This window comes from Herpailurus yagouaroundi, unplaced genomic scaffold, assembly GCF_014898765.1.
Source record: "Herpailurus yagouaroundi ecotype Mexico unplaced genomic scaffold, PumYag 164, whole genome shotgun sequence".
NCBI lineage: Eukaryota > Metazoa > Chordata > Mammalia > Carnivora > Felidae > Herpailurus > Herpailurus yagouaroundi.
The window spans coordinates 155,318-227,406 of NW_024412405.1; the positions used below are offsets into that span (position 1 = coordinate 155,318).

A 72,089-nucleotide genomic window follows, 5' to 3' on the forward strand; every position below is an offset into this window, starting at 1 on the left:
ATTTAGCCCATCCCCCTCCCACAATCCCTCCAGCAACCCTCAGTTTGTTCTCCATATTTATAGTCTCTTCTGTTTTGTCCCCCTCCCTGTTTTTATATTATTTTTGTTTCCCTTCCTTTGTGTTCATCTGTTGTCTCTTAAAGTCCTCATACGAGTGAAGTCATATGATTTTTGTCTTTCTCTGACTGCCTAATTTCACTTAGCATAATATCCTCCAGCTCCATCCACATAGTTGCAAATGGCAAGATTTCATTCTTTTTGATTGCCAAGTAATACTCCATTGTATATATATATACCACATCTTCTTTATCCATTCATCCATCGATGGGCATTTGGACTCTTTCCATACTTTGGCTATTGTTGACAGTGCTGCTATAAACATGGGGGTGCATGTGTCCCTTCAAAACAGCACACCTGTATCCTGTGGATAAATGCCTAGTTGTGCAATTGCTGGGTTGTAGGGTAGTTCTATTTTTAGTTTTTTGAGGAACCTCCACACTGTTTTCCAGAGTGGCTGCACCAGCTTGCATTGCCACCAACAATGCAAAAGAGATGCTCTTTCTCCACATCCTTGCCAACATCTGTTGTTGCCTGAGTTGTTAATGTTAGCCATTCTGACAGGTGTAAGATGGTATCTCATTGTGGTTTTGATTTGTATTTCCCTGTGATGAGTGATGTTGAGCATTTTTTCATGTGTCGGTTGGCCACCTGGATGTCTTCCTTGGAGAAGTGTGTATTCATGCCTTTGGCCCATTTCTTCACTGGATTATTGGTTTTTTGGGTGTTGAGTTTGATAAGTTCTTTATAGATTTTGGATACTAACCCTTTATCTGGTATGTCATTTGCAAATATCTTCTCCCATTCTGTTGGTTGCCTTATAGTTTTGCTGATTGTTTCCTTCACTGTGCAGAAGCTTTTTATTTTGATGAGGTCCCAGTAGTTCATTTTTGCTTTTGTTTCCCTTGCCTCCGGAGACATGTTGAGTAAGAAGTTGCTGTGGGCAAGATCAAAGAGGTTTTTGCCTGCTTTCTCCTTGAGGATTTTGATGGTTTCCTGTCTTACATTCAGGTCTTTCATCCATTTTGAGTTTATTTTTGTGTATGGTGTAAGAAAGTGGCCCAGGTTTGTTCTTCTGCATGTCGCTGTCCAGTTTTCCCAGCACCACTTGTTGAATGAAGAGACTGTCTTTATTCCATTGGATATTCTTTCCTGCTTTGTCAAAGATTAGTTGGCCATACATTTGTGGGTCCATTTCTGGGTTCTCTATTCTGTTCCACTTATCTGAGTGTCTGTTCTTGTGCCAGTACCATACGGTCTTGATGATTACAGCCTTGTAGTACAGCTTGAAGTCTGGGATTGTGATGCCTCCGGCTTTGGTTTTCTTTTTCAAGATTGCTTTGGCTATTCAGGGTCTTTTCTGGTTCCATAAAAAATTTAGGATTATTTGTTCTAGCTCTGTGAAGAATGCTGGCGTTACTTTGATAGGGATTGCATTGAATACGTAGATTGGTTTGGATAGTATTGACATTTTAACAATATTTGTTCTTTCTACCCAGGAGCATGGAATATTTTTCCATTTTTTTGTGTCTTCTTCAACTTCTTTCATAAGCTTTCTATAGTTTTCAGTGCATAGATTTTTCACATCTTTGCTTGGATTTATTCCTAGATATTTTATGGTTTTTTTGTGCAATTATAAATGGGATCGATTCCTTGATTTTCTTTCTGTCGCTTCATTGTTGGTGTATAGGAATGCAACCAATTTCTCTGCATTGATTTTAGATCCTGCCGCTTTGCTGAATTCATGAATCAATGCTAGCATTTTTTTGGTGGAATCTTTTGGGTTTTCCACATAGAGTATCATGTCATCTGCAAAGAGTGAAAGTTTGACCTCCTCCTGGCCAATTTGGATGCCTTTTATTTCTTTGTGTTGTCTGATTGCAGTGGCTAAGACTTCCAATGCTATGTTGAATAACATTGGTGAGAGCAGACATCCCTGTCTTGTTTCTGACCTTAGGGGGAAAGCTCTCAGTTTTTCCCCATTGAGGATGATATTAGCGTTGGGTCGTTCATATATGGCTTTTATGATCTCGAGGTATGATCCTTTTATCCCTACTTTCTTGAGGGTTTTTATCAACAAAGGTTGCTGTATTTTGTCAAATGCTTTCTCTGCATCTATTGAGAGGATCATATGGTTCTTGTCCTTTCTTTTATTGATGGGATGAATCACATTAATTGTTTTGCGGATATTGAACCAGCCCTGCATCCCAGGTATAAATCCCACTTGGTCATGGTGAATATTTTTTTAATGTATTGCTGGATCCGGTTGGCTAATATCTTGTTGAGGATTTTTGCATCCATTTTCATCAGGGAAATTGGGCTATAGTTCTCCTTTTCAGTCAGGTCTCTGTCTGGTTTTGGAATCAAGGTAATGCTGGCTTCATAGAAAGAGTTTGGAAGTTTTCCTTCCATTTCTATTTTTTGGAACAGCTTCAAGAGAATAGGTGTTAACTCTTCCTTAAATGTTTGGTAGAATTCCCCTGGAAAGCCATCTGGCCCCGGACTCTTGGGTTTTTGGGAGGAGATTTTTGGTTACTAATTCGATTTCTTTACTGGTTGTGGGTCTGTTCAAATTTTCTATTTCTTCCTTTTTCAGTTTTGGTAGTGTATATGTTTCTAGGAATTTGTCCATTTCTTCCAGATTACCCATTTTATTGGCATATAGTTGCTCCTAATAGTCTCTTATTATTGTTTTTATTTCTGCTTGTTGGTTGTGGTCTCTCCTCTTTCATTCTTGATTTTATTTATTTGGGTCCTTTCCTTTTTCTTCTGGATCAAAGTGGCTAGTGGTTTATCAATTTTGTTAAGTCTTTCAAAGAACAAGCTTCTGGTTTCATTGATCTGTTCTACTGTTTTTTGGTTTCGATAGCATTAATTTCTGCTCTAATCTTTATTATTTCCTGTCTTCTGCTGGTTTTGGGTTTTATTTGCTGTTCTTTTTCCAGCTCCTTAAGGCGTAAGGTTAGGTTGTGTATCTGAGATCTTTCTTCCTTCTTTAGGAAGGCTTGGATTGTGTATGCTTTCCTTTTATGACTGCCTTTGCTGCGTCCCAGAGGTTTTGGGTTGTGGTGTTATAATTTTCATTGACTTCCATATACTTTTTAATTTTCTCTTTAACTGCTTGGTTAGCCCATTCATTCTTTAGTAGGATGTTCTTCAGTCTCCAAGTATTTGTTACCTTTCCAAACTTTTTCTTGTGGTTGATTTCGACTTTCATAGCGTTATGGTCTGAAAATATGCACGGTATGATCTCAGTCTTTTTGTACTTATTTAAGGCTGGTTTGTGTCCCAGTATATGGTCTATCCTGGAGAACATTCCATGTGCACTGGAGAAGAATGTATATTCTGCTGCTTTAGGATGAAGTGTTCTGAATATATCTGTTAAGTCCATCTGGTCCAGTGTGTCATTCAAAGCCATTGTTTCCTTGTTGATTTTCTGATTAGATGATCTGTCCATTGCTGTAAGTGGGTGTTGAAGTCCCCTCCTATTATGGTATTACTATTGATGAGTTTATGTTTGTGATTAGTTGATTTATATATTTGGGGGGTTTCACATTTAGAGCATAAATGTTTACAATTGTTAGGTCTTCTTGGTGGATAGACCCCTTGATTATGATAGAATGCCCTTCTGCATCTCTTATTACAGTCTTTATTTTAAAGTCTAGATTGTCTGATATAAGTGTGGCTACTCCGGCTTTCTTTTGTTGACTATTAGCATGATAGATGGTTCTCCACCCCCTTACTTTCAATCTGAAGGTGTCTTTGCGTCTAAAGTGGGTCTCTTGTAAGCAGCATATAGATGGATCTTGTTTTCTTATCCATTCTGTTACCCTATGTCTTTTGATTGGAGCATTGAGTCCACTGACATTTAGAGTGAGTACTGAAAGATGTGAATTTATTGTCATTATGATGCTTGTAGAGCTGGAGTTTCTGGTGGTGTTCTCTGGTCCTTTCTAATCTTTTGTTGCTTTTGGTATTTATTTATTTATATATATATTTTTTCATCTTTTCTCCCCTCAGAGAGTCCCCCTTAAAATTTCTTGCAGGGCTGGTTTAGTGGTCACAAACTCCTTTAATTTTTGTTCGTCTGGGAAACTTTTTATCTCTCCTTCTATTTTGAATGACAGCCTTGCTGGATAAAGAATAACATTTATTCATTTTTGAGAGACAGAGAGAACAGAGCGTGAGGGGGGGAGGGGCAGAGAGAGCGGGAGACACAGAATCTGAAACAGGCTCCAGTCTCTGAGCTATCAGCACAGAGCCCAATGTGGGGCTCAAACTCACTGACTGTGAGATCATGACTGAGCTGAAGCCGGGCACTCAACCGACCGAGCCCTCAGGCACCCCTAATCCCACAATTTCTAACTGCACTGTGCTGAGCACACAAGTTATAAGGTAACCACCATCCCAATTTGCCTGTGATGTGAGAATTTCAGTGCCAAAACTAAGAATTTACTATATTATATAAAGCGTGTAACTAGTGGTCATTTTTACTTTGTCATAGGACATAAAACAATTTTCATGTCCATACCAAACTACGATAAAATATGAAAATGAAAAAAAACCCCTCAGAACCATCTGGCAAGGCCACACCATGGGGAGGCAACAGTGTGCTGTTTGGAGAACAGGGCCTTTGGAGTTAGACTCCCTTGGTTCATATCTTGGACAAGTTCCTCAAGCTCTCTGTGCATCAAGTTCCTCGTTTAAAATGGGATGATAACAGTTCACACTTCGTATGATTGATGCATGTAAAGACTCAATGAAATACTTTATGTAAGGTGCTTAGAATCACGCTGAACATATTGTAATTAAAATACATATGTATATCAGTGTATATTGCATCACACTATGTTACATTATATTTTAATGCCATTTATTAGTAGCAGCCTTGCTAGCAAGTCTGAGGGATAGAAACTTGCAGCATGGAAATCTCTCTTAGCCGTCTCTCAGGTCCATCCCCAAACCGGATGGTCTGATCCAGTGCCATTTGAAGTCTGTTCTCACTTACCTTTGTGCCTATTCAGCTCTATGTGACAGCTGAAAGGCAGTAATCAGGTCACCGAACACATTTTTTGGAACCTCAGATAGGCCTGGTAAGGCTGGCCAGGCAACTTGTCCTTCCTGACTTCATGTTTAGAGTCTTTATTGAATATTTTTATTAATATATATGTCCTGGTTAAAGTTATGTATTTGAGATGAATGATTAGCAAAATCACAAATATAGTCTAAAATTTTCTCTCTAAACTCATTTAAAAAAAGACACACACACACACACAAAACATTGAATTCAGTTTGGATTACAGGCCCTTAGTAACTAAATCATGTTGATGTTTCCCAGATGTGTTGAAGTGCACACATGCTACCCCATTCTGCACAGCCAGGCTCTCCCACACACACATTTTGCTGCAAAGGGACTTCATTGAGTAAATACATACCTTGAAAGTACAGCTTATCACTTTTTCCATCTTGTTCTTTCCTGCTCTTGACAACAGCTATGGAATCCACTCCACTGCATTTTTTTTTTTTTAGGTTTATTTATTTTGAGAGAGAGAATCTCAAGCCGGCTCTGCACTTGAGCCTGACAGTGTGGCCCAATCCCACAAAGCATGAGACCATGGCCTGAGCAGAAACCAAGAGTCACTCAACTGACTGAGCTACCCAGGTGCCCCTCCACTTCACTGCATTTAAACCAAGAGGATTGGTGAGGCATTTGACTGTCTGAAGAATCTCAACCATGGACATTTCGTTTCAAAGTCCTGAGGATCTTTAAGTAATAACCAATATCTGTATGAGACATCTCCATTTTAAAAGTATCTTCCATGCAGCATGTTAATCATTTCACACGTTCCTGTGTCGTGGGTGCATCAGTGGAGGATGGGGTCTGAGCCTCAGGGATTGGGTGCACCTCACGTGGAGGGAGCTGGCTCACTCTGAATCCTGTGCTTGCACAGCAGTCCCCTGGAGGGGCAGGCAGTGTCCTCACTATGGTAAAATTTCTATTTTTTTAAATGTTTATTTATTTATTTAAAAAAATATTTTTATTACATTTCTTCATTTTTGAGAGGCAGAGAGAGACAGAGCATGAGCGGGGGAGGGGCAGGGAGAGAGAGGGAGACACAGAATCCGAAGCAGGCTCCAGGCTCTGAGCTGTCAGCCCAGAGCCCAACGAGGGGGGTGCTCAATCAAACCCACGAACCGTGAGATCATGACCTGAGCCGAAGTCAGACGTTCAACCGACTGAACCACCCAGGTACCCCAATGTTTATTTATTTTTGAGAGAGAGAGAGAGAGAGAGACAGACAGACAGAACATGAGCAGGGCAGGAGCAGAGAGAGAGGGAGACACAGAATCTGAAGCAGGCTCCATGCTCTGAGCTGTCAGCACAGAGCTCGATGCAGTGTTTGAACTCAAACCACGAGATCATGACCCGAGCTGAAGTTGGATGCTTAACCGACTGAGCCACCCAGGCGACTTGGTAACATTTCTATTAATGAGTCCCAAAATGTTCTAGTTAATATAATTTCTCATTTCAAACATTCTTGCTAGCAATATTTATAAGCCATATTAGTTTACCAAGTTAGTAAGCGTGGTAGGGGAAACATAATGGTGGAAGAAGGTCTAACCTAAGAAGCATGATGATCAGATCAGTGATGATGATGTGGCAGTGGGCATAGGTGGAGAAAAAGCACAAGCATAAACTAGGTGTCTGCTACAGACTGGAGGGCTGTGTCCCTCCACCAAAATTCATATGTTAAAACCTAACATACTAACACCTGCTCCCTACCTGCCCTTGGGAGGGTGGCTTGTTATTTGCACAGCAACTCCAGGCCAGCCTCAGCCTGGCCAGTTGGCCCACTTGTCAGCTAGCCAGGATTACACACCTTCCTCCTCCTCCCCCTCCTCACCTCCCATTTCTCTCCTCCCCCTCCCCCTTCTTCTTCTTCTTCTTCTCCTTCTTCTTCTTCTTCTTCTTCTCCTCCTCCTCCTCCTCCTCCTCCTCCTCCTCCTCCTCTTCCTCCTCCTCCTCCTCCTTCTTCTTCCTCTTCTGCCACAGTTACAGTAAGAAGGTGCAAGGCTTTCCCTCACCTCAGATGCTCCACTGCTTAGTCACCAGGCATGCAGTTGTGAGCCCTCATGGGCCCTGGGGTACCAACGCCCAGCCAGCTGCTGCATGGCAGGTTGGCTACACTGGTATCCTACCACAGAAGGAGCTACACATTTTTATTTCCATAATAACAGCCTCATCAGAATTTGAATTTGCTTTCTCTGCCTTTCATGTTTCATCAGATGAACACCTGTGCACTTTGTAACCACCACATTCATCTTCACAGTTCTAAGCAAGCACATGAGGTTAAATGGTAGTCAGTGCCCATGGTGCTTATCGGACTCACCACGTGCAGGGAGAGGTGCATTATTTTAGGTGGCAGCAATTGAAAAAGATGTACGACCAGGATGGCATGTGTGTGTGTTAGGCACAATCTTTCTTCCACTTTCTCCCTTGCACCTATGCCCATGACCTAAATGCACCAATCACTGCTCAGTGTCTGAGGGGGTGGTAAAGGCCAAGGGACAGCTATAGACGGTTTGCAAAAGCTAGCAGAGTGACATGGGGCCGTGGGAAGGATGACTAACCCTCAAATTGCCCGCTCTTTTACAAGAATAATTCCCACTGCCTTCAAAATGGGACAATGAAGAATCATGTAAAGAAAGAGAACAGGACACTGAGATCACCAATCAAGTCACAAATTATATTAGATAACAAATTTTTTTTTTTTAATTTTTTTTTCAACATTTATTTATTTTTGGGACAGAGAGAGACAGAGCATGAATGGGGGAGGGGCAGAGAGAGAGGGAGACACAGAATCGGAAACAGGCTCCAGGCTCTGAGCCATCAGCCCAGAGCCTGACGCGGGGCTCGAACTCACGGACCGCGAGATCGTGACCTGGCTGAAGTCGGATGCTTAACCGACTGCGCCACCCAGGCACCCCTAGATAACAAATTTTCAATCAAGGGGTTCTAAACCTAACCCAAGATTTTTTCTGATGTGTAACTAGTCTGAAGTCAGACAAATACTGGGGAACAACTGTACATTGTTATTTTTATGCAATGCTGAATTTTATGAAATTGTATATACATTAATCTCTGTTTTACAATTCTTTCCTTAAACTGTCCATAAAATACAGACAGGGGGTGCCTGGGTGGCTCAGCCGGTTAAGCGTCCGACTTTGGCTCAGGACATGGCTCGTGAGTTCGAGCCCCACATAGGGCTCTGTGCTGACAGCTCAGAGCCTGGAGCCTGCTTCGGATTCCTTGGTTTCCCTCTCTCTCTGCCCCTCCCCCACTCACTTCCTCCCTCTCTCTCTCTCTCTCTCTCTCTCTCTCTCATAAAGTAAACATTAAAAAAAAAGAAATCCAGTCAGGACAGTAATTTGAGAATTGGTAGACTCTTGTTGGCTGACATTGGAGAAATATTGAGGCTTTGGAAGGGCATAAGTAATTATTCAAAAGTCAATGATTTCAAACATCTCTGTTGCCACTTTACATGACAATTGTGTAAATTTGGAATTAACCAAATATCAACTCTCCATTTACTGTGGGTTTTATAGAGCAGGCGGTTAGTTAGGTTAGTTAGATGTGAGCTGGAGGCAAGGACGGTGATAAGTAGGTGACACATTAGAAGCCTGAGGGCACAACATCCTGACTTCGTGGGTTTTAACCTCCTGGCCTGACAGCTTCCAGCACCCAGGGCTGACAGACCAAGAATCACAGGTGCCCGAACAAACCATCTCCTCCTCAAACTGTGACCCAGCATCACCTATAGCTTCATTATAATACTGCTACATTGTGGGTTCCACCCAACCCCCTGGGGGAAGATGGTCCTGACAATCCACAAGAATCTAGTAGGGCCAAAAACTGCCTCCCAGCCAATAGGAGGAGTCCCTTAGATGACTGGAAACCACCTCAGTAGGACACACCCAGCTGTGACCCACAATCTACACAAACAGGAGAAGAAAAGACAGCCTGACCCAGAGCAGTTGCCACCTCTGGGCTTGCCCCTCCCCACCTGCAGAGCTACATCCTTAATAAACTGCTTTGTGCTTGCTATCTTGCTCCTGGCTGTCTCTATTTGAATGCAGATCCTCATGTAAATCTTTCCTGGTGAATCCAAGAACAGAGTTCTCCATTCACACAACACAGACTCTCCTACTGATAACAGATTTTCCTTTGTCCTGCAGGCTTGCTAAGTGGCTGCACCAAACACCTACTTAGACACCGGTCAGTGACCCAGTCAGGCTCTCATGGTCTGTTAAGCATCTCCAGGAGAGCTGGGCAATGGTTGCCCAGTGGGATTTCAACACGGCAGAAGGTAAGGAGAGGCTCCGGGTCTACCGCCAGACTCTAATGGGGGGTCTCCGAATGGCTGCTAGAAAGCCAACCAATTTGGCCAAGGTAGGAAATGTACAACAGGGAAAAGATGAATCTCCGCTGCCTTTTTAGAACGGATCATGGAGGCATTCCGTACCTATACCCCCATGGATCCAGAGGCTCCGGAAAGCAAGGCAGCTGTTATCATGGCCTTTGTAAACCAATCGGCCATAGACATTAGGAGAAAATTACAGAAAATAGATAGACTAGGAGAAAAAAGTCTGCAGGACTTACTGGTGGTAGCCGAAAAGGTATATAATAACCGGGAGCCTCCTGAGGACAAGCAGGCTCGCGCCATGGTGGCTGCCAGCAGTAAGCAGACTCGAGACCTGGCCAGAATACTACTAGCTACCACTGCTGACTTCCCCGAGGAACGAGACCGCCGTCTCCGGCAGCTGGCAGACGACACAAGAAAAGGTAAACGCCCCAAGGGGGGGGGGGGAAGAAGAGGCTGCAGAAGGATCAGTGCGCATACTGCAAGGAGATAGGGCATTGGGCCTGAGATTGTCCAAAAAGAGCTGGCGGGAAGGGAAGCAAGACTGATCGAGTAAAAGTCCTAGAGCTGGATGAACTAAGTGATTAGGGGAGTCAGGGTTCGGACCCTCTCCCCGAACCCAGGGTAACTCTTAAAGTGGAGGGGACCCCTATTGACTTCCTTGTCGACACCGGAGCACAACATTCGGTCCTCCGCACCCCACAAGGAAAACTAGCTAGCAAGAAGTCCTGGGTACAAGGGGCAACTGGTATGAGCCAGTATTCATGGACTACCCGAAGAACAGTAGATTTGGGAACGGGCCGGGTATCCCATTCCTTTATGGTAATACCAGAATGCCCCTACCCGCTGTTAGGACGGGACTTACTGACCAAGATTGGAGCTCAGATAACTTTCAGACAAGGGGGGCCTCAGGTCACCGATGGCAAGGGCCACCCCATCCAGGTCCTGACCATGAAACTGGAGGATGAATACCTCCTCCACCAGGAGGTGCTCCCGAGAGAGAATAATATAGACAGATGGCTACGAGAATTCCCCTCGGTTTGGGCAGAGACAGGGGGGATGGGACTAGCCGCTCACAGGACCCCAGTCCTGGTAGAGCTCAAGCCAGGAGAGAGTCCGGTAAGGATCAAACAATACCCCATGTCTCAGGAGGCCCGGAAGGGGATCCAGCCACACATCCGAAGACTACGAAGCCTAGGGGTACTAGTTCCTTGCCAGTCTGCCTGGAACACCCCCTTACTGCCGGTCAAAAAGCCTCACACAAATGACTACCGACCGGTACAAGACCTCCGGGAAGTAAATAAGAGGGTCGTGGACATACACCCAACTGTTCCCAACCCATATACTCTCTTGAGCTCCTTGGCGCCCTCCAGGGTCTGGTATACTGTACTAGATTTAAAGGACGCCTTCTTCAGTCTGCCGTTGGCACCCCAGAGCCAACCCTTGTTCGCCTTCGAGTGGCATGATCCGGAGGAGGGCTACAATGGGCAACTCACCTGGACACGGCTACCTCAGGGATTCAAAAATTCACCCACCATCTTCGACGAGGCACTACACGAGGACCTGGTATTTACAGACACCTTCTCTGGCTGGGTGGAGGCATACCCAACCAAGCATGAAACGGCTCAGACGGTGGCTAAGAAGCTACTAGAAGACATCTTACCCAGGTATGGTTTTCCTGCCATGGTAGAATCAGACAATGGACCAGCTTTTATCTCGCAGGTAACACAGGCAGTAGCCAAGGCGGTGGGGGCAAACTGGAAATTACATTGTGCTTATAGGCCCCAGAGCTCAGGACAGGTAGAAAGAATGAATAGAACCCTAAAAGAGACCCTTACCAAATTAACCATGGAGACTGGCGGGGACTGGGTGACTCTCCTACCGTACGCCCTTTACCGGGTTAGAAACACTCCTTACACTCTGAGTTTTACTCCCTACGAGATCTTGTTTGGCAGGCCACCCCCTGTTATTCCCAGCCTTCGAGCTGAACTTATAGCTGAGTTTAAAGATCAAGAACTTTTTCTTTCCTTGAGTGGGCTCCAGAGGGTGCACGAGGACATTTGGCCGCGCCTCCTTGCCATCTACGAGGCTGGCCCGATCCCGACACCTCATCAGTACAGGCCGGGAGACTGGGTCTACGTCAAGAGGCACCACCGAGAGACTCTTGAGCCGCGCTGGAAGGGACCCTACATCGTGGTGTTGACAACCCCCACCGCTCTCAAGGTAGACGGCATCGTGACCTGGGTCCATCACACCCACGCTCAGCCAGCAGACCCCTCCTCGATCCGGAAGGACGTCGGCATGCGATGGGCCATCAGTCGGGACCAACACAACCCACTCAAGCTCAAGCTACAGCGCATTTGACCTACCTAATATTGGTAACTCTGTTAACTCTGCTTGTCATTGCTCATGCTGCCGGGAGTCCCCACACCCCCCAAAACATCACCTGGCAGATCATAGACACCAGCTCGGGGACAATACTTAATCAGACGTCCCAGAGCCACCCCAGGGACACTTGGTTCCCAGAACTTTGTGTAAACCTCCAAACTCTGTTCCCCTTGTCACCATAAATGCAGCTGGTCCCATGATTGGGTCCCTAAGCTACATGACAAGGAGGGAATGAAAGGGCGGGCTTACGCCAGCCGACTCCATCTTGTTCTGTGTCCTTCACCTTGACCACACCTCCTCCCCTTGAGTAACCCCCCCTCACCTGCCTAACAGGACTCAGACCCTTCCCCAGGACCCTTCCCCAGCCAATCGGCTGAGGCCATAGCCATTACCTCACCAACTGCCCCCAGGCCCCAATAAAACCTTTGTCCTTTTGAAACTCGCTCTCTTTCCCTGGTATCTCACCACTGCGTCGGTGCAGGTAGGGGATTGAGCTCGAGCTAGCTCGAATAAAGGCTCTTTGCTTTTGCATCGGACTCGGCTCCCTAGTGGTCTTTGGGGATCACGAATTCTGGGCATAACACTGCTGGAGAGCAGGGTTTAAGGCTTGGGAAAATGAGCATCAGCATCACCACACTTGCAGAAAGAGAGAAGCTCTGAACCGGCAGACCCGTGGACAATTTGGAACTCCTCTGTGGTTGGAGCCTACCGCCCCTCCCGCATTTCCACTCAGGAGCTGGAACCGCAGTTCCAGGGAGCGCCACTAGGGACCGCCACTTCTCCACATATCCACTGGTTTCCTCAAAGCGTTGTAAGGGGCCATAGCTGGCCTGGGACTTCATATCTGTGCAAGTTACTGGCTAGACAGGAGATTGGCCAGGTTAAGGACATTTGTCATGAGGTCCAGATAATACAGCCTGAGAATCAATGGGGCGGGGGGGGGGCAGGTTAATAACCACTATTGTGCTTTCTGTTTCAGCCACTGTCTTGAGGGTCAGTACTATTTGTGGTTATCCCTAATCTACTTATGAGTTACATAAAAACTTTACTCTGGTCCCAAAATAGACTTCAGAGTTTCTGGCAGGCCCATGTGTCACTGTCTTTGAGAAAAGAGAATGGCCACTGCATTGTGCAGCTGTCCCTGGAGGCTTGGGCGTTACAGAGGAGGGGCCCCGGGATCAATCCTCCACCCTACACAAGGCCTCTCTTTGCCTCACCCAGAGCCCACCCTGCACAGAGGGCACCTCCTCTCCTCCTGCTGTCCCTCCTGCTGTTCTCCTGCTGTCCTCCTGCTCCCCCTCATCTTCCCCAACCCATCATTATTCCCATTCTTTATATTTATGGTGATTTTAAAACATTTGAAAGTTCTACATATTTAAACTGATTTGACACAGTGTAATATGGGACAAACTCATCTCTTCACCTAAAAACACAACTGGTACCTTATTTTTTCAAGTTAATTTCAAAATCAGCTCCTGCATAGCCAGTTTTCACTCTGAGAGGCGTGTGTGAAGTAAGACCCATTCGCCCACTAAAGACTCTGAGCCTTCCTGGAATGAGAAGGTCCCTGCTGTTTTTGAAGAGAGCTGCTTCTTGCCCATGTGGAGTCACCTGGCAGTCTTCACAGACTGAGGTTCTCTGGGAGTGGCGGGCAGAGAAATAGACCAATGTTGTCATGTCCAAATAGCGACATTTGCAATTCTGTGGTAGATTGTTTAAATTTCACTGCATTGGGGTTTTTCAGGGCAGGGCTGCAGAGACACACTAAACACAACTCTGGGAATAATGTAGTCACTGGGAAGAGGACCGAGGCATGAAAACAATGACTGTACAGAAGATGCAAACAGGAAGGCTTGTAGATCAGGTATACTATCATTACCAAGAGACCATTTTCCTATCAAATTTAGCACTAGACGCGACACAGCATTGTGCCCAGTTTGAGGTTTCATGATAGGAAAGGGAGGGATTCTGAAGCCCACACCTACCTCGCACACAAGGCCTAATGTGCAGCCGTGAGCTGGCTTCTAGCACTACCTTGCTCCATGGATTCAGACGTTGAGTAATCTGCTCAAAGCCATGCAGCAAATGAAAAGAGTCGAAATTCACATCCAGGGCTGTCTGACTCCAGGTCGGTGATTTTAAACGCCACTGACTAAAGGCCTGCCTGCCAGGAGCAGTGAAGGACCTGGGGTGATTTTGTTTAGACACAGAAACCTGAAACCAGACTCACTATTGATCTACAAGTATGCTTTAAAGGGTTTATGCATAAAGGAATGAAATTAGCTCCTTTCTCTCTCTCTCTCTCTCTCTTTTTTTAGTGGAGAATTCAACCTCAATTTATAGTATGAGTTGAATATGGTGAAGAGTGATTATGTCCTGTGACATCACCGAGGGGTCTGGCTCTGTGAGGCAGAGTCCACGTCTGTCTTCCTCATCTTGAACCCCAGGTCTACTCAGTGCCCAGCACATCCACTCAGTCTAAAATTAATCAGATTATCTTTTTAAACACAGCACTTTCATTGGAACATAATTTCACACAATAAAAGCACCCTTTTAAAGTGTATATTGAGTGGTTGTGGTATTTTCAGAGTTGTGCGATCATCACCAAATTCAATTTTAGATTTAGTTTGTTGAATGAATGAATGAAAGTGTGTATGAGGCTTTCAATCATTTGTTTCAGGTGCTGATACAGGATAGACGTTCTCTGCTGCGGAACAGCGTGAGCATGGTCCTGCCTGGATGTGACGGATAAAGTGAGCCGTCTCCAAGGCACCTGCCACACTCCATCCATCTGACCAAGGCCCACTGATTCCTTTCACATCTCCACATTATGTGTTCTGGAATCAGCGCTAGTTTTTTCACGTCGAGGAGTTTTAAACTGATTTATTTAGATATTTGTTAAAGTAACAATCACAGGTTTTTAAGGGGAATTACACAATCCACTTGAGAATTATAAACAAATACACAACGGCACAAATATGGTGACAGATAAGTGTTAGAGGCCAGAGAAAAAATCTAATTCAAAGCCCTTTAGCTCCCAGTATTACTTCTCTGCATAACTGGTTTCTAGTTATCAGCCCGGAAGCACAAAGAATAGTTCTGTTACATCAGCCTGTCAGGCACACTGTGTAAACACACGCAGTTCTGGAGTGCTGTCTTATGCACACGTGCAGCTGTCCTCCATGTGATATCGGTGAGGAGGGCCTGGCCGACCTCCCGAGCCGGCACCCCGAGGACCAGCACTGTTGTGGCTTCAGGGAGCCCGTGGCTGCCTCGCAGTTTCTCTCACCACACCGCTCAGATTTGCCTTCTTTTCCCACTTTGCGTTTTGAGTCTTCCCCTCCTCCTTCGCTGTTGGGGCTTGGGCTTGGATGTGGCCTTGCTAAATCCCAGTTTCAGTTCCTGCTGGACCAGAATTACATATCAGAAACACTTTCCCTAGGGAAGGGCACTAAAATATCTATTCACTCGAATGCAAGGGAAATGGGGTATTTCAATTCACTGACAATTCTTTTCATTTAGAATCAATCATATAATCCTTTTTTAACATAACAGCTTCATTGAGCTATAGTGTTGTACCATACAATTATTCCTTTTAAGCTATATAATATGAGTGGTTTTGTTATGTTCAGAGTTGTGCAGTCATCACCAAATCCAGCTTAGAAGCTTTTACGACCCTTCCCCACCAAGAGAAAACCACCGTGCCCCTTAGCTCCTGCTCCCCACCTCCCCTCCCACAGACCCTGGCAGCCACTAACTCACTTTGCATCTCTCTGGGTTTTCATATTCTGGGCATTTCATCTAAATGAAATCATACAGTATATGCCCTTTGGATCTGCCCTCTTTCACAGAGTCTGATGTCTTATAGGGTTACCCACAAAGAAGCACATATCCAAACTCTATTCTTTTTATAGTTGCATAATATTCCATTGGCTGGTTCTACCACCTTGCTTACCTGTTCATCAGCTGATGGGTGTTTGGGCTGTTTCTACTTTTTGTCTATTATAAATAGTGTTGCTATGAACATTCTTGGACAAGGAAGGGTATCTGGTCAAGAAGGGCTCCTGTGGATTCTTGGACCATTTTCTAGCCTTCTGGTCCTTTATATAAAACAGCTCTTTCCTCCCTAGCCCTACGGTTTTCAAAGAGTTTGATTTTGGTTTTCTTTCTGAAGGGAGGAGCTCTCCTGTAAAAGTGTCCTGCTAACCCCACCCTCACCTCCATGCTGACTATGTTCCTGATGTTTCCAAGGCTGGGAGGCTGGGACTTGTTGGGGGAAAAGCAAGTGCACCCTTAGAGAAAGTCTTTCTACTTCAAAGCCAACAGACCCAACAGCAGGAAAGAAATTTTTGACTGAGGAATCCCATAGTGGGCGTCCTTCCCTCTGCCCCTGGGCCTGTCACCCTCTTCCTTCTGCACGTACAGACATGGAAGCTGAAGGCCCTGGGAACTTAAAACAGGGCAGGAAGGATGCTTGTGACACAGCCATCTTTTGATTTGGGACGCTCAGATGGTAATTGTTTCTGATCTGGGATCCAGAGGCAATGAGTTGTTTCCTTAGGCTATCCCTGTTTGTCTTTTCTTGCAGAAGGGATAACCTCAGCAGGAGGCCCACATCCCTAGGGTCTGGTCTTTGTCAGAACTGTGAGTGCTTTTGTGCCCAGGCATGTTTCCCCGACTGCATCAAGCAGGTGCCTCGAGCTGACGCTTCAATTAAGTGCAGTCTCTGCGCTGCAGCTGCAGGAAACACTATTTCTAGGAGGCTGTTTTCCCTTCCTTTGTTTTACTTTATCTTAACATCTCCTTTTGCTCTTGGGCTTTATCTGTTTCCTGTTTTGTAAAAGAGGAATTTCAAGAGTCAACGTAAATAAGTGAAGGATGGATTTGAAGCGTAGGTTCCAAGCATTTTCCTGACATTTGCTAAAGAAAACAATATAAAGGAGGAAAAAGTAAGGAAACAAAACATAGGAAAAAAACCAGAAATGAGAGCAAACACGATACTTACATCAATAAACAAATGGATAAAACTGAGGGGAAAAAGTCTCTGGGACTAGACTATAAAGCAAATTTACAGTGTTCTGCTTAAAGACACAAACCTGAAATAAAATGACACAGATATGAAGTATACTGCGATGTCAAAGAACAAATGAGCCTGAGAGAGACAGAAACCAACTGAAGGAGGCAGCAGAGACGAATAAAACACGAGGCCCAGTAGATTGGGCCCAGGACGCCAAGAACTGGGGCCAGAGACCAGCGTTCCTGCCCCAGGAAGAGGAGGTGGAGGAGGAGGAGGGGGAGGAGGAGGAGGTGGTCCCCCCTCCCTGCTGTGATGCAGGGAGTGGGGTGGGGGACACATGCTGTTCACCTGCTGGGAGTGGAAGCCTCTGGAAAGCAGCTGGTGTGAAATAGAAAGAGTATGAAAATTTTTGATATTGCAAACTGCTATTTTTAACTCACAATAAATTTGGAAAAAATGAACTCTGATCTCTAACACAATATAAAAAATTCCATATTTATTAAATTCTACATTAATTAAAGATTTAAAGCAAATCAAGAAAACCATAAAAGCATTAGGAGAAAATATAGGAGAATATAGGGGAGAAAGTGCTCTCCCCTTTCTGTGGAAGGCACTAGAACTAGATGCCATAAAAGAAAACAGTGGCTGATTTGTCTCCCTAAAAATAAACTTAGGTGAAATGATAATAATGTAGCAAAAAATATTTGTGACATTGATAATAGAAAAAAGTAAATATTGATAATATATAAACAGCCATTACATATTAACAACTAGAAGAGAGACAGACCAGTAAAAAAGACCACACCAGACAATTAATACATAGAAATTGAATGGAGCGAGACTCTAAAACACGTTTGATGCCAACTGCTGGCAGGACTGTGAGGAAACAGGGACTTGAAGCCACTGCAAAGTGCAAGTTGTTAGACTGTATCGGAGGGCAGTGCGGTAGTATCAGAAAATTAAATGTGCATACCTTTTGATTAAACAATTTACTTTTAGGTATATAAGTTACAGAAATGACATGGAAAGAGACACATGCACCAGGACTACTGTCATAGTTTCCTCTGGAATAGTGAGAACCTGCAAACACCGTACATTTCTGTAGTTATGGAACTGATTAAATAACTTAAGGTGTATCTCTACAAAAATTACCTTGTAACTGCTAAGGAGGAATGGAGATCTTTATGTACTGACACGAGACTATTTCCATGATACATAATAGATGAAAATGAGCAATTTATAGAAAACTGAGTAGACTGTGATGCCGTTTTTGTTTAAATAAACAGATATATATAAATGATGAATAAAAGTCAACGTTCATCAGCAAGTTAACAGTGATTAGTTCTCAGGAGTTCAATCCAAAGGCAGCCCCACATTTTACTTACACACTCTACCGTTTGACATTTTATTTTTCACAATAAATAAATATGAGTTTTGTAATTAAAAATAAAGACTTGAAATGAAATATTCAAGGTTTCGATGTAATTTGAAAAATAAATTAGATTTTCCAAATGCCTCAGCAATTAGTAATTATTTATTGGTTATGCATCTTTGGGAAAGGTGCTTTACTCTCTCCGTACCTCCAGATTCTGTAAGAAATGTCCAAGGCAAACAGGCAGGAAAGCTGGGGCTTCTCAAATCCTTCCCAGTGCCAACCCAGATGCCTGTGGGGCCAGTGGCTACCTAAAGGAGCAGGGCATCTTGGACAAGGGAACTGGGCTTGGGGGGCTACGGGGCCTGCTCAGGGATGGGGCGTTGGAGCTGGGGGGTGTTTATTTAAACTTTGGTGTCTATGCAATTTCTTACAATGGACTGGACTTCGAGGGAAAGCAATCTGCTGAAATGTCCCACAACATAGTGGCTGTATATTCAGGTAAGAGGAGTAAGTGACGATATTACAAGTCTTTAAGTGATTCATTCAGGACATTAATAAGCAAAGTAATTTAATTTCTTAAATTTTTTTAATGTTTGTTTATTATCGAAAGTCAGAGAGAGTCAGAGTGTGAGCAGGAGAGGGGCAGAGGGAGAAGGAGCACAGAATCAGAAGCAGGCTCCAGGCTCTGAGCTGTCAGCACAGAGCCCGACACGGGGCTCGAACTCACAGACAATGAGATCACAACCTGAGCCGAAGTCGGACGCTTAACCGACTGAGCCACCCAGGCGCCCCAATAAGCAAATTAATTTAATTACAGATGACATTAATGACAAAATTAAATACTTATTTTTCTTCATTCAGGGTTAGAGTTTTGCCAGCAAGAAGGATAAGATAAAGAGGGAGAGTTTAGAATTTAAATTATTTGGCAAACTTTTTCAAATTATTAATTTTCTTTGCCTTTCTTGACATAGTGTGCCATAACCAATTTGGCACTGTCACATGATTTCCTGCATACCATCTTGCTAAGTTGTTATTTTTCACCATATCTCTCTCCCTCAACCTGTAATCAATCAGTTGAGTTCATTTTCGTCTCCTTATGACTTCTTTGTGTGAGGAAACAGTGCATTCATCAGCTGAGTCACTGTGCTGGGTCTTTTTTTTTTTTTTTAATTTTTTTTAACGTTTATTTATTTTTGAGACAGAGAGAGACAGAGCATGAATGGGGGAGGGTCAGAGAGAAGGAGACACAGAATCTGAAACAGGCTCCAGGCTCTGAGCTGTCAGCACAGAGCCCGACGCGGGGCTCGAACTCACGGACCGCGAGATCATGACCTGAGCCGAAGTTGGCCGCTTAACCGACTGAGCCACCCAGGCGCCCCTGCTGGGTCTTAATAGTATTAGGAGAGGACCGTTTGGCAAATGCTTTCAGACAATAGAATAAAATGCCATAAAACAAGAAAGAATCAGTGAGTCCAAATGCATAACTCCAATGAAGCAAATGGAAATTTCAAATAGCTGTGGATGTGCAGGAAACAAGAAACCACAAGCACCTTGTCACGGTGCGGGTCTTCAATTTCCCAGGACACGTTGCTCCGGAACTTTGTGCCTGTCAGCCCTTCCTGGTCTTCTGCCACCTCTGGGCTCTGTGTAACAACAGCTCTCGGTTTGTGATCCTTTCCAGAGTGGTTTTCCTTTCTCTTTGCACTCCATGAAGTCCCTGTTCTCTTCTCCCCCTGCTTAGACTCCAAAAAACAGCATAGATAGTTCTTGAAGTACTGACGGAGTTAAAACCAGTGGAAGCCCTCCTACTGCATTGGAGAGAATGGGCTGGAGTGCTCAGAAGGCAGGAAGGGCTCCCAGAGACGGTATATTTCCTCTTTCTCACTTGTCTGACAAACATTTGGTAGTGCATCTTGCTGCAGGTCCCTGGTTGGGGAGGAGCTGGGCTTCAGAGGTGAGCGGTGACCTCACGGCCCAGGTGAGGGAGAGAGCACGCAGGCATGGTGAAGAGGAGGAAAAGCAGCTCAGTGGTGTCGATGTGCTGGGGACACAGAGGTGGGGATGCTCAGGGCTTCCTGAGGACAGAGGGAAGAAGTGGCAATCAGAAGTGATGCTGGGACAGAACTCTGAAATGACAGAGGTGTGAGCAGGAAGGCAAGGAGAGGAAGGACATGCCCGGTGGTGGCAGGTGCATCTAGGAGCCTGACAGAGGCTGGACCCTGGAGGGCCAGGTGCCGCTGGAGGAGTCCTGACTTACCTGTGCAGGCAGCGCAGGGCCACAGAAGGCTGTAAAGCACATTCTTGCATTTCGAAAGGATCATTGTAGAGAAAGGGTGGAGAGCAGGTGAGAGAGAATGTGCGTGGAGGGGCCACTGCAGGGGCCCAGGTGACGGATGAGAAGGCCAGAGGCAGGGCTGCATGCAAAACGCTGCCATGCTGTGCCCTGTAAGATGCATTCCCATTTCAGAGCCCTTTAGGGGTATGTGTGCATGGAAGTTGGGGGGGGGGGTTGTATCTTAGAGTCTGTGGAGTATGTTTATCTCACTTAGTCCTTAGAGCTAGCTACTCTATCATTAGCCTTACTGAGGTTAAAACTTACCCAAAGTCACAGAGAACGAGTAGTGGCACTAGATTTGAGCGTGTGATCTAACTGGGTGGGACACTGAGGTAGACTCATCTGTTAGGCTGATGGCTGGTGGGGGGGGGCAACGGGGTTAAAGACACGATGTGTGAAGGAACGTGCAGCAGAGGAGTGGTGTGGAGCAAAGGCGGAGGGGTAGGAAGGGCCCGGCACTGCTCCAAGAAGTCATTGCCAAATCCAATTATAGGAAGCTTTTTTTCTGTTTTCTTCTAAGAGTTTTATTGTTTTAGGTTGTGCATTTAGTTCTTTGATACATTTGTGAATTTTTGTTTATAGTTTAAGAGTCCAACTTCATTTTTTTTTTTGCATGTGGGTATCTAGGTTTCCCAGTGCTATTTGTCGAAAAGACTGTCCTTTCCCCATTGAATGGTCTTGGCATCCTTGTCAAAAATTATTTGACCATATATGTAAGGGTTTATTTCTGGGAATTCTATTCTATTCCACTGGTCCATATGTCTGTCTTTATGCCAATACCACACCATTTTGATTACTGTAACTCTGTAACTCCCTGATTGTGAAGTCAAGTAGTGTGAGCCCTCCAGACTTCTTCTTTTTCGAGATTTTGTTTTGGCTGTTTCAGGTCCCTTGAGATCCCATATAATTTTAGGATGGGTTTTTTTCTATTTCTGCAAAACTGTCATTGGGGTTTTGATAGGCATGACACTGAATTTATAGATCACTTTGAGTAGTATTGACATTTTAACAATATTAACTCTTCCAATCTGTGAACATGCCATGTGTTTCCATTTATTTATGTCTTCTTTTATTTCTTTTGTCAATGTGTTATACTTTTTATTGTACAAGTCTTTCGCCTTCTTAGTTAATTCCTAAGTATTTATTCCTTTTGAGACTATTGCAAATGGAATTTTTTGTAATTTCATTTTCAGATTCTTCATTGTTCATGTCTAGAATGCAATTGATTTTTTGTGTTGACTTAGTGTCCTGCTACTTTGCTGAATTCATTTATTAGTTCTAACAGTTTGTGTGTGTGTGTGTGTGTGTGTGTGTGTAATTATTAAGATCTTCTACATGTAAGAGCATATCATCTGTGACCAGACATCATTTTACTTCTTTCTTTCCAATTTGGATGCCTTTTATTTCCCTTGACTATTTGTTCTAGCCAGAACTTTCAGTACTATGTTGAATAAAAGTGCTGAAAACAAAATTGTCCTGAACTTAGAGGAAAAGCTCTCAGTCTTTTACCATTATGATATTCACTGTGGGTTTTCCTATGTGGCTTTTATTATATGGAGGTATGTTCCATTCTATTCCTAGTTTATTGAGTGTTGTTATCATGAAAGGACGTTGAATTTTGTCAAATGCTCTTTCTCGTCAATTGAAATAATGTCTATTTTTCCCCTTCATTCTGTTAATGTGGTTTACTTTTTTTAAAAAAGATTTTTTAACATTTATTTATTTTTGAGAGACAGAGAGAGACAGGGCATGAGTTGGGGAGGGCAGAGAGAGAGAGGGAGACACAGAATCTAAAGCAGGCTCCAGGCCCTAAGCTGTCAGCACAGAGCCCAATGTGGGGCTCAAATTCACAAACCATGAGATCATTACCTCAGCCAAAGTTGGACACTTAACCAACTGAGCCACCCAGGTGCCCCGTGTTAATGTGGTTTACTATATTGATTGGCTTTGATATGTTGAACCATCCTTGTATTCCAGAAATAAATCTCACTTAGTCATGGTATATGATATTTTTAATATGCTGCTAATCGGTTTGCTAGTATTTAAAGAGACAATATTCATAAGGGATATTGGTATGTAGTCTTCTTTTCTTGTGGAGTCTTTGTCCAACTTAAGTATTAGGGTAACATTGCCCTCATAGAATGAGTTAGGAAGTGTTTCCTCTTCATTTTTGGGGAAAAGTTTGACAAGCATTGGTATTACTTTTTCTTTAACTATTTCGTGTAATTCACCAGTTAAGCTGTAGGGTCCAGGGCTTTTTTTGTTAGGGGATTTTTGATTACTGATTCCATCTCCTTACTAATTATAAGTCTGTTCAAATTCTCTGTTTTCATGTTTTAGTCTTGGTAGGTTTTGTGGTTCTATGAATTTGTCCATTTCAGCTAGGCATCCAATTTGTTGGCATATGATCCTTCATAGCATTCTCCTATAATCCTTTTTATGTCTATAGCATTGGTAGTAATGGCCCTACTTTCATTTCTTATTTTCATAAGTTGAGTCTCTTCTCTATTTTCCTTAGTGTGTCTACCTAAAATTTTGTTAATTTTTTAAATCTTTTTGAAGAACCAACTTTTAGTTTCATTTATTTTCTCTATTGTTTTTCTACTCTTTATTTCATTTATCTCTGCTCTATACTTTATTATTTCCTTCCTTCTGTTAGCTTTAGATTTAGTTTGTTCTTCTTTTCCTAGTTCCTCAAGTAGTAAAATTGGGTTGTTCTTTGAGATCCTTTTTTTAAATGTGTGTGCAGCTATAATTACCCTCACTGGCACCAATTTCCTGCACGTCACATAAGTTTTGGTATGTTGTGCTTTCATTTTCATTTGTCTCTAAGTATTTTCTGTTTTTTGTTTTCTTCTTTGACCTATTACTTATTTATGAGTATATTGTTTAGGGGCACCTGGATGGCTCACTCAGTTAAGCGTCCAACTCTTGATTTTGGCTCAGGTCATGATCTCATGGTTCATGAGCTCAAGCCCTGCATCAGGCTCTTTGCTGACAGTGAAGATGCGGCATGGGATTCTCTCTCTCTCTCCCTCTCTCTCTGCCCCTCCCCACGTGCTGACACTTGTTCTCTCACACTCTCTCTCTCAAAATAAATAAATAAATAAATAAACATTTTTTAAAAAGTGTTTATTGTCTAATTCCCAGAATTTTGTGAATTTTCCAGTTTTCCTTCTGTTACTGATACCTAATTTCATCCTGTTATGGTCAGAGAAGATACTTTGTATGATACCTATCTTTTTAGATCTATCAGTATTTGCTTCGTGGCCTAAAATATGATCTGTTCTAGAAAATGCCACATGTACACTTGAGAAGAATGTGTATGCTGTTGTTGGGTAGAGTGTTCTGTGTATGTCTGTAGGGTCTAGTTGGCTTGTTGTGTTAGGTCTTCTATTTATTTACTTATCTTCTGTCTGGTTGTTCTGTCCATTGTTGTAAACAGGATACTGAAGTCTCCAATTATTATTGTAGAACTGTCTATTTCTACCTTCAATCGTGTCAACTTTTGCTTCATATATTTTGGTGGTCTGTCCTTAGGTGCACAAATGTTTATAATTTGATATCTTCTTGTATTAAAACTTTTGTTAATATATAACGTCCTTTTTTGTCTCCTGTAAACTTTTTTGTATCTAAAGTATATTTTGTTTCATAGTAGAATAGCCACTTCTGCTCTATTTTAGTTGTTATTTGCGTGAGATATTTTTTTACCATACTTTAACTTTCAATCTATTTGGCTCTGAAGTGAGTTTCTTGTAGGCAGTATATAGTTTGATCATGTGTTTTTATCCATTCTGCCAATCTCTGTCTTCTGATTGGAGAGTTTATCCATTTATATTTAAAGTAATTCCCGGGGCACCTGGGTGGCTCAGTCGGTTAAGCATCCAGCTTTGGCTCAGGTCATGATCTCACAGTTCATGAGTTGGAGCCCTGCATCGGGCTCTATGCTGACAGCTCAGGGCCTGGAGCCTGCTTCAGATTCTGTGTCTCCCTCTCTCTCTGCTCCTCCCCTGCTCGCACTCTGTCTCTCTCTCTCAAAAATAAATAAAGATTAAAAAAAATTTTTTTAATAATTCCTGGGGCACTTGGGTGGCTCGTTTAGGTAAGTGTCTGACTTTGGTTCAGGTCCGTGATCTCACAGTTCATGAGTTGGAGCCCTGCAACAGGCTCTGCTGTCAGAACAGAGTCTGCTTAAGATCCACTTTCCCCTCTTTCTCTGCCCTTCCCCTCTCAAAATAGATAAACATTAAAATAAATTTAAAAAGTAATTACTAATAAGGAGGGACTTTTGCTATTTTGCTATTTGTTTTCCATATGCCTAATAGCTTTTTGTCTTTTATTTCCTGCATTACTGTCTTCTTTAGTTGATTTTTTGTAGTAAAACATTTCAATTCCTTTGTTTCTTTTTGTGTATACTCTATAGCTATTTTATTTGTGGTTACCTTGAGGATTGCATTTGACATCCTAGAGTTATAACACTTTACATTTAATCAATATCAGATTAACTTCAATAATATATAAAAACCGTTCTTTCACTGCTGTCTTCCCATCCTTTTTAGTTATTGATTTCATAAACTTACTTTCTTTAAAAAAAAATTTTTTTTTTACATTTATTTATTTTTGAGAAACAGAGTGAGACAAAGCATGAGTAGGGGAGGGGCAGAGAGAGAAGGAGACACAGAATCCAAAGCAGGCTCCAGGCTCTGAGTAAGCGGTCAGCAGAGCCTGATGTGGGGCTCAAACCCACGAACTGTGAGATCATGACCTGAGCCGAAGTCGGATACTCAACCTACTGAGCCACCCAGGCACCCCAATCATAAAATTACATTCTAATACATCATGTGCCCCATAAAATAACAATAGTTTTAAATAAATTAGTCTCTTAAATTATGTATAAAATAAGATTTGGAACTCCAAATTTCCAGTAATAGTAGCTTTGATATTTGCTCATGTGTTTACTGTTATTGAGATCTTTATTTCTCCATATGGCTTTGATTTACTGCATAGTAACTAGTAATTTCACCCTGAAGGACTCAGGGTGGAGAAGGTCAAGTGGTAATGAACTCCCGCAGCCTTTATTTATTTGGGAATGTCTTGATTTCTCCTTCACTTTTGAAGGACAGATTTTCCGGATATGGGATTCTTGGTTGACATTTTTTTGTTCTTTTGACACTCTGCTAATCTGCTAATTATCTCATTTATGATCCCTGTATGTAAGATTTGCTTCTTACTTGAAGCTTTTAATATTCTTTGTCTTTGTCTTTCCGAAGTATGATTATAATGTGCCTCAGCATGGATCTCTTTGAGTTCATCTTACTTGAAGTTCATTGAACTTCTTGGATGAAATCTGGGAAGTTCTTAGCCATTATTTCTTCAAATATCCTTTCTGCCCCTTTCTCTCGTCCTTCTGGAACTCTCACAATATATATGTTGATCCACTTAATGATATCCCAAAGGTCCTTCAGGTTCTGTGCTTTTCCTCAATCTTTTTTCTTTCTGTTCCTCAGCCTAGATACTTTCCTTTGTCTTACCTTCAAGTTCACTGATTCTTCCTTCTGCCTGCTTAAGTCTTCCTTTGAATCCCTCTAGTAAATTTTTCTTTTCAGTGATGGTATTTTTAACTTCAGAATTTCTTTTTGGTTTCTTTTTAGGTTTTCTATCTCCTTGTTAATATTTCCATTTTGTTCATACATAATTCTCTTGACTTTCTCCACATCTTTCTTCAGTTCTTTGAGCATTTAAAACCATTGTTTTAAAATCTTTGTTTTATATATCTGACATCAGGTCATTTTCAGTGACAGTTTCCATTTATGCATTTTTTTTTTCTCCCTTTGAATAGGCCTTTCATGTTTATTTGCATGCCTTATAATTTTTTATTGAAAACTAGACATTTGGATCCAGTACTGTGGTAACTCTGGAAGTAAGATTCTCCCCCTTCCTCAGAGCTAGTTGGTTTTTATTATAATTAATTAATTAATTAATTAATTAATTTTGTTTGTTGCCATAGGCTAACTCTGTGCTGAGGATCAGCCTGAGGTGTAACCTTCTAATTTCTTTTCTGAGCCTTTTTCTGAGCATTCAAAGGACACTTTCTAATTTTCCATGTACATGCAGTTGTTTTTGTATGCCCGAGTCTTTAGTGTCTGACTCCCAAAGCGGGGAAAGGGAAAAATGAGAAGAGGTGGGTAGATAAAGGACACTGGTTCTTTAAATTCCCTGGCAGTCACTTCAGCAGTAGCAGGATGGTCTTGCAACAAGAGTGGTTGTCACCTCTTCATCTGCACATTTGTGATCAGAAGCAGCAATCAGTGATCAGAAGCAGCAATCGACCTGATATTTGGAGGTAAGGGTCTTTTGTTGCCTACTTTGGCTATCACAGGCTGCTCTAGGACCACGTGTACAGCTGCCTATCATGAGTCTGTGGGCAGGCAATGTGTAGATGCTACTTTGCTAAGAGCTGATATTGACTGAAATTAACCACAATTTTATGCCCAAATCTTCCCCCTGGAAGTGATAAGTTTTCAATAGATTCCAAAGTAGTTTCAATAGAGCTCCAAAGTAGTTACTTCAGACAGATTTTAATTGCACGATTGTCTAGGTAGAGAGACAGATTCCTGGTGCTTCCTATTCTACCATCTTCCTAGCAATGAGCTTTATTTAGCCTCTTAAGGACTGTCCTCTTAAGATGAAAAACTTCCTGATCTCATACAAATGTCTTGGATATGTGCAACCACCAGCATAGTCAATGGGAATAGTTTCATCATCCTCAAAAAGAAACCTTGTACTCTTTAACTATCAACTCACTATCCCTCCCTGCCCCCAACCCTAAGTGACCACTAATCTACTTTTTATTTCTATGGATTTCCCTATTCTGGACATTTCATATAAATTGAACCATATAGCGTATTGGCTTCTTTCTCTCAGCATAAAGTTTTCTTTTCTTTTCTTTTTTTAAATATAATTTATTGTCAAATTGGTTTCCATACAACACCCAGTACTCATCCCAACAAGTGCTCTCCTCCCTGCCCATCACCCACTTTCGCCTCTCCCCCACCCCCCACCTATCCTTAGTTTGTTCTCAGTCTTTGAGAGTCTCTTATGGTTTCCCTCCCTCCCTCTCTGTAACTACCCCCCCCCCCCCCCAAAATGGTCTTCTGTTAAGTTTCTCAAGATCCACATATGAGTGAAAACATACGGTATCTGTCTTTCTCTGCCTGGCTTATTTCACTTAGCATAATACCCTCCAGTTCCATCCACATTGCTGCAAATGGCCAGATTTCATTCTTTCTCATTGCCAAGTAGTATTCTATTGTATATATAAACCACATCTTTATCCATTTGTCAGTTGACAAATTTAGGCTCTTTCCATAGTTTGGCTCTTTCTATAGTTTGTTTATTGTTGAAAGTGCTTCTATAAACATTGGGGTACAAGTGCCCCTATGCATCAGCACTCCTGTATCCCTTGGGTAGATTCCTAGCAGTGCTATTTCTGGGCCATAGGGTAGTTCTATTTTTAATTTTTTGAGGAACCTCCACACTATTTTCCAGAGCAGAATAGTTCATTTTTGCTTTTAATTCCTTTGCCTTTGGAGACATGTTGAGTAAGAAATTGCTGCGGTTGAGGTCAAAGAGGTTTTTTCCTGCCTTCTCCTCTAGGGTTTTGATGATTTCCTGTCTCACATTCAGGTCCTTCATCCATTTTGAGTTCATTTTTGTGTATGGTGTAAGAAAGTGGTCCAGGTTCATTCTTCTGCACGTCGCTGTCTAGTTTTCCCAGCACCACTTGCTGAAGAGACTGTCTTTATTCCACTGGATATTCTTTCCTGCTTTGTCAAAGATGAGTTGGCCATACGTTTGTGGGTCCATTTCTGGGTTGTCTATTCTATCCCACTGTGTCTGTTTTTGTGCCAATACCATACTGTCCTGACGATTACAGCTTTGTAGTAGAGGCTAAAGTCTGAGATTGTGATGCCTCCTGCTTTGGTTTTCTTCTTCAATATTACTTTGGCTATTCGGGGTCTTTTGTGGTTTCATACAAATTTTAGGATTGTTTGTTCTAGCTTTGAGAGGAATTCTGGTGCAATTCTGATTGGTATTGCATTGAATGTGTAGATAGCTTTGGGTAGTATTGACATTTTAACAATATTTATTCTTCCAATCCATGAGCATGGAATGTTTTTCCATTTCTTTGTATTCAGCATAAAGTTTTCAAGGTTCATCTATGTTATACTGTTTTATTTAAAAAAATTTTTTAATGTTTATTTATTTTTGACAGAATGAGAGACAGAGCATGAGCGGGGGAGGGGCAGAGAGAGAGGGGCAGAGAGAGAGAATCCAAAGCAGGCTCCAGGCTCTGAGCTGTCAGCACAGAGCCCGACATGGGGCTCGAACTCACAGACCACGAGATCATGACCTGAGCCGAAGTCATGCCCCCATGTTATGCTATTTTAAATATTCATTCTTTTAAATTCCTGAATAATATTCCATTGTGCGTGGGTATACCAAATATTGTTTATTCATTCTTCAGTTGATGAATATTTGTATTGTTCCTACCCTTGGCTATTATGAATAACACTGATGTAGATATTCCTATACAAGTTTTACTGTGGGCATATTTTCATTTCTCTTGTGTATGTGTCTAGGAGTGGAATTACTGAATCATATGGTAACTCTATGTTTAAACATTTGAAAAACTGCCAGACTTTTTTCCAAAGTAGCTGCACCATTTTACATTTCTGCCAGCAGTGGATGAAAATTCCAATTTTTCCACATCCTCACCAACATTTGTTATTATCTGCCTTTGGTTCTAGCCAAACTTGTGGGTATAAAGTGATATCACATTGTGGTTTTGACTTGCATTTCCATGATGACTAATGATGTTGAACATTTTTTCATGTATTTATTGTCCTTTTGCATATCTTCCTTGGAGAAATATTTATTCAGATCATTTGCGTATCTTTAAATTGGGCTATTTTTCTTTTTATCATTTGGCTGTAAGAGTTCTTCATATATTCTGAATATATGCAAGTCCCTTATCAGATATATAACTTGCAAATATTTTTGCCCATTCTGTGGACTCTTTTCACTTTCTTGATACTGTCCTTTGAAGCACAGAAGTCCTTAATTTTAACTAAGTCTAATTTATCCAGCTTAATGTTTTCTCTTTTTTCATGCTTTTGGTGTCATATCTAATACCATTGCCAAAGATGAGGTCAGGAAGATTCACTTCTATGTTTTCTTATATGAGTTTTTATATTTTGTTTCAGGTTTTAAAAATTTTTTTTTCAACGTTTTTATTTATTTTTGGGACAGAGAGAGACAGAGCATGAACGGGGGAGGGGCAGAGAGAGAGGGAGACACAGAATCGGAAACAGGCTCCAAGCCATCAGCCCAGAGCCTGACGCGGGGCTCGAACTCACGGACCGCGAGATCGTGACCTGGCTGAAGTCGGACGCTTAACCGACTGCGCCACCCAGGCGCCCCATGTTTCAGCTTTTTTAAAAAAAATATTTATTTTGAGGAAAGCACAAGCAGGGGAGGGGCAAAGAGAGGGGGCAGAGAATCTAAAGAGGACTCTGCACTGACAGGCTGACAGCAGTGAGCCTGATGTGTGACTTGAACTCATGAACCACGAGGAGATCATGACGTGAGCAGAAACCAAGATTCAGTTGTTCAACTGACTAAGCCACACAAGTGCCCCTGTCTCAGCTTTTATATTTTGGTCTTTGATCCATTCTGAGTTAATTCTTGTATGTGGTGTGAAATAAGAGCCCAACTTTATTCTTCTGCATATGAATATAGAATTGTTCCACACCATTTGCTGAAAAGACTATTCTTTCCCTATTGAATGGTCCTGGCATCTTTATTGAAAATAAATTGATATAGACACATGGGTTTATTTCTGGACTCTCAATTCTATTTCATTGATCCATGTCTGCCCTTATGTTGGCACCACATTGTCTTGATTACCACTGCTTTGCAGAAAGTTTTGGAATCAGGATACATGACTCCTATTTTGTTCTTCTTTTTCAAGATTGTTTGACTACTTGGTGTCCCTTGCCAGTTCCATATGAATTTTCAAATCCACTTGTCAATTTCTACAAAGAAATCAGCTAGGATTCTGGTAGGGGTGGCACTGAATCAGATCAGTTTGTGGAGTATGCCATGCTAACAATACAAAGTCTTCTGACTTACGAACATAGGATGTTCCCCCATTTATTTATTTTTTAATTTCTTTCAACAATGTTTTATAGTTTTCAGAATGTAAGTTTTGTACTTTCTTTATTAAATTTGTTCCCAAGTATTTTATTATTTTTTTTAAACATTTTTTTTTCAACGTTTATTTATTTTTGGGACAGAGAGAGACAGATCATGAACGGGGGAGGGGCAGAGAGAGAGGGAGACACAGAATTGGAAACAGGCTCCAGGCTCTGAGCCATCAGCCCAGAGCCCGACGCGGGGCTCGAACTCACGGACCGCGAGATCGTGACCTGGCTGAAGTCGGACGCTTAACCGACTGCGCCACCCAGGCGCCCCTATTATTTTTGATGTTTTTGCAAATGAAACAATTTTCTTAATTTCAGTTTCAGATTGTTAATAGCAAATATATAAAAATACAATGGACTTTTGTATATTAATCTTGTGTCCTGCTACCTTGGTGAACTTGTGTATTAGTTCTAATAGTTTTGGGTTTTTTTAAACTGGTTTCCTTAGGATTTTCTGTATGCAAGATCATATCATCTGTGAATAGAGACAGTTTTTGTTTTCCTCTCCAATTTGAATGTCTTTTATTTCATGTTCAGTGATGCTTGGAACTTGCCACACTTTGCTGAAAATGAAGTCAGCTGCTTTGAGGGAACATCAAGAACCATTTATTTCATGGTTTGCATCTCACCCTACACAAAATCTCAGAGTTCTGGAGCTCAGAATGGCAAGCTTCTCTCTGTGTGACATCCCATGCTCTTCCATTGTAGTGGGGGAGAACACATAGATATTTATGGCTTGACTGTCCCAACATCAAACTCCTGTTTTATGAACTAGGCCAAGGGGATCAGGCCCCAGTATTCTCAGCAATACCACTCAAGGTGGAGCCTCCGTTTTCTGAGTGGGAGCTGGGCAGAAAGGAGTCTTCATCTCTGGGCCACTCTCACCTGAGATGTGGTCTCAGTAATAGGCAGCTGGAGACAGGATGATAAATGCTGAAGTCCTGCCTTTTCCAGAAAGAAAGCTTCTCCAGTGGGAAGTTGGAGAGAGAAGGAGCCCTTTGCTCTTGGCTGCATCAGCCTGGAAGGGTTGGGAGGGAGGGGGATGGAGTGTGTCTCAGTTCAAATACTATGGAATCTGTCTGTTCTTGCCGCATCACATTTCAGCAGATTTTCTTGGATAAATGTTTCTTCATATGGTGTATGTCCTTAGGACCATTTCCATAAACCTTAAATGATTGTTTTAAAAATAATTTTTTATCAGTTTTACTGGGGAGTGGGTCCAGAGACCTCCTTATGCTGTCATGCTTGGAAGACTTTCTCTGTGTGACTCATATTTAAGACTCTTCATTTATCATTGAGTTTTCAGTCTTGGGCAGATACTGGTTCTTGATTTAAAAAAACAATTTTTTTTTTGAAATTTATTTATTTTTGAGAGACACAGAGAGGCAGAGCATGAGTGAGGGAGGGACAGAGAGAGGAGACACAGAATCCGAAGCAGGCTCGAGGCTCTGAGCTGTCAGCACAGAGCCTCACATGGGGCCTGAACCCACAAACTGCGAGATCATAGCCTGAGCCAAAGTCGGTCACTTAATCAACTGAGCCACACAGGCCCCCTGGTTTTTGACTTTTTAAAAACATGAATACTCATTTCACCCTTATTTGTTTAATAGTCAAAGATTAAAGACAATCCAAATGCTCACCAATACGTGAATGGATAAACAAACTGTGATGGCTCCCTACAATGAGCACTACTCAGCCACAAAAAGGAATGGTCTATTGACTCACTCAACCATGCTATTACATGGAGTAAATGGCAGAAAAAGGCAGACAATGCATGGATTTACTCAGAAAATGCAAACTTGTCCACAGGGACAAAAAGACTGTGGATGTATGTGGATGGGAGAGAGGAGGGGTGGGGTAATTATTCATGGGAACAGGAGACCTGGAGGAGTGATGGGTATAGTTATTATCTTGATTGTGGTGATATTCTCACAGGTGTAAAGCACGTCAAACTTATCAAACGGTACACTGAAAATATATAGTGTACCATATGCCAATTATATCTCAATAAAGCCATACAAAATAAAATGAAGAATTAAAGCCCAATTGTTGGTCATATAGTTTCTCCTATAGTGTTGACTTTTGCTACTGAGTAGTTAGGTAGCTAGGTACATCCATGCTATCTGAACCAACTAGTTTGCAATGTTCTGGGAATAGCCAAGATCTCCCTGAAAATTGGCTGATTCTCTTCCACACCCTGTGTTAACTTGACAAGTGTCTTTTATTAAATAAAGGACAGAGAAATGAAATGGCCAGTTATCAGGCCCAAACTGATGTATTCTTGACAGAAATCATTGACTTTTATTTTTGCTGGGGCTCCATTAAACTAATCACAAGGAGACACACCATTTCTACCACTACTTTGTGATGAGTCATTAGCTGAATTAGCTAGGTGCCTCCTACTTCCACACTCCAAACGTCAAGAGTTGCGCGAAGCTGAATTCGCTTCGAGTTTGAACGTGCAAAGCAACCACCCTTTGTCCTCAGCATATGGCCCAGAGCTGAACAATGAGAAATATGTCGGAAGGGAAAAGGAGGTCTTCTGCTGGTTTAAATCCAAGCAAGACAAGGAGGGGGTATGTGGCTTGCAAAGCCGGCCAAAATAATTTCCTGGTGTGGGAGGAGCTGGGTCGGTTCACAGGCCACCTTTGGCCCCTCACATCCCTTTCATGTTTCCTGAAGTCTGGTTCTGTCTGGCTCCCTTGTTCAAGCCCAGGGACTTCCTGTGGGCTTCTGACTGGCTGGTACCTCCCGGGATCACTTCTGCTTCCTCTTTTCCCTCCTTCTTCGCTTATTTCCTGTGTGTGACAGATCAGGCAGGTTCTGAGGGGGGAGCCGTTTGATTGTGTGGATTCCCCTCCAGGCTGCTAGGGACTCGCTTATCAAAGAGAATCCAGGCATCTTGTGTGAGAAGCTCCCTGTAGGAGCCTATCCTGGCCTGAGTTGTATGGAGATTAACTATTAGCCTAGGCTCCCTCATAACAGCTTTAAGCTTTTAAGCTTTAATCACTCAACAGTGATTTTTTTTTTTAAATTTTTTTTTTTCAACGTTTATTTATTTTTGGGACAGAGAGAGACAGAGCATGAACGGGGGAGGGGCAGAGAGAGAGGGAGACACAGAATCGGAAACAGGCTCCAGGCTCCGAGCCATCAGCCCAGAGCCCGACGCGGGGCTCGAACTCCCGGACTGCGAGATCGTGACCTGGCTGAAGTCGGACGCTTAACCGACTGCGCCACCCAGGCGCCCCTCAACAGTGATTTTTATACACCGGTGAAATATCTGTATTTAATGCAGAAAGTGATTCCAAATGTAATGTAAACTATCCCAGGAGAATGGAGGTCTACCCATAGCTCCAGGTTTTTATTTTTTTTTTTATTTTATTTTTTTTCAACATTTATTTATTTTTTGGGACAGAGAGAGAGCATGAACGGGGGAGGGGCAGAGAGAGAGGGAGACACAGAATTGGAAACAGGCTCCAGGCTCTGAGCCATCAGCCCAGAGCCCGACGCGGGGCTCGAACTCCCGGACCGCGAGATCGTGACCTGGCTGAAGTCGGACGCTTAACCGACTGCGCCACCCAGGCGCCCCATCTCCAGGTTTTTAATGACGGGCTGGACAGTGGCTGCAGCCATGAAGCATAGGGGCCATTCCTGACACGCAGGCCTGCTTCCCATCCTTCCAGGCCCCTCAGAGTGTAGCCCCAGGTGAACCACTGCTGAACTGGGAGACAAATTACTTTGATAAACCCAGTTCAGCAGGACTGTACGATCCACTCTTCCCATGGAGCTTTGGTCTGGGCCCACTATAGCCTTCCTATAAGACGCACTTCCTGTGCTTGAGGGTCAACTAAATTTTAATTTATTGCAGAATCTGGAAACCATTCTGAGCTTCTTGGAGACAGGTACAGGCTAAAGGTTTTAAGAGGACTGATCACTTCTGAAAACCCACCTGCATTACAATTATCCATCACTGTCACTACTGAACTGTTGCATTTAAAAGGAAAGGACAACGAGAGGGGCTTTTAGGATTCATAATTGTCTCCAAACTTTTATAGGCAGATTTTAAAGACCATGGAGGCCTGGTATTCTCCATTTCTACAGAGAACTGCACTTTGGGTAAAAAACAATGTGGTTGGGAAAAAGCAGCACCAGCACGAGGCTGGGAGTGGCCACCTCGTCTGCAACAAGCAGGAGCAGTCACCACCCACATTGGAGACAGGAGTGCGTTGCCTTTGATGCCGTTTCCAGGCAAATATTGGGCCCATGGTGTGCTGGCAGAAAACAACAGCCTTGGCTGCTTTCGCAGATGAAAACCTAGGAGAAATGCCTGGGCACAGGCCCTGGGGTGGAACCTGCTTCCACCAGTTTCTAGGTGCCGTCCTCACCAAGTTCTGTCACCGCTCGGTGCCTCAGTTTCCCCATCTGTACACCAAGAAGCACAATAGACCCTTCCTCACGGGCTAAGTATGAGAGTTAGGCAGTGAGATGATGTAGCACAGTGGGACAGCACAGGTGCGCAGTGAGCTCACAGCACTGAGAGCTATTGTTTGTGTCCCTGTTCTGTGGTGGGCACGGAATCAGCCTGAGTCCCAGGCAATACTCTGATTCGTGGACAACACAGCAGGAAGCACAGGGCTCTCTGGAGGGGAAGGAAAGGCCCCGTTCTGGCTCAGGGGCAGCTATCCTGTGCAGGCCCTGGAGCTGAGCACTCCGGGTCCTTCTGGGTTTGGTGCTGGCTGTGGGGTGCAGAAGCCCCAGTTACCTCTTACATGTGCAGTTGTTTCTTTCTCAGTCTGTCCCCTGGTCCTCATGATGCAGGACACCCTCTCCAGCAGCAAGCGGTTATCCCTGTCGATGACCGCGAGACGCTCCTCCTCGAGCTGCGGACAGACACACAGACACATGGGGGGCCTTTGGAAGCACCAGCTGCATCTAGGCCATTACCGTGCAGATTTACTTAGCGGATTCCTTCAACCCCACATTTCCTTTGACTTGGGCACACTGCAGGTTTACACTGCCTCTTCAAATATCAGCAAGAGCTGTTGTAGCAAGCTTCAACAACGAGTATGACACATGCAGGCTCCTTTGTCTATAAATCGGGATACGTTAGGAAGGGGCCAAATTTCATATGCTCAGAATGGAAGTAACAGCAAGAACGCTATGATTCTTTGTGAAATTGGGTTACCGTCCAAAACTCAGTGAATGATGCTAATGAGGAAACCACTTCATGTTTTAAGAGAGGTGATTTTATACTGTGCAGAAGAAGAGATTGGAGCCCAGAGGAAATGAAAAATCTCTTGTTTTAGGTTTTAAAGTTCACTGATCTATTGATTTGCTTGAGGATGACGTTTAGCTTCTGCTCTGCCCACTTCAGATATCATCACTAACAGGCACATAAAGAGCACACAGCATTTTGTTCTGGAGGCACTACTGTCAGAATAGCCATGAGCACCAGACAGCTTAAACTTCAAGAAATAAAATATCTGTGGAGGTCAAGAAATGGTCTTGTTTGAAGGAAGGGTACCGATTGCTCCAGAACGGCCCTGCCACTGCGCCTTCCTGCCCCTTCCGCCCTCTCCTCTGCAGACAAATGTCCGCAGGAAGACTGGAGAAGGGTCCCCATGCCCCTACTACCCGCCTGTGCTGGCAGAGTGAGGTTAACGGGCTGCTGACATGGCCCGGCATTGTCAACAACGGGAACCTTTATCCCTTGCCGAGCCGGCTGTTTCCATTTCTGGGGTTTCTGAGGCCACGTTTCCTCAGTTACAAGGGCAACTGAGGAAGAACTGGCATTACCTTCAGCTTCTTGAGTTTCAGGCGGAGGTGGCTGAGGCTCAGTGGGGTGCGAGTGTCCACGAGGGGCTGGGCATCCTGGACCTGCGACACAGAGAGGCAACGTGACCCCAGGCACACTTTTAGCTGGCAATTAACATGAACTCAGATTGGACAGCTTCTGGGCTGTGGCACCGGGGACAAGTATAGATAATTGTTTGTGGCACTGAAGAGACCATGTCAGCCTTGGACACACACTCCTGAATGAGGCTCGGGCTTGATTCAGAATCCAAGTATCCCCCGGAGGCCAAGGGGCAGCCCTGGGAAATGAGTCGTTTTCAAGTAGAGAATTAAGTGGGTATGGAGTGAGGACTCATGAAATGTAACTGCCAGTGGACATTTCTATTCTGTTGTCAAGCCTTTAAGACTGTGAATTATGAAACCGTGTCCACCTCATTCTACTTTCTGAGCCTCCAGCAACATGCCCAGGATGGGCACCTGAAACATTAACTGAAAAACGATCTCTGCAGTTTCCCATCAGAAAATGCGCAAAGAAGGGAAGAAATTTACAGTTTAAAATGTGTTGGACTGGGACGCCTTGGGTGGCTCAGTTGGAAAAGCGTCCAACTTCCGTTCAGGTCAACATCTCAAGGTTTGTGAGTCTGAGCCCCACATCAGGCTCTGCGCTCTCAGTGCGGATAGGATCCTCTGTCTCCCTCTCTCTCTGCCCCTGTCATGCATGTGCTCTTTCTCTCTCTCTTTCTAAAATAAGTACTTAAAAATAAAATAAAATGTGATGGAGTAAGTACGCGAGGGCTATCTGTATTACCATCTGCAATAAAAAGGAATCTCCCTCCTCCATATTCTAGATACTTGGTGTAGACCAAGGCCTAGATGGCAAGAATGTTGAAAAGCATGCGCAGGAATTGGCGCTTGGCCCCTAACATGAGGGAGGACTAAAGAACAGAAACAAGGGAGAAACACAAACACATACATGACCTGGAGGTTCTCTGTCACTGAGTGTGGAAGAAGACAAGACCAGAGGTGGGCTGGTGGGCCACACAGCTGGGGTATTCATCCGGTCATGCAGCTGTGGGGTGGTGAGCAGAGGTGTGCCTCTGTGCTGTGGGTAGGGTCTTCAGGAGTCAGGCCTCCCGGGAGGCGTGTGTCTGTTGGGGTGGGGATGAGGGAGAAAGGGGTGCTGAAGAATGGCCCAAGTCTTGCAGCTTTGATGCCTGGTGACTCCAGGACAGGAATAAAGATGGTGAGTAGTCTGGGGGGGTGGCCAGTAAACCCTGTGTTGGGTGGGGCTACCTAGAAGCAAGTTAGTTGGGCTACAGGTAAAAATTTTAGGCTAATTATGGTTATTAAAAATATGACACTATGGTGGCTCAGCTGGTTAAGCATCTGACTTCGGTTCAAGTCAGGGTCTCACATTTTGGGAGTTTGAGTCCCATGTCGTGCTCTGTGCTGAACAGCTTGGAGACTGGAGCTTGCTTCGGATTCTGTGTTTCCCTCTCTCTCTGCATCTCCCTGCTTCGTGCTCTGTCTCTCTGTCTCTCAAAAATAAACATTAAAAAATTAAAAAAAATTAAAGTATGACACTAGCTTGCTTTATTATAGCACTTGCTTTTGACCAAGTTCTTTGGAACACACTGTCTTCCTAGATGCTCCTCTTGCCTATTATGCGCATTACATACAAATGAAAGGAAGCTCTTTCTCACAGAGACATGCCAGTTGAAAGATGAAGAAAGAGTAGAGACACTGAAAAGTTGCCATTTTATAGTCACCATAGCACAGATTGGCTTGGCACAATCACCAACTGATGTTTAATCTTGGGGGAAAGTATGGTGGAAAAGATGGAACTGGAGTAACTAACAGCTGGAGACAGCTGCCAAGGTGGACATGATGGCAAGTGACAGGGTTCACCTCCAAGAACCACTGACAGGCTTAGCACCAAGAGATATCAGGAACCACAAATGCCTGGAGAGGCCCAGCGTGGGGGCTTTTGTGAGTCTTTCCAAGAAACTGAGACCCTTGACATTGTCTTCACTGTCTCCTGAGGCAGGTGGCCGAGTTCTCCCCACAGAAGATACCAGAACTTCTTCTCTGGAGAAATGGGGTATGGGGGACTCTGGCTGAGGGCAAAGTGGGTGGGGCTGAGGTGGGGGTCAGTGCTTCTCCCAACCCTGTGCCTAAAACTTCACAGGTTCCCCAGACAGATCTCCAAGGAGAGTAAACTGCTCCAAACACCACATGCCTTGACATGGGGCGTCCACACAACCGGATTGGCCGGAGTATGTAAAGCCTCCAGTCAATGTCCACGACCTCCTTCTCCAGACACTGGAGGGATGTCTCCAACATGAAAATGAGAGAGATAAGGACACTAAACAGGGGGTGGAAGAAACAGGGAAGATGAAGGGATCAGAGAAAAACAGCAAGTAAACTGTAAGTAACAAGCTTGGGGAGACAAAAGAGGGTGCTGTGTCCATAAAACAAGAATGAGATCCTAGGAAAAAGAAATGACTACTGATATTAGCCCTTGAAAATTAAAACTGAAATAAAAATTGAACAAAGGAGCTGAGGATGAAACTAAGGAACCTCTCCAAAATGAGCCAAAAATAGAGAGATGGGCAGCAGAAGAGAAAATAAAAGGAAACCAGAGGCTTGATATTGGGTCTCTGACATGGAACTAGTAGGGTTCCTAGAAAAGGGAAAGGGAAGGAATTTTTAGATTCTCTCAAATGAAAGGATCCATCAGAATGAACTCAAAGAGACTCACATAAAAACATGTCATTACAGAATGTGAAAACATCAGTAATAAAGATGAGGTCCTTCCTAGAAGTTTCCAGAAAGAAGCACCCACAGTCACACAGGAGTCAGAATGGCACTGGATATTTAAAAGAAGGTGGTGGCTGCAGCAGAGGGCTGGCCATCCGTTAACATAGCTCATGCTCCCCCAGCCGCAGTCTGGAGCTGTCCCTGGGAAATGGATGTCCTGTCAGGGACAGCATTTCCCAGGACTCCTGGCACTTGGGAGTGGCCATGTGATGAATTCTTGCCAATGCAGCATCAGCAGAGTGAAGTTCCAGTTTTAGGCCAGGTTTTCTAGGAAGCAGGTGTGCTTTCTGTGTCCTCTCCCCTCACAGAGCCTGATGGTGGAGGAGCCACAGGTGAGTGGAGCTGGTCTGGAATCGCCCACACACGGGCACAGGAGCAGGGATTACACGAGGATGATGTTAGGGCCTATTTGTTATAGCATGTCTCATTACCACAACTTAGGATGAGGGCCAGTGCCTTTAACATACTGAGGGAAGGTGATTTCGATCCTAGAATCTCATACCAAAGTTTCTATCAAGAGAGATGAGAGAATAAAAACATTTTTAACGCAGAGACAAAAAAGAAAAGAAAAAACAAAACAAAACAAAACAAACCCAAGCAAACGAAAACCTCTGCTGCACTTGGGAAGCTCCCGCACGATGTGCTTCATCTCAGCGAGGGCGTAAACCAAGGTGCTGAAAACATGGTGTCCAGGAAAAGGGTTTTCAACATGGGAGACGGCACAGGGAGCTCCCGGCACATCATCAGCTCAGCGGGCCCAGAGCGTACACAACGTGCCATCCCACCAGAAGCAGTAAGGTGGAGGGAGGACTGCTGAAGAGGGGTGGGGGTGGGGGTGGGGGACTGAAAGACTATTCGATGCTCTTGAGTGTTTGAGAATTTATTCATCAGCATCTGATGACTGATGGAATATTTGAGAAAAAATAACTACAAATATACAGAAAACTCAAGCAACGTGACAACAAAGCAACTATTAGCCCTTATAAGAAATTGTAAGAAAGGAGATATAATTACAACTTGACTCAAAAATAAGTGGTTTTGCATAGTCATTATAACTGGTTATTGACTTAATAAAAACCGATTATATTTATGTTGAGAAGATACGGCAAATGAGCATATTCTTCTGAAAAACAGAGGTCAAAACCAGGAGAAACTGCCAGAAGCGTTGAGCACGGCTGCCTTGGAATGGGGCTTTGCCATGGGGAGAAGCTGCTGTTTTTCTTAAAGTGTTTTGGTACTTTTTAATTTTTTCAAAAGTGCTTACATTACTCTGACAAAAATTAAAAGTAACGGAAGAATTATCGAATGAAAAGATCCAGTCCAGAGAGTACTAGAATGGAGAGAAGCATAATCCTCCATGTAGGCTCTCGAGGGCCAACAGCACAGGAGAGGCGGCCAAGCCTGGCCGAGTGCAAGAGCCTGACACCCCGGTGACGCAGAAAGGCTAGCCTCGGCCACCTCAGCTGCCGGTGTGGCTAGAAGACAGTGTAAACAGTCCTTTCCAGTTGGGTTTTGTCAGACGAGTGTGCACATGGAATAGAGGGTTCTGATGGCTCTGGAAGATCAGCAGCCTTGACCCTGCTCTGCCTCCTTCGTTGCACCATCTACGGGTCCCACCAATGTGTTTCAGAAGTGTGGGGGGGAGGGGGCAGAGACCAGAGCAACGATATTGAAGAGCCCCTCCCCCCATAGAGAATTAACGAGCGCAAACATCCTGTCCTATAGAGACGTCACATTGCACCTGACACTGTATCCTGCTTCAGCCCGCCCCCTGCACCTCCCCAGGCCACCCCATCCTGAAGTCAGCCCCTATCCTTCCTACCTTGTGTCTGCATTTTTACCACTATGAAGGCACCCATAACCAATATTTTCTATTATCTTTTTAAATTTATGGAAATCATGTTTACCTACCCACTCTGCTTCTTTTTCCACTCAAAATTATGAATTTAAAAAAATGTAGTATAAAATTTTAACCATAAATAAAAATGAGAAAAATAGTATAACAAACCCCCATGGAGTCTCACTCAGCTTCACCAAAGCCAACTAGGGGCCAATCTGGTTTCATCTCTGCCCCCACCCACAGCCCCTGCCCCACCTGAGATTGTAGCAAATCAAACCAAGCGAATCTTTTTCATCCTTAAACATCTTAATATATGTCTCCAAAACATAGGGAACCTTTTAAAAGTACATGCTTACACTACCATAATCACACCAAGTTGACAAGTTCTTTTTTTTAAAAAAAAAATTTAATGTTTATTTATTTTGGAGAGAGAGACACACAAGAGTGTGAGCGGGGGAAGGACAGAGAGAGAGGGAGACACAGAATCGGAAACAGGCTCCAGGCTCCAAGCTGTCAGCACAGAGCCCAACGCGGGGCTGGAACTCATAAACCCTGAGATCATAACCTGGGCTGGGGTCTGACGCTTAACTGTCTGAGCCACCAGGCGCCCCTACAACAGTTCTTTAATTAAGTATTCAGGCACCGCCCACATGTCTTCTATTATCCCCTCCCCTCTCCTCTCTCTTGTTTGCTTGTTGGACTTAGGACCTAGGTCAAAAGGTCCATAAATTATACTTACTTGATGTATCTCTTGCACCTCTTTAAATTATAGTTTTTGCCTCCATTTCCGCCCTTGCAATGTGTTGTAGGGAAATCAGATAATTTGTCCTGTAGACTTTCTCAGTCTGGATTTTGCTGACTGAATGCCTGGCACTACCTATAAACTGATAGTTAGAAATTCAGGTTCAATTTTTTTCCTTGGCAAGACTACCCTATGGTGATATTTTATCACAAGGTACACATTTCTGCTTATCTCTGCTTTTGTGAAAATTAGAAACATTCTGATTCTGTCATCCATTCCACATTTATTTGCTGGAATACGTCTACACTTCACTTTTGCAGGATAACTGCATTCTCTTTATTTACTAATTTTCAAAATAACAAGTTGTTCTTAGCACCTTCCAAAGGGGGTGGATAAGGTGTTTCTGTTTAACATCATTAGGAAGTAAAAAATTCAAACATATTTGATGTGTTTCAGTACACCGCCATTGACATCCCTTTTGATAGTCAACATGTCCCTCTGGGGCCAGTGAGACAGTTGACTTTTATTTTTTATTGTTTAATTTACATCCAAGTTAGTTAGAACATAGTGCTATAGCGATTTCAGGAATAGATTCAGTGATCCATCCCCTGTGTATAATACCCAGGGCTCATCCCAACAAGTGTCCTCCCTAATGCCCTTTGCCCATTTAGCCCATCCCCTCTCCCACAACCCCTCCAGCAACCCTCAGTTTGTTCTCTGTATTTAAGAGTGTCTTCTGTTTTGTCCCCCTCCTCATTAAAAAAATTTTTTTTCCCTAATGTTTATTGATTTTTGAGACAGAGAGACAGACAGACAGAGCATGAGCAGGGGAGGGGCAGAGAGAAAGGGAGACACAGAACTGGAAGCAGACTCCAGCCTCTGAGCTGTCAGCACAGAGCCCACTGAGGGGCTTGAACTCATGAACCATGAGATCATGACCTGAGCCGAAGTTGGATGCTTAACTGACTGAGCTACCCAGGTGCCCCTGTCCCCCTCCTTGTTTTTGTATTATTTTTGTTTACCTTCCCTTATGTTCATCTGTTTTGTATCTTAAAGTCCTCATATGAGTTAAGTCATATGATATTTGTCTTTCTCTGACTGACTAATTTTGCTTACCATAATACCCTCCAGTTCCATCCACATAGCTGCAAATGGCAAGATTTCATTCTTTTTGATTGTCGACTATCAGATACCACATCTTCTTTATTCGTTTATCTGTCGATGGACATTTGAGTTCTTTCCATACTTTGGCTGTTGTCAGTAGTGCTACTATAAACATGGGGGTGCATGTGTCCCTTCAAAACAGCCCACCTGTATCCCTTGGATAAATACTTACCAGTGCAATTGCTGGGTCGTAGGATAGTTCCATTTTTAATTTTTTGAGGAACCTCCACACTGTTTTCCAGAGTGGCTGCACCATTTTGCATTCCCACCAGCAGTGCAAAAGAGTTCCTCTTTCTCTACATCCTCGACAACATCTGTTGTTGCCTGAGTTGTTAACGTTAGCCATTGCGGTTTTGATTTGTATTTCCCTGATGATGAGTGATGTTGAGCATCTTTTCATGTGTCAGTTGGCCATCAGGATGTCTTCTTTGGAAAAGTGTCTGTTCATGTATTTGGCCCATTTTTTCACTGGATTATTTGTTTTTGGGTGTTGAGTTTGAGACGTTCTTGATAGATTTTGGATACTAACCCTTTATCTGATATGTCATTTACAAATATCTTCTCCCATTCTGTCGGTTGCCTTTTAGTTTTGTTGATTGTTTCCTTTGCTGTGCAGAAGCTTTTTATCTTGATGAGCTCCCAGTAGTTCATTTTTGCTTTTGTTTCCCTTGTCTCTGGAGACATATTAAGAAGTTGCTGTGGTCGAGGTCAAGGAGGTTTTTGCCTGCTTTCTCCTCGAGGATTTTGATGGCTTTCTGTCTCACATTTAGGTCTTTCATCCATCTTGAGTTTATTTTTGTGTCTGGTGTAAGAAAGTGGTTCAGGTTCATTCTTCTGCGCATCGCTGTCCAGTTTTCCCAGCACCACTTGCTGAAGAGACTGTCTTTATTCCATTGGATATTTTTTCCTGCTTTGTCAAAGATTAGTTGGCCATACGTTTGTGGGTCCATTTCTGGGTTCTCTATTCTGTTCCATTGATCTGAATGTCTGTTTTTGTGCCAGTACCACACTGGGATTGTGATGCCTCCTGCTTTGGTTTTCTTCTTCAAGATCGCTTTGGCCATTCGGGGTCTTTTGTGGTTTCATACAAATTTTAGGATTGTTTGTTCTAGCTCTGTGAAGAATGCTGGTGTTATTTTGATAGGTATTGCACTGAATATGTAGATTGCTTTGGGTAGTATAGACTTTTTAACAATATTTGTTCTTCCAATCCAAAAGCATGGAATATTTTTCCATTTCTTTGTGTCTTCTTCAATTTCTTTTATAAGCTTTCTATAGTTTTCAGTGTATAGATTTTTCACCTCTTTGGTTAGGTTTATTCCTAGCTATTGTATGGTTTTTGGTGCAATTGTGAATGGGAACGATTCCTTGATTTCTCTTTCCGTTGCTTCATTATTGGTGTATAAGAATGTAACCTATTTCTGTGCATTAATTTTATATCCTGCGACTTTGCTGAATTCATGGATCAGTTCTAGCAGTTTTTTGGTGGAATCTTTTGGGTTTTCCATATAGAGTATCATGTCATCTGCAAAGACTGAAAGTTTAACTTCCTCCTTGCCTATTTGGATGCCTTTTATTTCTTTGTGGTGTCTGATTGCTGAGGCTAGGTCTTCCAATACTATGTTGAATAGCAGTGGCAAGAGTGGACATCCCTCTCGTGTTCCTGACCTTATGGCAAAAGCTCTCAGCTTTTCCCCGTTGAGGATGATGTTATCAGTGGGTTTTTCATATATGGCTTTTATGATCTTGAGGTACGACCCTTCTATCTCTACATTCTTGAGGGTTTTTATCAAACAGTTGGCTTTTTAAACAATGCTAATAGCCTTGACAGCTTCTTTGCTTTCTGGAGTGACAAGGTGATACAGGGTTATTTTGTAAATATCCTATCTCAACTGGGAATCCACCATTTTTACAGCAAAGCCTGGTTCTTCCAGTGGGAAATGACATTTAGAGACCATGGTCTGGGTGCTAGTTTTGTTTATACTGGGTTTTTTCTTTGAAGGCCTTTGCCATAGACAAAGCCCATTTGATCCTTCCAGCTCCGATTCAGAACCCCATTCCATTTAGCTGGGCTCATGAGTCTTAGTTCTGTATTTCCCTTCTCTCGAGCTGCAATTCCCAGTTCTCAATGACACCATCAGAGCTACTCATTGGCTTTATCCCACCCTAAACACCCATGGTCCATAAGAATAATACTGACTTCTCGTGGACATTGGCAACATATTTATGTCCCTTGGGTAAGGGAAACAAAGACAAAAATAAACTACTGGGACTATACCAAAATGACAAACTTTTGTACAGCAAAGGAAATCATCAACAAAGAGAAAAAGGAACCTACAGAATGGGAGAGGATATTTGCAAATTACATATCTGATGAGGGGTTAGTATCCAGAATAAGATATTTGCAAATGACATATCTAGTAAGGTTTAATATCTAAAATGTATAAAGAACTTGTCTAACTCAATGCTGAAAAACAATCCAATTAAAAAATGGGCAGAGGCCCTGAAAAGACATTTTTTCAAGGAAGGCATCCAGATGGTCAACAGACACATGAAAAGATCCTCAACATCACTCATCATCAGGGAAATGCAAATTGAATCCAGTGAGAGATCACTTCAACCTAGTCAGCATGGCTAGTATCAAAAAGACAAGAAATAACAAGTGTTGGTGAGAATGTGGAGAAAAGGGAACCCTCATCCAGTGTTGGTGGGAATGCAAGTTAGTGCAGTGGAAAACAGTATGGAAGTGCTGCTGGTGTGTAGTACTCAAAAAAATAAAAATAGAAATACCATATGATCCAGTAATTCTACTACTGGGTATTTACCAAAAGAAAGTGAAAACACTAATTCAAAAGGATATATGCACCTCTATGTTATATATAATATATAGAGAGTATATGTATATATGTATACACTATATACATATACTATATGTATACACATATACTATATACATATAGTATATACATATAGTATATACAAACAGTATATACATATACTATATACATATATACATATATGTACACTATATATAGCATATATATATACTATATGTATACTATATATATGCTATGTATATACACTATATACATATACTATATACATATATTACTCAACCATAAAAAAGAGTGAGGTCTTGCCATTTGTGACATCATGGATGGACCCAGAGAGATACAATGTTAAGTGAAATAAGTCAGAGGAAGACAATATGGACTCTTAATAACCAAACAAACAAACACCAGACTCATAAATACAGAAAACAAACCAGTGGTTGCCAGAGGGGGGAGAGGTGGGGGATGGGTGAAACGGATGAAGGAGGTGAGGGGTACAAACTTCCAGTTATCAAATAAGTAAGTCAGGGAGATGAATAGTACCACACAGAGAACTGTAACAACCCTGTATGGTGACAGATGGTGACCACACTCATGGTGACGAGCCCTGAGCAACGTGTAGGACTGTCGAGTCACTGTGGTGCACACCTGACGCTAATACAGCATTGTGTGTCAACTCTACCTCAACAATAAAAAAGAAACACATAAATGTAAAACATAAAGACAACTGAAATAGTTCCTCTCAATATGGTTATGAAACCAATTGCACCTGCACTCAGGTTCATTTTATTTTCGGTTTTTGGAATGCTTTTTAAGTTTAATTTTGTTTTATAATATGTAACATATTTACCTAGCTCCAAAGTCAAATCTGTCAAACAAGCGCCTTTTCTAAGAGGTCCCTGTCATCTTTGCCCTGCTCCCTGATGACAAGTCTAATTTTGCTGTCACGCCTTTCATTTCTGAAAATATGAGGATATATAATAGGTGTGTGTATGTCAATATATTTATATATAAGTATATATAGATATATTTTCAATCCCTCTTTTTTGGATAAATGTAGCACATTTTACACATCTTTCTCCATGTTGCTTTTTAAATCTCACAATATATTATAGACACAATTCTATAGTAGTCCATAGAGAGGTTTCTTATTCCTTTTTTGGACCTGCATAGTACTTCATCATGTAAAAGCATCATCCTAACTTACTGACCCAGCTTGTTTTTGATGGACATTTGGGTTAGCTCCAATTTTGCTATTACAAATATTGCAGCAATTAGCATCTTTCGCATCTTTCTTTTTGGATCTTTGCCAGTGTGCCTCTGGAATGGGTACTGCTGGGCTAGAGGCCAAGTGCATGTGCAGTTTCGTTAGGTATCACTAAATCCCCAGTGGGGCTGCTCTCTGCTGCGTGCCCACAAGCGCTGCTGACACTGCTTCTGTCCCCAGAGTACTGCCAACAATCCGGGGCATTTTTGCCAGCCTGATAGGTGAGAAATGGTATTACAGTGCAAATTTCATTTGCATGTCTCTGTTATAAGTGAAATTGACCAACTTTTTGTAGGTTAAGAACTGTTTGCAATTGTTTTTCTGTGAACTTTTGTTCATATCACTTGCCCATCTTCATATGGAGTGGTTTGCATTTTTCTTCTTATTTTTAGAGGATCCTTGCATATAAGGGTATTAATCTTTTGTGATATAAGTTGCAATTACTTTTCCCAATTTAAATTTGATTTTCTATTGATTCTCCTGGGTTCTTCAGATATTTAGTCATTTCATCTACAAATAGAAAAAAAAGCCAGATACGTATTTCATTTCATTTTCATACCTAATGGATTTGTCTTGTCTACTTGCTTTGGCTAATACCTCCAACACAATTTAAAAGGGTATATAAGAGTGTAGGCATTCTTGTTTTATTTCTTACTTCATAGGGAATACCTTGAGTGTTTCCCTATTTTTAAAAAATGTTTATTTATTTTTTAGAGAGACAGACAGAGTGATAACAGGGGAGGGGCAGAGAGAGAGGGAGTCATAGAATCCAAAGCAGGCTCCAGGCTCTGAGCTGTCAGCACAGAGTCTGATGTGGGGCCTGAACTCATGAACTGCGAGATCATGACTTGAGCCAAAGTCAGACGCTCAACTGACTGAACTGCCCAGGTCCCCCTACTGTTTCCCTATTAACTGAGATACTGTCTTAGGGCCGAGATATTCATATTTTATTATGTTAGGGAAATATCAGTAGCAATTTTTCTATATTAAGATTATTTTAGTTTTATTTTTAGCATGAATGGGTGCTCAGGCTCTAAGATAGAACGTCCTGTTGAGATGCCAGACTGACGACAAGGCACTGGATTCTAGAGATGCTTTGGGCACAGCACTTTCCCATAAATCTTTTTTCCCCCTTCTAGTGCATCAAAGTCCTTTATGTTCCCAAGGAAGCCAAGCAGTAAGAAACTAAATGACTCTAAAGAGCTGGCTCCTCTTACTCTTAATAAGGAAGAAGGATTTGTTTAAGTTTTAGTGCCAAGTGGTGAGGTCTGGGGTGGTAAAAGGAGGCCTGCTGGCTCTCCCTGCTGCCTCCAGGGGGGGCCGTGTGGCCTCTGCTCCAACGCCCTTCTGCTCAGGCCCAGATTCCAGTCATTCACTGAGGCCTTCCCCATCTGGAGCATCTCGTCTTCCCACCATGAGGTCTGCACCACAGGATGGCCCTGTCAGCACTCTGCGCCCTCTGCCCTCTGATGTCCTCCTGTCCTGACGTCTCCTCTCCTTGCCAGAAAGCCTCTGCTGGGACTCTTGGCACCACCCCCACCTGGGCTGGTCCCTCTGGCCCCGGTTGCCCCCTTGTGTACCCACCGTGCCCTTCTTTTCAGCTTTCTTAGTTGACTGTACCTGAGACTGGCTCCCTGTCTTCACTTCATTCCCTTTCAGGTGAGACGCATGGCCCTCCCTTTAACACCTGATGCTGGGATCGTGAGTTCCTGGGTCCGCGCCCTCTGTTGCTGGCCACGCCATATCGGAGTGTTTCAGCGCTGCCTTCTTAGGCCCAGCAACCACGTTGTTTCTGGGACGTCTCGGAGCTGCACTCATCAGGGCCATGTGATTTCACACTCCACAGCCACACCTGGGTCCCACACCAAATGCCAGCTACTGGCTCTCCCTCTTCATAGCCCCCCACTTCGCACCCTGACCATTTCAAGTCTTCTTTGTCTTACAGTCCCTTAGGCATAGAGCCTAGCTACTCACTTACATTGGGGGTGTTTATCAATCACCTACCTCTTGCCGGGGACAATTCTAGTCTCTGGGACACATCCATGAACAAAACTCTCATGGCATTTACATTCTTATCTGTTATTCAAAGAGGCGATGCCAACTGATTTTGTACTTATTGTCATACTCTCTCTTTCAATTTTTCCCTGCCAACCACTATTTGCTAACCGTGACTCACTATGTGCTCTAGGTGCTGAGGATATCATAGCAGCAGAATGCAGTCACCGCCCTCCCAGATGGGAGAACAAATAGGACAAAATAAACACATTACATCAATCATGTGGTGACATGAGATGGCAGACACAGGAACCAGAGAGGGAAGAGGGTGTGCTTCTTAAGAGAGGGCACAGAGAAGATGGTAGGAAGCCTGGAGGTCTGAGGAAGTGGGGGTGAGCCTGAGGAAAGCCAGGCTCCCAAGGAGGTTAGTGGGTGCAGGGCCAGGTGTGCGTGGGCACTGGAGCAGCCTTGAAGTAAGTATGACCTCCCTGAGAACACAGTGTCCCCACCACCCAGGCAGGCAGAATCCTGGGAGGAGTAGAAAGGCTAGCCTGGATCTTGTATCCTGCAGAAACCCTGGGTCCCTGCCCTGGGGAGATGCCTTCAAAACATCACAGAGAAACACTGCCTCCCCAGGATGCTCCCTTCTTTTTTTTTTTTTTTTTTTAAATTTTTTTTTAACGTTTATTTATTTTTTTGGGACAGAGAGAGACAGAGCATGAACGGGGGAGGGGCAGAGAGAGAGGGAGACACAGAATCAGAAATAGGCTCCAGGCTCTGAGTCATCAGCCCAGAGCCCGACGCGGGGCTCGAACTCACGGACCGCGAGATCGTGACCTGGCTGAAGTCGGACGCTTAACCGACTGCGCCACCCAGGCGCCCCGGATGCTCCCTTCTTAAGAGCATTTCTCAACTTTGAGAAACACAGACACGGAGAGACAGCACCGACTGAGCACCATGGAGTTGGATGGCCCCACTGACGTCTCAGTGGCCACTACGGCAGGCCGTTTTGAAAGCACAAGGTGAGTTTCTCAAATGATACCCACATTTGCAATAAATAAATGGAAATAATAGCATATCTCCTAGTAGAGCTAAAAGTCAGTTTTTAGTTCTTCCTGGAACATGCTGTTTTGATAGGGGAGAGGGTCCCTGGATCTTTGTGTCTTAACACACTTCCAAATCATTTAGGAAAAATTAAGTACTTTATAAACACGCCATAATTCAGAGTCCTAAAATAACCATAATCCACTTAACAGAATTTTTATTGTGTGGCAACACACATGACCAACCTTTTAAGGAAATATCATTTCAACCGTTCCATCTCTGAAAATAAAATTAGCTTTTGGTTTCCAGACAAAGCGCTGGCATTTTACGGGTGGTGCCCTGACACCTGCCTTTCCTACCTTTCTCCGGTGATGCTGGTAGGCTTTCTCCCAGGTGCGCTGTCCCTGCATCTCAAACAGCAAAACCCACTGCTCCCTTCCACTGGCGGCCTTGGTGCAGGCTGCTGAGGGCTGTGTTTGCTGGGTCACCTGACAGTTGTCATGGTGCCCAAGCCAGGAAGGAAAGAAAGGGCAAGAGGAAGCTTAGCAAAGGAGAATTGAAGATCCTTCTGTTCCAAAAGGGTATTTTCTCAAGAGATCTTAAGCAGCTTAGTGATGCCATCTTGATGCCCACTGCTCACCTCCCCTGTGCTCATGGAAAAGGTCAGAGAGTTGGTCCTTCAGCAGACTTTCCCCTTCCCCTCCTTTCCTTCTCCTCTCCCTCTCCTCTCCCTCTCCTTTCCTGTTCTTTTCCTCCCTTTCCTGCTTCCCATCCTGCCCCCTTTCCTGTCTATCTTTGAATAACCTATAATAATTTGGACAGATATTTTTACTCCAGATTTATTTATTTATTTATTTATTTTTACTTGCAATGGGTTTAATTGACTTGAGGGTTAGTTATAGAAAGTTTTAGCCATTTTAAGCCATTCCTCTCTCTCTGGTTTTTATCTGGTTGGGATAGGTTTTCCATGAGAAGGAAGAAGTGACAGTGGTATTAGAATATCTGTTGAGCTGTTCATCTTTGTTGAAATCACAGGCATAATATTGGAGATGGCATGATTAGAGGAATCGGCTAATGACAAAATAACAATATTGTTTTCGTTTCAGATTGTTGGGTGTCATCACATGCCCATGGTGGACACGTTGTAGCACAGAACCGCATTCAGGGGCTCATTGTTCAGCTGTGTGTCAACAGGCAGAACAGAAAAGGGTCATTATTAAGAACTGTGTTCTGCACGTGAGCATGATCCAGTGGCTGTCAGTCTTAGAATTAGCTAGGCCTAAACTGAGTCAGACTTGGGAAGAATAAGATGGGAATAAAATCAGAATATGCCTTTTTCCAACCCAGCTTTTGGAGCTGCACTTAGCTGGTTCTAATGCTTTTCAAAAGTTTGGCAGAAGACTTTGCAGGCTGGTAAAATTGTTCATGTTCTGAGAGTTAAAAAGTTGGGTTTTTCAAAAACTAATTTATTTTAGTTCACAGGTATTAATTCATTTTCTAAAGACAATTATGGATACACAGAAGATAGATGTAAGAATTACTGTCTAAAAAATACGGCTGGCACTTTAAGACATAGGTTTCATTAAGATTCCCTAGCCTATAAAATCTATACGTCATATTCGGAGGAATTCTATTAAAATAATTAATTTGTTGGGGTGCCTGGGTGGCTCAGTCAGTTGAGCATCCGACTTTGGCTCGGGTCATGATCTTGCGGTTCTGTGAGTTTGAGCCTCACATCGGGCTCTGTGCTGACAGCTCAGAGCCTGGAGCCTGCTTCAGATTCTGTGTCTCCCTCTCTCTCTACCTTTCCCCGCTCATACTCTGTCTCTCTCTCTCTCTCTGTCTCAGATGTAAATAAACATTTAAAAAAAATAAAATAATTTATTTGCTTTACCCAGTTATTGTCATTGGTCAAGCCCCATATTCAGTACTATATTCAGACGCTTAAGGAACACCTGCCATTAATGACATAATGGCATCGATGTTAATGAAGTCCCCAAATGTACTCCAAGATTTTTCTATTCAGACTGTGGGGCTGGTTCTATATGATTCTAGTCTTTTTCTTTTCCAGAGCTTGCCACACATGCTGAGAAATTCCTGGCCATGCTCAGCATCACTGCCAGTGACCTGAGGGATGTGAGCAGTGTTCTGTCCACTCTGCTCATGGTTGTGTGAAAGACCACAGCTGGAGGGCGAAGTAGAAGATGGACAGAGTAAATGACGTTTAAAGGTTCTGTTTCTTTTGCTTTTGTTTTTTTTCTTAACACTGTGGGTGCTCAGAGTGGTTATGATACACACATTATTACTGATGCACTTTATCACATAAGTGACCTCAGGGAGGAGTCTTACTCCCACTCACCTATGTTTGCTCTTAACCGACTGACCACTCAATTAACACTGGCTATTTGATTTGACGTGTTGGTGAGGCCCCACAGCAGAGGATTGGAGGAACTAGACGTACCCCACACCGAACCAGAAAGATCACTGTCAGCTGCACGGCACACCCATCCATTCAGGCTCAAACTAAGTGTTGGTTCATAACACATTCTTAACAAGATCAGACCAGAAAAAAATCAGTTAACTGGTAACTCCTTGCAATGTCTCCTCAGGAAATAATCTGAAACACTGACAAGGATTTATGCACATCAAAGAATTATTCATAGGGGCGCCTGGGTGGCTCAGTCAGTTAAGTGTCTGACTGTTGGTTTCGGCTCAGGTTATGATGTCATGGTTCATGAGATCGAATCTGTGTCAAGTTTATGCTCACATTGAGGAGCCTGCTTGGGATTCTCTGTCTCCCCTCTCTCTACTCCTCCCCTACTCTCTCTCTCTCAAGATAAATAAACTTAAAAACTAAATAAAATAATTAAAAAAAGAATTACTCATAAAAGAAAATTGGAAAGTCTGGAGTTTAATTAAGAGTGTCATGGGGCGCCTGGGTGGCGCAGTCGGTTGAGCGTCCGACTTCAGCCAGGTCACGATCTCGCGGTCCGTGAGTTCGAGCCCCGCGTCAGGCTCTGGGCTGATGGCTCAGAGCCTGGAGCCTGTTTCCGATTCTGTGTCTCTCTCTCTCTCTGCCCCTCCCCCGTTCATGCTCTGTCTCTCTCTGTCCCAAAAATAAATAAATAAAAACGTTGAAGAAAAAAAAAATTTAAAAAAGAGTGTCAGTATCAGTTTCTAGTAATGTTCTTTTTCTATTCTGAGATCTAATCCATGATACCACTTTGTATTTCGTGAATTTTTAATTAAAGAAATTTTTAACATCAATCTAGGTTTGAATGTTTCTATTTATACTTTGCACAAAATAATAGCAAAGTCTATTTTGATTTGTTTATTCAGATAATACCTGTATGTTTAGCTTCAGCCTTAGTCAGTGTTTTCTGGCTCAGTATTGACTTGAATATTGAGTTTACTAGAAATACCTTGAAATGGTGATTCCCTGAATATGTGAAGGTCATTATTGTACAATTTAAAAAAATTTTTTTAAATGTTTACTTATTTTTGAGAGAGACAGAGACAGAGCTTGAGCGGGGGAGGGGCAGAGAGCGAGGGAGACACAGAATTTATTTATTTTTGAAAGAGAGAGAGAATACAAACAGGGAAAGGGAGAGAGAGAGGAGACACAGAATCCAAAACAGGCTCCAGGCTCTGAGCTGTCAGCACAGAGCCCAATGCGGGGCTTGAACCCATGAACTGTGAGATCATGACCTGAGCGAAAGTCAGATACCCAACCAACTGAGCCACCCAGGCGCCCCTGTACAATTGATTATAATATTGTATATAATAAATGGTATAAAGCATTTGTGAAGTAATATATGGTAATTAAGTCCTTAATATTCATAATTCTTTGTATGTGTCTTGTGACTATAACCTTAAGTTCAGGCTTTGGTTTTTGTGTTCCTCTGCCTTCCCACAAGAGCAATGAGATCAAAACCAAGCAACAGACTTCATTTTTATTCCACAGGACAGAGTAGTTTAAAAACAATCTCAAATTACTTCAGATTGATTCAGTTTTTGGAGACAAATACTGATTCACAGAAGAATGAATGTGTCTCCAGTGCCCTCTGTAGAGTATGGGTCACTGGAGAGGCCAAACCAAAGAACTAGGGTATCTACTTCAGGAAGGGTGGGTTGGGCTCTTCCCCCAGGGAAAAGAACTGAAAATACTGGATATTGTCTTAATAAGACCCCCCCCCCCCCCAAAGCAGCTGCCGAGTTACTACAGACAAGGGACCAAAATGGAGGAAAGTTGCAGCCGCAACTCACGTTGCTTGAGCAGCCCTCAAATAGTGAAATTGGCTAAAGTAGTCCTGGGCTGACCATGTCTCAAGGTGCTAAGAGAAAGTGATGCTCCCACCCTCCCAAGCTCCTCAAACTCTCTGGCATCTCCATGGCATGAGCGTCTGGTAAACTGAATGTCTCTAACTGGAACCAGCAGAGAGCTCAGAGCAGACCCCAGAGAAACAGACACTGAGGTCATGAGACATGGATTATAGGGAAACTACACTTACTGTTTTAAGGGGTAAAAAAAAAAAAAAAAAAAAAAAGGAAATATCTGCAGGGTACAGAAACCACAAAAGTTCTCAGTACAGGAGGAACATCCACAAAATTTACAAAATTTGGCCTTGCGCGGAGCTGTAAAACATGTTGTCGGTAGGATCAAGCTAGGAATTAACAACAAAAGATAACTAGGAATCCCGTGTATTTGGAAATGAAGCAATGCAATTCTAAGGCGAGGAACAAGACAGGGATGTCCCTGTGACCTTCAAGAGGGGCTTTGAAGCTGAACTGGATACATGTGCTGGGTGTTGTGATGGATTCCAAACGCCAATCGTCGGTAATGGTGGTGCTGACTGTCAGCCTTACTCAGTGCAATAGCATCTCCACGGTGTTAGTCCTGAAAGGGTTCACTGAGATGCTCTCAGGGAGTTAGACTAGAGAGAGGAAAGGCTATGCCCACTAGTGATGAATTTCAGTGCACTCTATGTCCCTGCTGGCGGAGAGCTGCTCCCCCAGTGCCCACGAGGCAGAGGCCTTGCTCCTGTTAACAAGACGGCATGTTGTTAATGTGCAGCAGAGATGATCATGACTGGGAAAATTATAAACCCGATAGAGCAGAAACAATTCCTCTTGCAATATGTAAGAGTCAGGAAGGTTCAGGAAGATTCACAGAGCCTAGAAGACATCTTGGAAAAGCTGACTTCTTATAGGAGGGAATTAAGCGATTTTTAATTTTAATTTTTAAAATGGATTTTACCATATTTGTGTAGTTAATTTTAAACAAATGCATTTGAAGTGCGTATTAGGACTTGCTCACAGTGCTTACAGCCCAGCATCTCCTCCCCGACTCTGCTTCTCGCATCCACTGAATTCAGAGAATCAGACAAACCTAACTCTGTCCCTCACCCCAACCCCAGATGGATCCCCTTGTGAGGCAAACAACCCTCTCCGGTCACACGGCCAGTGGATGGATCACAGCTTCACCAGCAGCAGCAATGACACTATCGTCACCGTCACCGTGTGTGTCTGAGCCAGCGTGTCTGCAGTGAGAGGCCGTAGATTAAGAAAACTCTAAGCACTGTGACCTTGGCAGGGTCACAGCGTGCTCCCGGTTACGTCATCTGGACAGGATCTTAAGGACCCTTCTTTTGCCTCCTCCCTCTTCCACGCCAGGCTGAGTAGAGTCCTATTTGGATTTTCAGCCAGCTTTTGCTCAGAAACCCAGCAAAGCCACCGAGTTGCCAGCCCCCAGCATGGAGAGGGGAGGGCACAGAGCGGCGGGGTCAGAAAGACGCAGAGCTGCGGGGCTGGGGGTGGCACTCTTCCCTGTCCTGCAGAGACTGTCACGTGGGCAACAGCACCCTGTCCTCAGCCCCAACTTATTTTTTACCTGGCAGCCACTTTTTGTCACTTGCTGTTGGTCCCCAAGTCAGGCCTTTGGGCAAAGCTCTTGTCATCTGCAAGGGAGGGTCACTCCTTGAGGGTGAGGGTGCAGGGAAGAGGCGGTGTTGGCTGAAGAGGAGTCAGCAGGGCGGCCAGCCCTGGTGGGGGCGGGGGGGAGAACCAACAAGCCAGGAGGCTGCTGGGGGGTGTCCACCCGGGCCTGGTGTGGCTGCCCTGGTCTCCAGGCCCTTGAAGCCGGGCTCACAGTGGCACGAGCTGAGCACGGGGGTGTGAGTGTGTGTGTGTGTGGGGGGGGAGCCTGGAGACTCTTCCCTGGGGACCCTCCAGAGCCCGGATGCGGGGGCAGGGCCCCAGGCTTTCTCCCCCACGGTTCCTTGCTGCCATTTAAATGCAGATGCAGTTGTAAAATAATTAAAGCATTTTCTTCATCATAAAAACAAAGAAGCAGTTCATGAGTATTTTTGGCAACATATCCTCCCTTTCAAGAAAAAGGAGAAAATGCAACTGAAAAACTGCACCTTCTCCTCCAATTTAGAAGGAGGATGACCGAGAGAAGAGGCCAGTCCTCACCCGAGCGGGGGTGCCTGGACCTTCTGCTGGGGAGCTGCACCCTGGGGCGCTGCCCTCCTGGCATGTGAGGAGACCGAAGGGTGGCTGTGAATGGGGGCCTCATCTCTGTTCTGCTTGCTGACTGTGGAACCTCGTCTCTGGCAGGGCTAGTCGGGGACAATGCCCATGCCCGTCACTCCGTCCCCTTCCCTTCCTTCCCCCAGAGCCCTGTGAGTTTAGAGAGGGTTACCTCCACTAGGTAATCTGGGTGGAGAGATTGCTGGGTCTGTTCCCAGCAATGCTCCCCACCCCTTCCCCCGTTTTCACAAGATTGCTTATTGCCTATTTGGAAGACCTTCCAGCGAGGCAACTAGAAAAATGGGCTAATTCAGGGTTTGTTAACCTCAACACTGTTGACATTTAGGACTGCGCGAATGGTTCTCAGTCCTGTCGTTGTAGGAGGCTAGCCACTCCTCCCTCCCAGAGTGACAACCGAAAACGTCCCCAGACATTGCCAACTGCCCCTTGGGAGACATGGGGGCTAAGTCACCCCCAGCTGAGAACCACCGATGGGTGAAGCTTCAGGCAGAGTAAATAACTAGGTTAGTTCTGAGGGAGATTTTCTCTCCGAAGGTCAGTCTCGTAAAATCAGAGCAGTTCAGTCCCTTTCCTGTGTGATGAAAGGGAGGCTGTTACAAATCGTTATTATGAGTTCCAGGCCTCCGGCGAGGGCAGACTGGCCCGAAGAGTCGAAGGGTCGTACCCAACAGCTGGAGCAGAAGGCAGGACTACCCTTGGGAAGGGTCTGTGCCTGTGAGGGGCCGGGGTGGGCTGGGGGCAGGGGTGAGGGGGGAAGATGGAGGGCTGGAGGAGCTGCGGGAGAAGCCAGTGACTGTCGTGTGGTACAGCTGTCCTCAGGAACTTGTAAGCTCTCAAAACCCAGATGCAAACGGGTTTCCTGGTGGGGAAGTGTGGTGCGTGCCTACTAGTTCAGGACCAAACGGAGGAGCATTTATGCACATGGCTCAGAAATGAGGGCCTCGGAGGTGGGAAGAGTGGGAATTGACAGAAGCCATGGAGAGGGTAACAAGCCGTTCAAACTACGTTTGGAAGTTTGAGCCAAGTTCACCAAAACTGATTAGAAAGACAGATCAAATTTGACAAATCATTTTCTTATCGGCACTCAGCAGGCTATCCATCAGCCGGGATGTACAGGAACGAAGTGTGTGCTGAGAAATGCACCCCCCTACCCCCCCCCCCCCATCACGGTGATTAAGGACCTGGTTCCACCCGCACCGCACCCCCAGGGGTGGGAATCCTGGGCCAGAAGTCTGAGGCATAGGCTCGAATCCCAGCTCTGTCTTGATGCTGTCACTCACCTCTGCACCTCGGCGCCCTTGTCGGTGAGACACAGGGATCTGACCTCCGAGGTTTGCTTTGAGAGGAAGAGAGGACCAGAGGGGAAGACTTTGAAACAACGGTGTCCCCGGGTCTCCAGACTGAACAGTGCTGTCTGCTCCGACCCTCCTCGATTCATAGATTTCTGATACGTGAATAACTACAGGGATGGGGCATCCAGGTTTCCAGTGGAAGCATTTTCAACTTAGGGCAACTCGAATTCACTGAGAAACTAACTGAAATGATCTGAAATTTACCTTTTCGTGATCTTTACTGTTTGATTCTAATTCTGGCAGTTGAAGTGACACTGAAGAAACATGCCTCTCTGCACAGGACAGCTGTGATCTGTCTCCCCTCCACCTTCACCCCTTCTTTAGGCTACGCTGCTTCACCTTCTTTCATTATTCCTTCCACCATAAATGAGCGTCACTTGAAGCAACAACTCACAAGGGGGAGTTGGGGCAGGAAGGAGGGGGGCCCATGTCGGAATCTGGTGGGTGGGGTTCAGATGGGATGCCCCGCTCCTCCCCCCTCGAGGGTGCTGAGTCTTGGTGTCCCTGTCGTCCTGGAAGTTATTTTCACCTCCTTCTCGACACAGCCATTTGGAACTCAGACCTGCCAGCACCAGTGCGGAGGGAGCACTTCTGGCAGGGGGAGGGGTTGGTCATCAGAACAGATGGAAGGAAGAATGAGTAGTCAGGGAGAATGGACAGGGTTATAGCATTAGTCCGAGCCCAGTCTCATATTTTCAGTAAGGTAGCTGTGTCTCAGGGGTCTTGGTGAGTCTACTTGAGGGAACACAGCTCCCTAGCCCTGGGCTTGTCAGGGTTTGGGCATCTTAACTTCCATTCTTATGCTTTCTTCAAATCTGTGGGGAGATCTCATCATCTCTGCTCTCTTTCCATTACAATCTTATTATAAGTGGGTGTTACAGACACCAGCTGGGTCTGTCCAGCTCCCCTCCCCCCCTCTCCAGACCTGCCCCTGGCTGCCATGGTCCTACCATGTAATGCCCATCACTGCTGCTGGCCTGGGCCTCAGTTGAGTGGATCAATAAAACGATCCTTTTAGAAACTGAAGTTGGTATTTGGGTTCAACTAGCCTGTCTCGGCATGTGCTGGCACCGGGACACCCACAAAACCTGGGGAGTCGAGGGAGTTGCCTTCCACCCTGTGGACGTGGAATCAGGGAGAAACAGCCTCCAGAGATGTGAAGAGCAGAGAAGGGGCATCAGGATGTCAATGGCTCCTGGTGGCATTCTGGGCACTGGTTTAGCGCTGCAAGAAGCCCGGATCTTCTGATAAGTTCTCCTTCGGTCTTGAGCCATCCGCAATGAACACAGGCCAACCCAGAGAATCTAGACCATAAGGGGAAGTAATTCTTTTTCTCGTTGCTCATGTTTGTCCTCCCAGGAAATTGTGCAGGTGACTGTCTTCTTGAATAGAAAAACCTGCAGTTTCTAGTTGACTGGCTTTCTTTATTTCTCCCTTAGAAAACCAAAGAAATACTTGCAAGATCTTTAGGTTCACGTTGGCGTGAAGAATTTTTTTTTTAATTTTTTTTAATGTTTATTTATTTTTGAGACAGAGAGAGACACAGCATGAACGGGGGAGGGGCAGAGAGAGAGGGAGACGCAGAATCGGAAGCAGGCTCCAGGCTCTGAGCCATCAGCCCAGAGCCCAACGCGGGGCTCGAACTCGCGGACCGCGAGATCGTGACCTGAGCTGAGGTCGGACGCTTAACCGACTGAGCCACCCAGGGGCCCCTGGTGTGAAGAATTTTTAAAGTGCTTTGAACTTCCTAAAATGAAGGTGTTCTGCATGGCCTGGCTAACTGGACAGTCACTGAGTAGTTAGACTCTGGACATTATGTTGGGTCCCTCAGACAGAAACCCAGTTATATTGGCTTACAGTCATACGGTTATATTGGTTTAAATGGTTTGTTTAAAACTAGGACCCTAGTCTCCCCCCTTAGACCTGTTCCCTCTTCCTTACCAGCTGTCACTTCACCCGTAGCAAGTTGATGAGCTTTGACACTTCTCCCAGGACAACACTGAGTTTTAAGTCAGAAGAGTGTTCTGTTAGCATCTTATCCTTGAGCCAGTGACACTCTTCGTTGCTTAATTTTAATTTTAATTTTTTAAAGATGTTTATTTATTTATTTTTGAAACACACACACACACACACACACAGAATCCGAAGGAGGCTCCAGGTTCTGAGCTGTCCGCACGGAGCCCAGTGTGGGGCTTGAATCCATGAACTGTGAGATCATGACCTGAGCCAAGGTCGGACACTTCACCGATGAGCCACTCAGGTGTCCGGGGTTGCTTAATTTTTAAAAATAGACGTGATCGTTGTGAAAATGGCACCCAGACCCAGTAACTAGTAATACCGATGGCTCCAGTCTCACACGGTAGGTCGAGCCGGTACGGAGACATACCTGACACCCAGGTGTTCTGATTCTTGGTCCAGGGACATTCTCCTCTGCTTTGACATTTGTGTTTGTAATGTGTTGGTGACATGCACCAAGGTGCTTCCGTGGTAAGACATCACAGATATCCAATAGATGACTGCTTTCAAGGAAGTAAAAGTCACAAGTCTTAAAAAACAAAAGTCAGCTAAATGAATTTGAAGATTTAATTGCCTTTATTCAGCACTCATGAATCAGGCAACTACTGTCCAGCAGATGGGAAAGAAATCCTGGGAGCTGTAGGATATGGAAGGCTGTTATTGGCAGAAACAAGTGGGACAAGGAAGTTACTAATTAGCAAAAGAAAAGAAAGTATTGTTTTAGGCAGGTCACCTTCCTTTGGGGAAAGACAGGAGTCTTCTGGTAGCTCCACTAGTGGAAATTCCAGCCGGACTTGCTCAAGGTCACACTCTGGGGAGGGATAAAACTGCACTGAAATCTTGGTTTGCTGTTGATGGGGCAAGTAACTCCATTTCGGACCTGCTGTTTTTAACAGCTCCACCCTTTTAAGCGCTCTCGGCCTGAGGATTTGTTCAGAATTCGTGGCAGTAGGTTCTCTCTCAGCTACTGCTCTGTGGTTCTCGTCCTCACGAACCCCTGTGACTCGCAGGTCAGGCCCACACTTCTAAGTTGGGCATTCTCTTCATTCTTTCTCTGACCACCCAGGCTTAGGGAGACCATTTGCTTGGCGGTCAGTGGCTGTTAACATGCATTTAAAGCTTTTGAGAGAATACAGCATGCCAGGGAGTGTATTATCTGGACAGGATAGTTCCCAATATCTGGAGTGCACCCCAGAGTCATGGCTCCCAAGACCCAAACCAATGAAAATTTTAAAAGTCAAAGAAAGACCTCATTAAAGGAGTCACCTTTTATTTTTTTAATTAAAAAAAATTTTTTTTAATGTTTATTTATTTTTGACAGAGAGAGAGAGAGAGAGAGAGAGAGAGAGACAGAGCATGAGCGGGGGAGGGGCAGAGAGAGAGGGAGACACAGAATCCAAAGCAGGCTCCAGGCTCTGAGCTGTCGGCACAGAGTCCGACGCGGGGGCTCAAACTCACAGACTGCGAGGTCATGACCTGAGCCAAAGTTGGACGCTCAACCGACTGAGCCACCCAGGCGCCCCAAGGAGTCACCTCTTAAAGCCAGTGCCTTGCTCAGCAGTTTTCTATAACTGAGTTTCGGCTTCCCCCCAGAGGTGTTAGCCCAGGTACAGTATATGGCGTTGATCACAGCATGGACACCTCCTTGTTCAGCTGAAAGGTAACCAGGGGCTATTCTAGTATCAAGAACTACCTTGACCAGAGAGTCTAAGTCTTTTCAGGGGCAGCTATTGCCTTAGCAGCAGAGTCTGTAATAGTTTCAAGAGTGAAGAAGTTCCTGAGCATAGCCTTGTTTGCATTTACTCCCAACTAGGGAAGTAGGAACCTGCCAAAGGGTTGAATCCTGAATCATAAAAGTCTCCTGGAAGGTCCTTTCTAATCAAGGATGAAAATTCAGGGAATCTGATCAATGAGGTATCCCCGTCTGTTTGTGAACACTTAGGGGCACAGTCAGAGAGCGTCAGAGGCATTGCTGGGTTATGCGCCAGCCACGTAGGCATGTATAGGCCCAAGAACAACGATAATCACTACAAAGATAAATCCTGTTGGGGCACAAACCACTCTTGCTAACGTGGCATTGTTAATGGACAGATCAGAGTTCCTAACAACAAATCCAGCAGTCTAAGAAGTCCTTAGCAATGGTCTGGGAGAGGAGGAGGCCAGCATTACCTTTCTAGGCCAGGGGTAGGTGGCGCCTTTCTCTCCATGAGGGTTGTACCCAAGGCTCACAGCTTCTGGTGTGACTGTGGTGTCAGTGGTCAGGAGCCAGTGAAAAGATGCGGTACAGCCCCTGTTGAGGGGAGTCAAGGGCAGTCTTCATTCTCAATAATTCCACATCAGAAGGGTAGGAGAAAAATGGAAATGTTAGCCTATAGAATTGGACTCAAGATCCAGCCCAGTTTACAGGTTATACAACAAAGACGGTCAACAAGACTAGAATCTAATATCTACAAAGGTGCAAACATAATTATTCTCTCTACAATTATGCCCACTTTTCACTAGACCTAATCACATTTAAAATAGTTTATTTGTATTAAACTTGCCCTGATTGTTTATATTAGTACGCTAAGAATAGCAATTGAGCATATAAGCTCTTTTTAGGACTGCTTTGCTGGATCTTTTCATAAGAAACCTCAGATTGAACTCTTACAAACTTCTGGAGGCCAGGAAGCCAAGCCAAAGATTTGCCGTCATATTTTACCTATAATAACCATAGTTTGGATGAATTCCGGTCAGTCAAAGCTTTGGTAATATAACCATTCTGTCATATTACAGGGAGGATGGGATCTCACTGAACTTATGCAAATAACTAATAGTACTGTCATAAAGGAATACTTAACAGTTTCCAAATTCTGGAGTAATCAGGTAGGGAGAGAAAGTAAATCTTCCATCTTTGACAAAGGTGGACTTTACCAAATTGCTGTAAGACACAAATACCTTATGAGAAAAGGGTTTCCTTAAATCTGGAGAAATAAAACATTAAGGAATCAGCAATATTTCAAACAAAAAGTCATAGAAAGTTGTAGCCATTCTTCTCGGTTCATTCAGTCCTGTGTTATTAATATCTGTTCTGCTTGAATTAAGTTTTTCCATCAGGTCAGGAAATTCTTACCCAGTTCAGTTTTATGATCTTACAGTTTTGTCAGAAGCCTGTGCTGGCCAGAGTCCTTTCCATGCAACCTCTTGCAGGTGACATACTTTTGCAAAGGATCAGGCTAAATCCATAACGCTCTGTAAGTGACAAAAGACCCCAAAATGCCCATTATTAAAGATCTGATGATAATTCATTATAACGGAATTACCAAGGAAATTTGGTTATTTCTCTGGCACAAAACATTTTAAGATAATAACCGGATAATGACTGATAACATAATATTGGTACATATCAGGTTTCTAGGAATGTCCCACAATTTCTGTAACACTTGTAAACATACACAAATACAACATAAAAAGAACTATTACTACTTATATGACAATGTTTTCCATGTAATTTAACATTAAATAAGCCTAATTAGCTTAACATCTCCTTTTTCATAAGGGGAGAGCAAACCTTTTGAGATGTTTCAGGGAATCTTTGGAAAACCCAAAATTAGTTTAAGATCAAAAAGACTTTATTTAGAATTTGATTTCAGAAAGCTTGTCAAAAATATCAGAAGGTTTTAAAACACTTGGTAAAGTAGGATCGCAGGGTATTGTGAAATAATACTTATTTATTTAACCAAAATGACAGTTAAATACTTCACAGGCAAATATAAAAAGTTAAATAGTTGTTTAAAAAAAATTTAGCTCTTTTAAGTAATAGCTGAACTTCATTTGGGCTAGTTTCTACTATATTTCTGAGAATTTAATTTATATTGTGCTTAATTTTTCTTAATCCAATTAAATAGAGCTCATTTATAGATTAATTTAGGCAATGCCACCCAGACATAGAAAAAACCACATGTCTACAATACATATATATCAACATGCATGAGCATACAGACAGAAACCAGCAGGGACCTCTCTGCTTTCATTTTCAAATTACTGCCATGATTCTAAGTTTCAAATGCACTTCCCACCACCCTTTTTTTTTCCTGGTGAAAATTACCTCCCTGAAGCTGGTATGTTAGAGCTGGCCTAGAGAAAAATGTATGAGCTCCCGGAGAAAACCAGGTAGAACACTGACATTTTAAAGGCATGGGGAAAGAATGTAAGATATTTCTAGAAGGACTTCTGTGCTCTTATGACCAGAATTTTTACAATACTTACAAGCCCTTTGAGATAAACCGAAGAGGTCTGGAGACTGGTAGAAAGGATTGGTGGACTCTGTCTTGTTTCTGGGTCCACACCTTTGATCCTATAAAGACTACACTTGTAAAGCAAGAAACATTGTTGTTTGGGCCACCTCCTACATGGTATCAAGGACTAACACACCCACCCACTTATGTTGGAATGTTTTTCTTTCTTTCTGGATATATTTAACTTAAGAGAGAAGTCCTAAAAAAATTCCTACAAGGCTCTGAATATTAACTTCCAGTTTGGCCAAGTTTCTGATCATAGAGTTATTAAATTCCTTCAAATATCTTGTCAGGTTTCAGTGGGAACAAACAGTATTTCTGGAAGTACTAAGTAACCCATGGGACCTCTTTCAGGAGGTGTCCTCAAAGAGGAAGTAAAGGTCACCACCTTCCCAAGACCCAGAGTCACTCCCAAAGGTGATCAAAAAAAGAACCAATAACCTGCACATCCCAGGCAGACAGAAAGCCAGCCAAGTCCGTAGTACACAAAACAAGACAAGCAGGAAGGCAGTAGTTGTCCCTGAGAGAAAAGGGATCAATAACCAATGAGTCTCAAGTTAGAATGGAAGGGATAATGTGAAATGTCATTACCTTCTCTCAGCTGGGCACTACAGACAGATATTTGGGAGAGATGACTCTGGTAAGGACTCTCATCATCACCCAGCTTCTGTTTTCCCAGGGCGCCCTCTGTAGGCTCCCATATCTACCAGAATTTGGCAAGGTTTTAATTATCAAAATTACATTTAATTAATTAAATCAAAATTAAAATCAATTTTAATTTTTTACTTTTCTTTAGCTGTTTAAGAGAATAACATAGCAGTTTACCAAACAATCCATGAGAGGCCTGTCAATGTTGGCAGGGAATGGGGGGCACCCCATGTGGGAGCCCTCCTTTGAAGGCAAATATGAGGCATTTGAGTTCATGTTGAAGGATTTACACAAAACCTTTAAGGACAATCTCTTTTCTGGTGTTCCAGTTGATTGCAAATGAGATAACCATTTTTGGGCCAGTTGTGATGATGAACCTCTAGGAGGGAATAATGAAGGAAGCCAAGGTGTTGTTTAAATCCTTTTTGTGTCTTTAATTTTTCATTAGCCTTTTGCAATGATACTTTCAATAAAGCTATTTTGGAATCTTGAAGCCTTTTGGAAATTTCTAAAATAGATATCTCATTCTGTTTGTTTAATATGGGAATCCTTACTTTTTTTTATTTAAAGTTTGTTTTAAATTCTTCTTTTATCTATTTTGGGAGAGAGAGTGAGAGAAAGAGTGGAGAAAGGGGAGAGAGAGGGGGACAGAGGATTCAAAGCAGGCTCTGTGCTGACAGCAGAGAATCCACAGGGTTCGAACCCATGAATCATGAGATCATAACCTGAGCTGAAGTTGGATGCTTAACCGACTGAGCCATCCAGGCACCCATGGGAATCCTTACTTTCAAGGGCACTTCCTACTTGATCTTATCTATTTGGAACACTCCTGATAATGACCATTGTAATTCTAGGTTGTTCTGAGTAAGATTTTGCATTTTGTAGATATTTATAGTTTCTGGGACCATAGTTTTTAGACATAAAATAAACAGATGTCCCAGAAGGCGGCATGCTTACCTCTTTTAGAGTTTCAAGATCCTATTTATTTTGGCTAAGCTCTTAAGTCTCTGGCAGCCAAACGATTAGATGAAAGGGATGTGCCACTCTGTTGAGGATTGTGTGGTGTTTTAGTGTACTTGCCGCACAGAAATTTTCTTGATGTTGCCCTGTGACCTAATGTCTATCTAGCCCATTCCATGACCAACTTATCCTAACAGGGAAGTCTTTGAGCTGGGTGGTAAATACCCTAACAGCTTAAAAAAATTTTTTTAAACTATTATTCATTTTTGAAACACAGAGAGAGACAGAGTACAAGCAGGGTAGAAGAAGAGAGAGAGGGAGACATAGGATCTGAAGCAGGCTCCAGGCTCTGAGATGTCAGCACAGAGCCTGATGTGGGGCTTAAACTTACAAACTGCAAGATTATGACCTGGGCTGAAGATGGATGCTTAACTGACTGAGCCACCCAGGTGCCCCTCTAACAGCTTTAAAAATTTTTTTTTCAACGTTTATTTATTTTTGGGACAGAGAGAGACAGAGCATGAACGGGGGAGGGGCAGAGAGAGAGGGAGACACAGAATCAGAAACAGGCTCCAGGCTCTGAGCCATCAGCGCAGAGCCTGACACGGGGCTCGAACTCACGGACCGCGAGATCGTGACCTGGCTGAAGTCGGACGCTCAACCGACTGCGCCACTCAGGCGTCCCTCTAACAGCTTTTAAATGCTCAACCCATGCCCACCAATTTTTGTGGTTTTTTGGCCTCCAAGTTAGTGATAGCTAACTGTTAGTGATAGCTTTTATCTACACAAAACAAGAAAAGCAAACATGTGCACCTTGATGTAGCATCAGTAACCAAGAGATGTTATGGTGTCCTGGCCACAGGAAGGCCTTGTGTGTACCTCTATCAGTTCCTGTGGAGTCTTGGACTGAAGAAGGATTGAACCAGCAAACCTCTACCAATGGGACCTGTGGATGGGGGAGCTCCACATAAATGAGAGTTGCAACCTGTCACTATCAGTTCTCATGTGGATTTTGGAAAAGAGTCAAGGGCTGGGAGTTTCCACAAATTGGGAATTGTGGACTGAAAAGCCAACTAGGTCAGAAGTTCTTGGCAAAGACAGTGGAGCTCAGAACTGAGAAGAACTTACCCACATCTCTTGGAAGTGGCAGGAGAGGCAGAGAACTTAAAAAGGGTTCATGGGTAGGGACGCCTGGGTGGCTCAGTTGGTTGAGCATCCAGCTTTGGCTCAGGTCATGATCTCACAGTTTGTGGGTTCAAGCCCTACATTGGGCTCTGTGCTGACGGCTCAGAACCTGGAGCCTGCTTCAGATTCTGTGTCTCCCTCTCTCTCTGCTCCTCCCCTGTTCACGCTCGGTCTCTCTCTCCTTCAAAAATAAATAAAAACATTTTTAAAAATTAAAATAAAAAGGGTTCATGGGTACCACACCCATGTTTCTTGCCCCTTAATGTTGTTAGAAGTTTGCTTCAGATCCCACTGCTGCCACCAAATCTATGAAAAAACAAAATCCAACTGAAAAAATGTGAAGATCTAATTGGCTCTTTATGTCACGAATCAGGCAAGATGCCTTCTGACAAATGGAAAGAATTTCCAAGGAGCTGTACAAAATGGAAGGCTTTTATAGGCAGAAGGAAAGGACAAAGGAAATTTCCAGCAAAGAGTGGATTGTTTCAGGCAAGGTCACCTTCCTTTGGGGAATGGTGGGGGTCTACCAGGCAGCTTCGTTAGTGGAAGTTCCAGATGGACTGGCTCAAGGTCACCTTCCTGGGAAAGGTTGAAACTGCATTTAAATCTTTGTTTGCTGTCAGTGGGTCAAGTAAGTCCATTTTGGACCTGCTGTTTCTTTTTGGGCAGAAGACTCAACCAGGCCTTTAGTTGAGACAAGCTGCTGCTTTCCTGGAGGTAATGAGATACAGGTGAAGGATTTTCATTCCTGTATGTTACTAACACAGCGCATCTGAGTAAAGGGACAGAGATAGTCGGGGGCGATAGTGCCCACATTCCTTCCTCTGGTTCATGGGCTGCCACGATCTGCTTCCTCTGCTGTGGGAGCTTCCTGACAACTAATGCTCACTGGACCCTTTCCAATCAGGTTCCGGCCTCTAATCTTGAAGGAGACCACACTAATTAAGATTTCCGTAGTCTTACTTGCTCACTGCCAAACCCAAAGATTCCTGTTCCCATCCCACCCCCAACCTCTCTGCAGGCTGTTTGACTGGCTCCCATGCCACTGGACCCTCTGGGAGAAAAATGCAGATTTACCCTGGAGCTGAAGAAGATTAAATCAGAGCCTCCCTGCAGAGACCCCCAAGGTCTTAGGAAGACCCTACTTATTTTGTCTCTGTAATTTTAATTTCTTTTCCTTTTGATTGATGCTACACCTCCATCCCAGCATGACCAAATTATATCAGCTTCAGGCTCCAGCAAACCTGGATTGGCCTCTATTTGTCTGGAAAATTGTTTCTACTCCCATGGATTCTGTTATTATCTATGAGTTATGTCTACTTACACACACACTTTTGAAATGAGCTCTTGGTTCATTCCTAGTGTGTTTTCTCTACCATTATGTACCCTGAGGGAGATCTTTGAGCCACTAGAATGTGCAGCTCAGAGGGCAGCACCCTATTAGCCTCCCGCACAACGAGAGAAGCTCTTCTTGAATATGTTTAATATGTTGGTGTTGTGCTTAACTTTGTTTGAAGAAAATGTCCTGGAATTCATAGAAATTATGAAAACCATAGTTTCAAGTAGTCCACAGCTGGTATCTTAAATACTAATGCTAATAACATGCTAATATATATGATTTTGTCATGAGCATGGAAAAATTTGCTACAATATCTAATTTTTTTTTTAATTTTTTTTTTCAACGTTTATTTATTTTTGGGACAGAGAGAGACAGAGCATAAACAGGGGAGGGGCAGAGAGAGAGGAAGACACAGAATCGGAAACAGGCTCCAGGCTCTGAGCCATCAGCCCAGAGCCTGACGCGGGGCTCGAACTCACGGACCGCGAGATCGTGACCTGGCTGAAGTTGGACGCTCAACTGACTGCGCCACCCAGGCGCCCCTACAATATCTAATTTTAAAAGATATCAGTGAACTGGACAATGAATCAGCACATTTTCCCCAATCTGATAGAGCCACCAGGTGAAACATGTAGCTAAGAGTATATGGTCAGAAAGACAGTTTTTTCTTTTCTTTACATTTTGAGCACAGGGGTTTGGAATATTAGTGAAACCATAGGGTTTTTACTCACATCACAAAGCATTCTTCTAACTAGAGATGAGATGGCACCCAGGAAGATAAAACACAAAGAGTGGTGGTCAATGGGAACATGCTGCAGCCGTGCTGTGGGATTTAGTCAAAGAAGTTGGAAACACCAATTCCAAAGGATACATGCACCCTTATGTCTACTGCAGCATTATTTACAACAGCCAAATTGTGGAAGCAGCTCATGTGTCCACTGACTGATGAATGGAGATATATACATACATGTAATATTATTCAGCCATAAAAAAGAAGGAAATCTTATCCTGACATTTGGAACCATGTAGATGGAGCTAGAGAGTGTAATACTAAGTGAAATAAGCCAGAGAAAAACAAATACCATATGATTTCAGTCATATGTGGAATTTTAAAAATAAAGGGAAAAAAGGACAAACCAACAGACAACAAACTGTTGGCATCAGAGGGGAGGTGGGTGGGGGGTGGGGGAAATAGGTAATGGGGATTAAGGGGCACATTTGTGATGAGCACCAGATGTTGTGTGGAACTGTTGAATCACTACATTGTACACCTGAAACTAATATTACATGTGTGTTAACCATGTTGGAATTAAAAAAGAAGTATCACCAAAAAAAAAAAAAAAAAAAAAAAAGGAAAGACAGAAAGACAGAAAGAAAGGGAGAATGGGAGAACAGGAAGTTGGGAGGACGGGAGGATGGGAGAAAGAGAAAAGAGTGGCTGTCAATGGGAACACCCTGTGTTCTGCAGCGCATCCGGGAGCATGTAAGCAGGGAGAGATATCCTGCAAGCTTTACACAGACAGGGGCTCAGAATGAAACTATGCCAGAGGCCTTCAGTATACACTACTTGTGTGTTAGCCTTACCTTCCTGAGACTCACCTTTACCTAGAAAACCATTTCATCCACAGGGGCCACATTCAGTAGTGACAGAGGTGTACCAAGGGCCAACACTGTCAAAGCATCTCAGCACAAGCTGGAAACTAATTAACAAACAATAGGACAAGGAAAAATGATTGCGGGTCCTAAAAATCATGCATTGAAATGAGTCAACAGTAGAACAGTTGTGACTTTAAAAAGATCACCTGCTGCAGAGTACCCTATAGAAGAGTGTGGCTCAAGACAGTAGTTGCCCTCTACACTCAGCATTATTCAGGCTCTTAGAACAGTACTGTGTCTAATTTTCATGTCCACGTTTTTTTAAAAACAATTTTTTTTCAACATTTATTTATTTTTGCGACAGAGAGAACCAGAGCATGAACGGGGGAGGGGCAGAGAGAGAGGGAGACACAGAATCGGAAACAGGCTCCAGGCTCCGAGCCATCAGCCCAGAGCCCGACGCGGGGCTCGAACTCCCGGACCGCGAGATCGTGACCTGGCTGAAGTCGGACGCTTAACCGACTGCGCCACCCAGGTGCCCCCATGTCCACGTTTTAAGAAGGACCCTAGAAATACTACATAGGGCATGTTTGAAGAGGCAGAATGCCCCCTAGGTTTGGCCACTGTGGCTCGGGGCTTCTGTCCCAAAGTCGAGCCTGGTGGAATGGAGTCTCTGCTGGGTGCATGAGCGTGTGTGGTCTCCTTCCTCCTCAGGCCCCAAGGACTAGAAGAAAACAAGCGGAAGGAGGATAAGCCTGTCACAGCAAGGAGAATGGGAGATTAGGAGGACAGTTTCTAAAGGTGAAAGGGAGCGGAAGGTGTTGGTGGGTGGGAAGGGTGGAGGACAGTGGCGGTGGAGGGTGCCATCTTGCCGCGGGACCCGGAGGGACTCTGAGAGGCCGTAGTTGTGAGTCCACAGCTTTGTGAGTGAACTGCCATCTACTTCCCTGCCCTCCTCTCCCTTCGCCCCTTATGGCCTGTCTTCCAGCTTGCAGACACCAAAAAGCTCCTCTTCAAAGACCTTGAACAAACAGCCTTTGGGCTACAGCTTTCTTTGTGGGTCTGGGGTTGTTGGGTAAAAGCATCCTCATTCTGGCTCAGGTCAGGGGATGTCAGAGGGTGAGAAAGAGGGGAAATTGTTGCCTACTGCCCAGCGCCTCGCCTAACTATCCTGAACGAAGTACAGCCAACAAACGCGTCTGTGGGCGCAGAGCTCTTGGCTTGCCTCTCCATTCTGAGGAGTTTATGGAGAACCCACAGCAGCTCATCAGAGCAAGCCACTGATTCTTAACATATGTGAGCACCCAAGTACCACCAGGCTTTGAGAAGAAAATTAGCGACATGGCAGAGAGAAATGGAGATTCACAAAGACAACTTACGTTGGAGAAATTAAAGTAAAAGTCTCAGAAAGAGTCTAGAAACTATTGGATATCCAGAATGTAAGAACAGGATGCTATTTGCAAACAGGTAGAGAACGGGAAGGAGATTTAAAAAATGATTGCTGACTTTAATGTCACAGAAGAGAACAAGGCTAAACATATCACAAAACAGAGATGAGATAACCAAGGAGAGACAGAGTCATACACACGCAGCTGAGGAGCAACGTATCTGAGCACTCAGGGTTCCAGAGAAAACAAAGAAGGATGACTAATCATGAAGACATGCCAGGAAAATTTCCCAGAGCTGCAAGAAGGTGTGAGTCATGAGACCGCCCCCACTCCAGGCTGAGAAAGCCAGGGGTGTAAGGAGCCACACCGAGCCCCGGCCAGTGGGTGTCTCAGGACATTTGGAAGAGGACCCCACCTGAAA

At 43.7% G+C, this 72,089-nt stretch overlaps 1 protein-coding gene and 1 long non-coding RNA gene across 2 annotated transcripts in view; one reads left to right on the forward strand and one right to left on the reverse strand.

Moving 5' to 3' along the window:
• Positions 1 to 14,428, forward strand: part of LOC121037918 (uncharacterized) — an 18,130-nt gene extending 3,702 nt beyond the window's left edge. Inside the window, exon 2 of the long non-coding RNA XR_005794050.1 lies at positions 14,186 to 14,428. This is a non-coding gene — a long non-coding RNA (uncharacterized LOC121037918). The remainder of the gene's footprint in view (positions 1 to 14,185) is intronic.
• Positions 14,429 to 19,563: 5,135 nt separating this feature from the next.
• CFAP97D2 (CFAP97 domain containing 2) lies at positions 19,564 to 50,813 on the reverse strand. The gene is made up of 4 exons (XM_040486984.1): positions 50,715 to 50,813; positions 36,656 to 36,736; positions 35,629 to 35,739; positions 19,564 to 20,334 (listed from the first exon to the last, which is right to left on the reverse strand). Exons 1-4 carry the CDS (start codon positions 50,763 to 50,765, stop codon positions 20,284 to 20,286), a joined length of 294 nt encoding a protein of 97 aa, XP_040342918.1. The 5' UTR covers positions 50,766 to 50,813; the 3' UTR covers positions 19,564 to 20,283.
• Between the last annotated feature and the right edge of the window lie 21,276 nt (positions 50,814 to 72,089).

Bases quoted from the DNA above. Each gene is read 5' to 3' on its own strand.
- CFAP97D2 (XM_040486984.1), bottom strand. From the start codon at position 50,765: ATGCAGGGACAGCGCACCTGGGAGAAAGCCTACCAGCATCACCGGAGA. The intron at 35,740-36,655 runs GTAATGCCAGTT...GTCTGTCCGCAG, and splicing joins TGAAACTCAAGAAGCTGAAG to CTCGAGGAGGAGCGTCTCGC. The intron at 20,335-35,628 runs GTAAGAGGTAAC...CTCTGTCCTCAG, and splicing joins AGAAAGAAACAACTGCACAT to GAAGCCCTGAGCATCCCCAC.